The sequence below is a fragment of the Cibotium barometz genome, chromosome 10 (genome assembly GCF_041138505.1).
Source record: "Cibotium barometz isolate CiBa-2024 chromosome 10, ASM4113850v1, whole genome shotgun sequence".
In the NCBI taxonomy this organism is placed as follows: domain Eukaryota; kingdom Viridiplantae; phylum Streptophyta; class Polypodiopsida; order Cyatheales; family Cibotiaceae; genus Cibotium; species Cibotium barometz.
The window spans coordinates 8,498,576-8,559,523 of NC_141055.1; the positions used below are offsets into that span (position 1 = coordinate 8,498,576).

General features: G+C 45.0%; 1 protein-coding gene across 3 annotated transcripts; it reads left to right on the plus strand.

Moving 5' to 3' along the window:
• Positions 1–11,739: 11,739 nt before the first annotated feature.
• LOC147634521 (protein cornichon homolog 1-like) lies at positions 11,740–60,358 on the plus strand. Of its 3 annotated transcripts, none has more exons than XM_086803600.1 (5): positions 11,740–11,919; positions 13,814–13,995; positions 56,264–56,386; positions 59,418–59,489; positions 60,094–60,358. In XM_086803600.1, the coding sequence occupies exons 1-4, from the start codon at positions 11,845–11,847 to the stop codon at positions 59,485–59,487; spliced, it is 450 nt and encodes a 149-aa protein (XP_086659726.1). In that variant the 5' UTR covers positions 11,740–11,844; the 3' UTR covers positions 59,488–59,489; positions 60,094–60,358. The 3 variants fall into 3 exon arrangements, with proteins under 3 accessions (XP_086659726.1, XP_086659725.1, XP_086659724.1); XM_086803599.1 differs by lacking the exon at positions 60,094–60,358 and adding an exon at positions 59,619–59,897 and having other exon boundaries at positions 59,418–59,509; XM_086803598.1 differs by lacking the exon at positions 60,094–60,358 and adding an exon at positions 59,619–59,897.
• The last annotated feature ends 590 nt before the right edge of the window (positions 60,359–60,948 follow it).

Below are 60,948 nucleotides of genomic sequence, written 5' to 3' on the forward strand. Positions count from 1 at the left end.
CAATAGCATCAATCCATGTGTAGGGAGGAGATAAATCCAATTTGTAAAAGAAGATACCCAAAATGAGTAAATGCTCACATAAGATGAAGAGTTGACTATGTACAAGGTTTATTAGTAAGAAACTATGAGTAATATAAAAAAAATGAGATCTTTTGGGTATAATGATTCCATTTTGACACATATGTAAGGAAGGGGAGTCCCTTAAAGGAGGTGCATACTTCACATGCTTGAATGAGTTTTAAACTCGAAAATAATGTGATATTTTTATCTCTCCTCTCTCTTGAACCAAACCAAATCAAAAGGGAACCAAACCGAATAAAAAAGGAACCAAACTAGGTCCAAATCTAGTCCAAATTCAACCAAACTGAATCTAAAAAATTCTAAAAATCAGTTAGCCTTGGTTAGAGCCTCCCTCTCCTATAAATAGAACATGAGTCCTTTGAAAAAAATAGGAGAATTTTAATATATTAGAATTATGCTGAAATAATGCTAATTTTTACTATTCTCTAAAATTCTCTCCAAATTGATGAAATCGGAGCTTCCCTCTTTCTTCAATCCCCATTGGTGACTCCATCAACATACTAAACCAATTGATTGGTTGGGGGCCTCTACCGTGAACAAAGAATCAAGCAATTTGTAAGATAAATGGTGAATTTTGATCTTTTCTATAATTTCTCAATGTTTCTCTCTTCTCAATCCCTCTCAAGCTTGAGAAGCTTAATTGGAATGGTTTTTGAATGCTATTGAAGTTAATTGATGAATGGTAGTGAAGAGTTACGTAATTTGATGAATGCTATTGAAGTTAATTGATTAATGATAGTTAAGAATTACATAAATTTCCATTTATGCTTAATTCAAATGGTTTTTATGTAATTTCTCTCTCTCTCACTCAAGAAATAGTCATACTCATGACCCATTCTCAATCCAAATGAAGCTTTTCCTTAATCCAAGATTAATCTATGCTTGAGGCCAAATTAATGGCTTTTTTTTAATGCTTTTAGTTTATGTATTTCATGAATATTGTGATGATTCAATCCATTATGGATTATTGATCCAATTAGGGATCATTCTAATTATTTCCTTAATGATAAGCTTTATCCCTTAGAAAATTTGAGATTTATCAGTCATAGCAGCGGAGCTATGGTAAAATTTTATAAAAATTACGCATAAAATAATTTCATTCAAAGCATGAAAAGAGGACTTTCTACCATATTCTAGGAATTATCATCCTAGATTAATTGAAAGATATTCATTGTAATCATAGAGAAATTGATTTTTATATTATGCATAATTGATTTTCATGCATAGAGGTATGCATAAAAGATTATTATTTTAACATAAAAGTGTTACTTTTATCATAATTAGATTTCATGCATACAGGTATGCATAAAAGATTATTATTTTAATGTAAAAGTGTTACTTTTATCATATTTGGATTTCATGCATAGAGGTATGCATAAAAGATTATTATTTTAATGTAAAAGTGTTACTTTTATCATATTTGAATTTCATGCATAGAGGTATGCATAAAAGTTGATTATTTTATTATAAAAGTGTTACTTTTATCATAATTGGATTTTATGCATAGAGGTATGCATAAAAGATATTCTTTTTATACTAAAAGTGTGATTTTCATCATAAATGGATTTTATGCATAACTTAGATGCATAAGAGAAATTCTTTTATTCTAAAAGTGTAATTCCTACCAAATTGAATTTATGCATAAGAAGATGCATAAAAATTTGATTTTTAATTCAAAAGTGTTATTCTCATCTAAATTGAATTTATGCATAGGAAGATGCATAAAAATTTTGATTTTTAATTCAAAATTATCATTCTCATCTAAATTGAATTTATGCATAAGAAGATGCATAAAAGATTGATTTTTAATTCAAAAGTGTCATTCTCATCTAAATTGAATTTATGCATAGGAAGATGCATAAAAGATTGAATTTTAATTCAAAAGTGTCATTTTCATTTAAAATGAATTTATGCATAGGAAGATGCATAAAAGATTGATTTTACTTCGGAAGTATTAATCTCCTTAAATGGAATTTATGCATAAATAAATGTGTAAAGAAATCTTATATCAAATATAAGAATTCTCTTGTATTCTATAAATAGATATGAGATGTGATAGGATGTGATAAGAGGTGTATAAGAAATTATAAGAGGTGATAAGATGCTTATGAAATAAGCTAGGAGGTGATAAGATGAATTAAGATGTGATAAGATATGGGATGAGGTAAGAAGTGTATGTGATAGGATAAGATGTATATGGGTTGGGCGAGAATGGATGTGATGTAAACGATTAGATGTGAAGGCATATGGGGTTATATGAATGGGAATGTGGAAATGGATGTATGTATGTGGATGTGTGGATGTGGAGATGGGAGTGTAGATGTATGAATGTGAAAATGGATGTATGCATGAAGATGTATATGCATAGATGTGAATGTGGATGTAGATGTGGATGTATGTATGTGTGTGGATGTATAGATGTGAATGGGAATGTGGATGTGGATGTATGTATATATGTGGATGTATAGATGTGAATGGAAATGTGGATGTGGATGTATGTATGTATGTGGATATGAATGAGGACGTGATAATGGATGTATGCATGTAGATGTGGATATATGGATGTGAATGTGAATGTGGATGTGGATGTGGATGTATGGATGTAGATACGGATGTGGATGTATGAATGTGAATGTGGATGTGGATGTGGATGTATGGATGTAGATGTGGATGTATGGATGTAGATACAAATATGGATGTATGTATGTGAATGTTGATATATGAACGAGGATGTGAAAATGGATATATGCATGTAGATGTGAATGTATGGATGCGAATGTGGAGATGGATGTGGATGTATGGATGTGGATATGGATGTGTATGTATGAATGCGGATATGGGATTGGATGTATGATGTGGATGTACGAACACGGATATGTATGTAGAATAATGAATGTGAATGTGAATATATATGTGAAATAATGTGTCGTCTCGATATGGGTAAATGGATGAGAATGAGTACACATTGAATGGAATGTGGAATAAGTAATATGGACTGAGGAGGGATAATGTGGTAAGATGAGAGTTCGATATAGAAACTGTATTTTGTGACTGTTTGTAAATGACTGTTTTATGTCAAGAATGCTGGGGAAGCATTTTGACCGTCTTGTGGATTAAGGTCATGAAGACCTAACTAATAAAGTTGCAACTGCTGACGGAGAGTCAATGGAGGACGTCTCGCGTAGCAAGGTCAACCGAGGTCTTGACCAGCCTCCGTTCGATTTAAATGGTGAGCTTCCAGTACGGTGGATGAGGGACCAAGGAAGCGGCCTATGAGTGAAGTGCTAGGTCACCTGCGAAGGATCCTAGAGGGTGCTGACCATACGGTGCTCGGGCTCTGGGTCGCCAGAGATACCCACACGTGCGTCGTGGAAGATATTGGAACAAGGAGTAAGAGTTGTGTTTCTGAAACCGGGCATGGATCTGGTTGATTGACCTTGCTGGTCCTCAACGGATGAGTCCATGGCTCTCTTATATGGATCTGTTGAGATTGATCTTGCTGATCTTCAACGAGGATTCCATCTTGATTTTTATATGAGAATGATCCAAGTGCAAGTTTCTTCCTCGAACTGACCGAGTACCTTTAGAGGTGCAGTCGGATCAGTTTGATCAGTAATGGTCTTGACTACGTTAGAGTAAAAAAATTATCCTGGTGGAATCGCCCGTGCTTTCCGGGTGTAGGAAGTTTTTCCGGGTTCGGTTTTGGAAAAACCGACGGATTAGTCTCTTGTCCGGATATCCGTGGTGGGCGAGGCCCCAAGTGTGGGACCCTGGCCCACGCAAGATGTGCTACTTCTGCTGCTAGCATCCGAATCTGTTGCGTGGTGGGGACAGGGATCTCACAAACATTCACTAAAAATTGCATTCTATTGCATTGTTTGATGCAATGGATGCAAACTAAGCCTAATACAAACTATGTGTAAGCCTTAAGAACATGAAAAACCACCAAAACAATAACAAAAACAACAAATTAATCTAGAAATTAAGCAAAAAGCATTCTTTTCAAAAACAAAAAAGAGAGCTATTCTACACCAAATCTCACACAGATCACCATCAAATCTACATCTTTTTCATGGGAAACTATTAATCAAGATAATGGGCAATGGGTTATGCATAGATTAGAGGCAAAACAATGGAAAAAACCAAGGGATGTCTCTCCCAATAGAGCAACGCCAAAAATGTTATGGCTCACCCTAACCTTCCTTAAAACACATCCAAAAAGAGATTACCTGGTGAACCGCAACTGTCGTGTGAGGATCTTTCCAATGGTCGAGCTTGTAACCCTTGAGGTCTCCAAGCTCTACAACTCCTTGAGAAGCAATTCCACCGCATCTCCTGCGAGCGTTGTCACACCGTCGCGTTGCACTATGGGTCCTCGTCCCTCCTCTCAGCTCACTTCACTCACACACACTCACTAGCATGCATTAGGGAGAGATATTAGCAACAAGAGGATTAGCAAGAGCAAGACTCAATTGCACAATGGGAGAGTATATTGTATTATGAGAGAAATTAACTTATATATATGGCCATAAGTGTTCATACTCACTTAAACTGTGGTCGACCGGGCACTTTAGGCTCATAAGAGGCCTAATGCTATTACAATGATTACTCTCATAATATATCCACCATGAAGTGCATTACTTAGGACTTCATCCTAACTTGCTACCACACGCTCTAGTTTGAACAAACAAGCATCAGGGAGATCATCTTCGACACCAGTTTGCTGGTTTCCCATTTGAAATTCTTGACATATGATCAGCTAACACATACTGTGTCCCTTTTCTTACCATAACTGTAAAGTTGAATTCCAAAAATAATAGCAACCATCGTGTGATTATTCCCAGAAAATTATGAAGTGGCGGTAATATCCCACGTGGCCCATAAATCTTTGCACAACTTTGTAATTAGTGGGCGATGGCAGCTCCAATATCAACTTGACCTTGCTATCATCCGTGGAGATACCATTCTTTGAGACAATGTGTCCCAATATCACACCATGTTTGACCCAAAATTGGCACTTTAAAGGATTCAGGGATATACGATATAATCGACATCACTCGAATATCTTCCTTAAGCAAGCTAGATGGTCCACCCATCGAGAGTGTGCACACAAATCATCAATGAATACCTTCAACCACTTCTATAAGTAGTCTTTGAAGGCTGTGCACATCAATCGTTGGAATGTTGCTGGGGCATTGGTGAGACCGAAGGGCATAACCTTGTATGCAAATTTCCCCCACATTGTATTGAAAGTTGTCTTATGCTGGTCTTCTGGTGCTACGAACATCTGATTGTAGCTAAAGAATCCATCCAAGAAGCTGTAAGCTTCTTCACCAGCCACTCTCTCCAAAACATGTTCCGTATATAGGGTAATGGATAATGGTCTTTTCTCTAGTAGGGTAATGGATAATGGTCTTTCCTCTAGTACCTGCGTTGACCTTTTTAAGATCAACACATACCCTAAATTTTCCATTCTTTTTTGGTACTATTACAATTGGTGACAACCAATCCGTATATTCTATCTCATAGATGAAATCCGCAATAATGAGCTTGTCATTTTCCTCCTTTACAATTGCCACATACTTAGGATTCATCTGGTATGGTTTCTGCTTGGTTGGTCTTGATCCTTCCATGATTGGAATCGTATGCTACACTACCTCAGGTGGTACACCCTTCATCTCCTTGTAATTCTAGGCAAAATAGTCCTTAAATTCCTTAAGGAGGGCAACGAGTTCATCTTCTTCAGCCAAAGTCAAGTTCGTAGCAATGAATACGGGTCTGGCTTCCTCTCCTGCTCCCGCAATATCAACTTCCTTGACCTCCGTTGGGCCATCGTATGATGTGGATAGCCCATCCTCGTTAACCCTTGTTGCCATCAATCGGACCACTTTCCGTTCGTTCAACAGTGTAGGTTTTGAACAGTGGTCGGGTACTGAGAGCAAGTCTGGTTTATCCTCATTTTCACTTTTTGTTTTAGCCATGATTTTTCTAGCCTCACGTTCAGCTTCTGCCAAAGCTTTGTTCCTTTTTTGACACCCAGCTTTCATAAGCTTAGGTGTTTTTGGCTCTTTTGAAGGGTGACTTTCTCCTTGTGTTTTCCCTCTAATGATATCTTACTCAATTCCTCACCCCAATCCTTGGAAAACTCATCGTGTACCTTAGCGGCCTCAAGATATCTTAGCCACTGGGCATCCAGGGGTTTTCTTCGTAGTAATAGGGCATTTTGTCGGGCAATATATCATTTCTGTTTTCACCATCTTTTGAGGCATTGAGCATTGGTACGGCCTTGTGTTATGGTCCCTTCTATGCTAGACGTCTCCTCTTCTGATGCTTCATCAATGGTTTTCCAATTAACCATACAGACAGAGGTCATAGGGACAGTTCCAGATTCCACATACTGGGTCCCCCTGGGTTGCATCACATCTATGGTAGCTAGCACATGCATCCAGTTTTCACTGAAGTCTGGAGGAGAAAGTGATGCATACATTTTTGTTTCCTCTTCTTCCTTGGAATTTTCCATCGTGGGCTGGCATATTTGTACTGATGTGGTCCACTCTGTTTTGTGACTGAATCATTACCGAACAATTGCCCTTCCATGGGGTGTGCTTTCCATGTTCTTAGATTTATCTTTAAAATTTATGAATCCCTACGCACATACACATGATCTAATGCTTAATCATGCACTAATTTGGATTCCCTCATGAAGGGTCTCCCCAATATTATGTCATATGAGTCAGGTTGGCGCAGGAAGTCCATTACCAACCACAAATGTATGATGATAGCGAAACGTAAAGAGTTTGAGTTTCACATTCTCCAAAAGTCCAATGGGCCTTGAAGATGTTTTGTCCACCATTTTAACGATTAGATCTGCCTTTTTTTGATCAAGTTTTCCCCACTTCTCCCAGCAACATTTTGTGATGATGCTAACCCCCGCCCCACCATCCAGGATAGCCAGTGCCTGTGGTACCCGCTATGATAAATCAAGATTATAGCATTTGTGTCATTGCTTTTGTAATAACGTCCTTGTTGATTAATTGGTATCTTAACGACTCAGGTTTTCCTTGTGTCTTAGGGTTCTTTCTACTAAGAGGTGGCAGAACCTCCTCTATAGTATTGGGCTGGCTTTAGTCCGCCGCCTTCTACCCATTCCTTTATGTATGTCTCCATAGGGTTGGTGAATTGCGTAATAGTTGCCCTAATGGCATTTGTACAAGCGTGTATAGTACATCCGCGCGAAACTTCCTATTTCTCTGGGTTCTCTGGTGATTGAGGGTTCTCCCCAAGTGCATGTCTCACATTCATCCATAGGGAAGGAATGGATGGACTCACCCATCGCATTTTCCTCAAACATTCTGGACATTGTGTTTGCTTGAGATCCCTCTTCCGTTTCTTCTGGAATTGGAGTAGGTACGTCCAATTCCCTTTCCATTGTTGGCTCGTTTTGTGGATACATTGTATCTCTGACCCGGTTAGCCCTTAGCTTGTTGGCTTCATGAAGCCGTTGGCATTCTTCTACCGCAGGTTTCGCATGTGGATTCAAAAATCTCTATATGTTGGATAGGATCTCCGTCCCCAAAATTTTTTTGGACGAGTTTGGAAATGATGTGTGGCTTCATCTGGGAGGGTCGGGATTCTAGAGCAATGCTTAGTTCCCTGACCATTCCTCAGCCCATCTCTGTAGCCATATTCAATAGATCCGTCCTTGTGCATTAAGGTCAATGGTTGGATCCACCCTTGGTCTTTGAGAAATTGCTCCCCCCTACCTAGACCTCTTCCTCTTCCTGTGTTAGCTCTTCTAGGTATCTTCGGTCCATGGGATGGTCCTGCCACTACACCTTGGAGTGGCTCATCATTAGTTGCCTCTGTACGCCTTTGCAAAATTAAAAGTTCCATGTCCTGTAGTAGGAACGTAGGATGATTGATCATCTACTTAATATCTTTTTTGGTGTACAGATGATCCTCCACTTCACCCGCCACTCTTGCTAGATTATCCTCTTCTTCTAGGGTTACAAACCCTTCCTCAACTCTGGGCTCCTCATTTATGGATTCTAAGTTTGGAATTTCTCCCTCACTTCTTCCCATGACTAATTCTAGCTCCTTACCCCATGATTGGAGTAGGTTTAAACTTCCCATCTCCTTTTGTTCAACTCTCGCCCTTCGAGTATCGAGCTCTTGTTTCTTGTAGCTCAACTCTTGTAGGTTGTCGTTCCACCAATCATTTTTAGATCTAACTCTACTTCTTCTTCTGAGGTGGGAAAGAATACTTGACCTATCCTTGCCGCACTTTCCATGTCCCGTCTCATTCGGGGGGTGCCGGTGTTCGATAGCCTTGAATTTGATGTTTGGATGGGCACTTCTTGCCTTGGACCAAGTCCAGTGCTGGTTGACGAACCCATGCCCGCAAATTGCGTTTCTTCATCATGACTAGTTTGGAGACCAAAAAATCCCCGAGCGATATCAATGATACCACTGGATCTGGTTGGGGAGGGTGGTTTCTCCTCTTCCCCAAACCCAGAGTACCTTAACCCTTCTTCCATGGACTCTTCACTACTAGTTTCAACGATGGTCAGGTTAAGACACTCAAGTGAGTGCTCATTGAGTGACCTGAACCCACACTTTTTTAATAGGAAGATCCTGGGTGATTTGATGCATTATTGTCAGGTGTAAGATCGTCTTCGATGAGCTTTCCAGATCTTAAGTGCATGTATGTATGATTTGATAAGCTACTTTGATGTCCCAGTAAAGTTTTGATCCGATTTTGTCGATCTATTTCTGAGGCCGTGAGATTGCAGAGAACAGTTCACGGTGTGAAGTGTCAGAAAACAGTTCATGTCGTGAATGAATTTCTGCGCTTTCACGTGTTTTTTTTAAAATTGTTCTTGGAATCAGATCTTCTCGTTACCTTGTTTATAGGTGTCAATCTTTTTAAGGCCTTCGTAGCCTTAACCTAAATATACCAAGATTGTGAGTCGGATTTGATTAAGGCGTGAGATTGTAGGAAAAAGTTCACGCCGTGAAGGGATAAGGTTTCACGTCGTGAAAAATAATGGGTTCACGTCGTGAACAAAAAATGGTTCACATCGGGAAAGTTTCTAAAATGGCTCACGTCATGAACGAATTGGTTCACACCGTGAAGAGTTTTGAAAAAGTTCACGTCGTGAACAAATTCCTGCACTTCACAATTCTTAATCTTGTTAGACCTCGTGGCGTCAGAGGTGTTAAGATAAGGTTACCTATTTTTGGCAAGGCAATCCCATGATTTGCGGCGTTAATCGCGACGCTGATGTGTCGGATACGATTCGTGGTGTGAAGTTGTAGAAAACAGTTCACGGCGTGAACGTTTTCCTCTGTCGACTAATGTGATTCTTGGTGCAAAATACTTATCCAACAGTTCCCAAAACGATTGTGCCACGTCTAAGGAGTCGAATACAAGTTCAAGGCACAGTCAATGGCTCCTTATTTTTTTTATTTTCGTGAATTTTTGGAAAAGAAGTAAAACATAACATCAACCTGCTCATTCACGATGATGCTTCCAATGATGCAAATATCAATTTTAACTAGAAAAAACAATGAAGCTCTATTCTAAGACCACTCCACCGTACTATACACAACAAACATAACCAATTTCACACAATTTTTTACTTCCACACAAATCTTATCCATTCATTTCCTACACAATGCAGTACCAGAATGCAAGGGCAATCATGAATCTTATGCAATGGGAGCTGAAACTCCAAGAGGAAGGAAGAAACAAAGGTGTTTCCCCTGCAGCGACACCAAAAATGTTATGGGCTACCACACCTCCAAGAGGGAACTAAATGCATTCACCTCTAAAGGATAAGCAATAGAACACAATTGTCGTAGGGCACTTACCAATTCTTTGAACTTGAATCCCTTGAGGCCTCCAAGCTCACTTGTTAAGCTCCAAACCTCCAAGCTCCACCTCTATGCTGTCACCGTAGAGTTGCTCACATTGTTGCATAAGGCAATCTCTCTCTCTCTCTCACTCTCCCACACAAGCATGAATCATACAAGCATAGAGGCAATCTCTCTCTCTCTCTCACTCTCCCATACAAGCATAGAAGAGGCACAAATGCTAGAATGCTCTCTCTCTCTCAATCTCACTCAAGACACAAGGAAGAGCTCTCAATAGCACAAAGGGGGGATTGTGTCTTTTCATTATAAGAAAATGCCTTACAAAGGCACAAATGCTAGAATGCTCTCTCTCTCAATCTCACTCAAGACACAAGGAAGAGCTCTCGATAGCACAAAGGGGGATTGTGTCTTTTCATTATGAGAAAATGCCTTACATACATTTGGCCATTATTCACACTTGGGCACCCAAAACTTACTTAACTAGGCCTTGGATGGCCAATATCTCATAATGTATAACTTTTACAGTGCCGTTTCATGACACTTATTAATGTTCTCAATTGGAGGAGTATGCTTGTTAATCCAAAATGGGATTAACAATCAACAAATGAGAACTAAGTTTCATACTCTTGTTTTAATGATTGTGTATACGTTCCTTCATACCCCCTCCATTGCTAATCAGTCTTACAACCCCGTTTAGCTATTATCTTACTTTGCTTCAATGTATCAACAAATGAGAACTAAGTTTCACACTCTTGTTCTGATGATTGTGTCTATGTTCCTTTAGACCCCTCATATCTTCTCCTCCATTGCTAACCAATCTTAGAACCCTGCTAAGCTCAACACTAAAACATTGTAACCCTACTTGTGATTGTCAAAAAAGATATTAAGAAAAAAGAGAAAAAAAGAATTCATTAAAAAAATGCAATCCCTCATAGAGACCCTCACTCTGTTTTGGTACTCCTACCCTAACTTCTTCATTTACTAATAACAAGCCTTCCGCATTCCTTCTAGAGGAACAATGACTGCCCAACCACTAACTTTTTTTAGGTGGGTCACTTATTTGCACCTTGGAACCAAAGATCCACTCTTCTTATAAAAATGTAAAAAACAAGTTTTGCTCTCTCATCCATTCCTCCACACTCATGAGTTCTACCACTTTGTTTCAAGACGTTACCTGATCACCTCTTTTTTTTTTTTGGGTTGCTTTTGCTTACTACATTTAATAGAGTGAGAAAGCTTTTAGTTATCTAAGCTTTAAATCATGCAAGCAAATTTATGAATACCTTAGTATCTAAGGTTCTTTATTTCAAAAAATGAAAATGTAGGATTTAAATCATTGTATCATACATAAGGGTCCTTTTCATAAGAAAAATCATAACTATGAAGGGGAAGGCTAAATTTCTACAAAACAAACAAGGAAAGAAGTAAAAAAAAGATCTTAAAAATGCATACACTATCATTAACAAAGAGGAAAATGAAAGTATGATGAGAGAGAGAGAGAGAGAGAGAGAGAGAGAGAGATGTTTCACAGAAATCTGAAGAGAAGAGATTCAATGCAGACTTCCCTTCAAAGAGAAGAGAAACTCTTCAAATATAAAAACACCGTGAAAAAAGCATATTTTTGCTTTTCAATATTATAAGGTTTGAAACATTGATCTGAAATAGGCACCCAAAACAGTTTTTTTTAAAACGCCATCAAATAATAATATGTGGGGTTGCCAATATTTTAAATTAATTTAAATGTTTTGTTAAGGTTTCACCTTGAAAATGTTAAAACAAATAAGTCTTATTTGTTTGTCTACCACAATGTTTGGTTAAAGTGTAAGCAATAAACTGTAAGCCAACTAATTTATTAGACGTAGACGAGGCAAAGGGCCGAGGTCAGCCATGGATTGGGAGCTGATGCTGTGGCTTCTTTCCTTCTTCGCTGTGGCTGCTGCGCTAGGGGTCCTCATTTATCAGGTAGCTCATTTCTGCTCTGAGTTTTTGTAGAGGAAAGCACAAGAACAGTAGATGTTAGAACTGCCTGATTTCTGAGCCCGAGATTTTCAATAGTTTGATATGTTTGGGATATGCTAGGTTAAACTGAGTTTAACATCAAAACCGTAGATCATCGTGTGGATCAGCCCTGGATAGGGTTGGGGATGTAGATATGGCACTGCTTTGCATATTATTCAATGCCATGCTCTGGGTCTGCAGCCATGCTCGCCCTAGTATGAGGATCAAAGATGCCTGGCTCTACACTATATGACATACAGAGACATAGAGACAAACTCGTAAGACGTACTAGGGACGAGAGAATTACACTTTTCATATCCTGTTTTTCATAGTGTGGAGCCAGAAAGACACGTGAAAGGGATGAGGAGGATCTACCAAAAAGTTGCTTAACCAGAGTGTTAAGAGAGCAAGGGGACATACATGGCAACATCTAAATGGCTAGCTGCCTCTTGCCTCCTACAGCTGACTTACACTACAGTGTACACATCGGAGACTTGAGATCCAGGGTAGCAGGTTCCTGTGAGATCAACTATTAGACATCCTGATTAGTGTTGGGCATGTTCACTGGTGCAGAGGATCCTTTTTGATGTCATTGGGTCTTCAGAGGAGGTTGTAGAGGACCGTGTTACCCTATCAGTCTGTAATGGATGATAGATTTCCTCATCCTATGGGAGGCTTTAGTGATTCTAGGGTTTCCTCTATTTTTTGAGATGTTTTCTAGTATGATTTTGAGATGCCTTATGCACCTTCTATTCTATGGAAGGCCTTAGTGATTTTAGGGTTTTTGGGGTATTTTCTAGTAGGATTTTTGAAATGTCTTATGCATCTTCTATTACAACAATAACAGTTGTAAGTGGGTATTATGGGCCAGTTTGGCTTTCTTATTACTACTCTCTCTCTCTCTCTCTCTCTCTCTCTCTCTCTCACACACACACACACACACACACACACAAAGAACAAAATAAAAAAATAAAAAAAAATCTAATGTTGTTGCTCAACAGGGACAAGGTTTGGTTTGTCTTATGTTATACTTAGCAGTGGTGAATATATGAAATGTTGGAGATCAACCAAAGGCCATAATCCAAATCTTTGATAGTTGCATATCAAGGGTTGAGATGGATTAAACTTATTGAGATCCAGCATGTAGTTGAAATACCTCTTTGATAAGCTCTCATTGTATGATCATGGCTGAGTCTCTACGAAAATTTACAATCCAAAAAAGGACCAAGGCTGAAATCAGTCTGACTGATCAAACCAAGAACAAGGGTTCAGACGCCAGCAAACCATCCTTGCAGTCAAGCAAGCACTATGCATGAGTCTAGTGGTTGGGTTGTCTATTCGTGTCTGCACTAGATTTAGCTATCAAGAGACTTGGAGAAATTAAAGTAGTCTTGGCTGCTATCTCCTTATCATATTCCTACATGCTATGCACTTTGCAAAAGACTTAGCATTATTGCAGAAGTCAACGTCAATCCTAATACTTCTTATTTTGAGAGGAGATCCAAAGCAAAGTGCTTAGAGGAGAATATGCACAAGTTTTTTTTTTTTAAAAGAGTTTTTTCACGAATGGATGAGACCTTACATGTGTTAAAAGAGTTATAGGCAGGAGTAGAAGAGGGAAGGTGTGAAGCTCCGTGGTACCCCTTCTTTCCCCTCTAAACCAGTGGCTTTTATTTGTGAGCACGCTTTGAGTATCCCTGTTTTGTATTGTGTTACCATCCTTTTCTTGTAAAAAATTCCATAGATTTTGAAGAACATTTACTGTATGATGGGAATAGCTAACGAAGATTTCTCTTCAGCAAGGCTTGTCAAATCCAACTCTAACAAGGTAAAATGAATGGTTTTGCTGTTGTAACAGTTGATGTGCTTATCTGACTTGGAATTGGATTACACCAACCCATTTGACTCTGCTTCCTCCATCAACAAGTTTGTAGTTCCCGAGTTTATCATTCAGGGAAGCCTTTGTGGAGTGTATTTGCTGACTGGGCACTGGATCATGGCGTTAATCAATGCTCCAATGGTTTACTACCATGCAAATTTGTATGTGGCTCCATATTGCTTTGGAATCTTTTCATAGTGTATTTTTGCTTTGTATGCTGTCAAGTGCTTTATATGTTTTTGTCTTGTAAGCTCTTAAAGTTTTCATTCTGATACTACAAGGATTTAGAAGCAATGTGATAAATGATTGGAAATGGTCAAATGGTCAAAGGCTTGTTACCAACCACCCCCACCCCATTAAAATTTAGAGGGGCCATCCAGACTGCCCATTTTGGCATCTCTAGACTGCAACACTGAATCCGTTTACTTGAATTGTCTGTTGAGTTTGGACCTTGACAGTTGAGTTAGCGGGTTTGGTTGTTATAGATGAACTAGTTTTTAGAAAATGCACAGTCAATGGGAGAGAAGAGGAGAGAGAGAAACACTTCATGACATGAACACATGCTCTTGCACGAGAGAGAGAGAGAGAGAGAGAGAGAGAGAGAGAGAGAGAGAGAGAGAGCACAAGGGAACTTGCTTCAGCTTGATTGCACTTATGAATAATGTTACATGAGGGTCCTATATAGGCATTGGACCTAGCCTCAAAGTAAAGTGTATTCACACTAACCTTAAACTTAATTAAGAGACTGTTCACATGCCCATAAATATAACACTTATGAATGCACTCCGATGTCCCCTTAAGGAGGCTCACAAGTGGAGATGCACTGTAAACTGGACATCCAACACTCCTCTCAGCTCCACGGCCAATGATGCTGTAGAAGTGAAAAAACATTTCCCTCTGCTTTGGAGTTCATGTGTCATGTGCATGAAATGCCATGGACATTCTCTGGAGCTAGTCCAGAAGGGGCAGCCAGAAAAAGACCAGAGTTTAGGAGCATGCTACAGTTTTGGGCCAAGAATGGACTTGGAGCAAGGCATGGAAAAACAAAGAAAGGGTGCTGTCGGCTACATGACCAGGGAGTCGGCTGTACCAGATTTGGCGGCTGCAGCAAGCGCTTCAGCGTTTATGGAGAACAGGGCTGCCCGACCAGCTTTTATGGAGTATATGCCAAGTAGGCTGGTCGACCAGTAGTCGGCCAGTTCTCCTTGTGTCCAAAGGGGCTATAAATAGCTTAGGGTGCTCATTGTAATATTCATTCACTCCCATAAGGAGTGGGTCCTTAGGGTCACTAGACTAGGACTGTTTTTGGTGATGTTCACCTTTTTAAGAGAGGCAGCCTATGGCTGTAGATTGTAGGTACCTTTTTGTACCATCAGAAATATACTGAATTTCCAGCCATATCTCTCTCTCTCTCTCTCTACACTCTCCCTTCTGTCTGCGTTTTTGCATCAGCATGTTCTCAGTGGTGTTTAGGGCTGAAAGAAGACCCCCCAGAGCTTCCGCGTGTTACATCATGCCTCATTGCACTACATCTCCCGGATGAGCTATCCACATCTGACCTACTACTTTAGATTTGTTAGCATATATCATCGCTTGTCGGTGGCTTTTCTGGTGTTTATGGGAGGCATTTCTATGCTCTAGCATTCCCCATATTTTTCCCCATTTTTCCTATATTTTTCCCCTTTTTTATGGGCCTTTGATGTGGGTTGCCCACCCTTTTTATGGAGCTTTTACCTATTTTCAGGTCGTGTAGGAGACTAGGGATCAGTCAGGCAGCTCATATTGGAGTATATATATGTGCTGCCCTCTTCCTCACTATCCATCATTCCTTGATCATTCTTGATAGTTCTTTCTTGATCACTTTGGTGAGCACCTTCAGCCCTCTGCCTACAGAGTCCACTCGTCGCCTACTGGCTGGTTGTATCCACTCTTTTCTTGAGGATTAGTGAATCAGTGTTTTGCCGTTTTCTCTCATCTCTGTCTTGGAGCTTTAGTGTTTTTGTCATTCGTCTACATCTTTCCGGTGCCCTCTGACATGGTATCAGAGCATGGAGGCGTCTAGACTAGGAATTGTTGATTGGTGCTGATTTTTTGCGTTTTCACGCAAACTAGGTGGCTGTCCGCAATGGTTCATACTTGCGTTAGATCTGCATTTTCTGCGTTTTTTTCTCCTCTCTACTCTTTTTCGATCCTGCCCATCCTCCCTACAAGTGCAAAGAGCAGCTCTTGGGCTGTTTTGATGGCTGCATTTTCCAGAGGAGGTACATCATGGCACTCATCCAACCCGGGACCCACTATTCTGACTTTTCCTTCAGATGCCAAGTTGGATGGCACAAACTACGACATCTATAAAGTCATGGTGAAAGCAATCAAGGGGACTTATGATCTTTTGAAGTTCATCACTAGACCGGTCCGTTGGCCCAATCTGGCCATCGCAGAGGATGAGGATACAAGGGATGCCCTTACGCACAAAGCTGCTCTATGGGATTGACTTAATGCTCGTGCTTGGTCATTCATTCTTTTGAACTCTCAACCCTCAGTCATCGCTTAAGCCTTACATCAAACGGGATACCCATGCACATGTTGCTTGGAAGAGACTCTCCGACATTTATGACCGGAAGACATCTATGAAGAGAGTTTCCCTAGAGCTTCAAATGTTGGAGCTTTCACCCACTGATTCTACTTCCATGCAGGATCACATCAACAAACTGGAGTCATTGCGATATGAGATTTCGGGGTGCGGAAAGGAGATTTCCATTGAGGATATGGCTATCCGGCTACTTGCCCAGTTGCCTCCAAAGTATGAGAGTTTCTATTCTTCACTTCTTACCTCAGGATGGACGGAAACCATTACCTGGTATGAGCTTGTGCCTTTAGGGATTCTTCCTCAAAGAAAGGTAACCAGGCTTTCATTGGACAGAGAGGGGGGAAGCCTAACAAAGGCAAAGGTGGGGCACCTCCTTCTAAGGACTTCAAGTATGGAAAGTCGAAGGGGTCTTCAACTTCTAATTCTTTTTGCAACCAGAAGGTTTGTGATTATTGCTCCAAACAGGGTCTCTTATGGCGACGATGCTGGATTTGGAAGAGAAGTCAAAGGACAAAGGGGCAAGCTCATCCACCAAAGTTGTAGAGGAGTCAGCTTTCGTCACCCTAATTGATCTGGAGTCCAAGACTCCCCCTCCAGTGGTGAGCAGGCTGTTCCTTCTTGTTCCCACTCTCCTTAGTGGACTTTGGACAGTGGTGCCACACAACACGACTCATGGCCAGGGTTGTTAGATGCGTTTGGTATGAGGCGGGTATGGTACAAGACTCGTATTTTTTAGAGACATTAGAGGCATGTGAGAGGCGTCTGTTATATATATATATATACATATATATATATATATATACATATATATATATATATATATATATATATATGTATGTATGTATGTATGTATGTATGTATATACATATATATGTATGTATGTATGTATGTATGTATGTATGTATGTATGTATATACATATATATATATATATATATATATACATATATATATGTATATACATACATACATACATACATACATACACATATATATATATATATGTAATATATAATATATATACATATTATATGTAATATATAATATTATACATAATATATATATATATGTAATATATAATATATATACATATTATATGTAATATGTATATATAATATGTATAATATTATATATTACATATAATATGTATATATATTATATATTACATATATATATATATATATATATATATATATATATATATATATATATATGTATGTATGTATGTATGTATGTATGTATGTATGTATATATATATATATAGAGAGAGAGAGAGAGAGAGAGAGAGAGAGAGTCAACTTTCAAGACTAGACTCTAGACCATTAAATTTTATAGAAATTAAGAATGATTGAATACTCAAAACAGTGAGAAGATAATAGATTCATGATTCATATATCAAAAAGATTTATACATGCCACATGGTCAAAAAGATTCATGGCCTAGGGACCAGGCTCCATTAATCACTCAGACTCCAGAGTCCGAACTATCGGATCTACCACTAGCAGCCTCACTCTCATCACTACTTAATACTGAGAGAAGGCTCCTCACTGGATTCTAAATGAAAATCCCCATCTGAGATGAGATTGCCATCATCATCGTGCTCGGGGCTGTGTGCATCTACATCCTCAAGGGCTCCATCCTGACAAAGTGGTGCATCCTCATTTGTAGCATAAGTAGAAGAGCTAGCAAAGCCTCGTCGACGATATGTTTGGATGGGTGGTCGAGCTCCTCTCCGTCTAGTCTAGCAGTCTCAACTCACCACATTAATGCCTTCTCTGCTCGTGGTGGTGGAATGAGAACCACTAGCAGCAAGGTGTTCACGACCTCGAGTACGGGTGACGTGCATATCTATCTCCTCTAGCTCTCTATGGAGCTCAACATAGATGGCATCTTCCGGTGTCTCTTACCTCGGCTGAATGCTCCTAAGGTTCTTTGCAGTGAGTTCGATGTCATTGGTATTTACCTACATTCAAGTTGACATAATAATAACTTGTAAGTTGTAACTTCTAGGTTACAAGAGACTAAATAAAAAGCATTAATTCTTTCTATTTGCTACTTCCCTTAGTGCTAGGCTTCATTATGGGCTGAGTCTGCCTTGCATTTCCGGAGGTTTGACAGAAACTTAGTACGAAGGGCTTTGTGTGAATATATGCTCTTATGTGTGTGTGTGTGTGAGAGAGAGCATATCTTCATACAGAGTTCTACACCCACTATTGGGCACTGATGATGTTAGTGGGGATGTCATAGTTAGTGGGGATGTCATAGTATCTAGTCCATAATCTCCTTTCAGCTTCACATCCAGAACATGAGTCTTGTCCCTATGTACAATTGTGATTTTCTTGTTGAAAGCATCCAACACTGCATGTTTCCTATGACACCATGGAATTCCCAATAGGACATCACATCCTTCCAAGGGCATGATAAGAAACTCCTCTGTGTCGACATAACTCTGTATATGCATGCGAAGTTTGCCAAGTATAGGAGTGACAGGAACTGAATGCCCAGGGCATGCCAAATCAGCCTGTCCAACTGGTCCCATCTCTTCAGCACGAATTCCCAACTTGTCTACCAATGCCGGTGAAATAAAGTTGGCTCGAGCACCAGGGTCAAAGAAAATCAGCACTGTAGCATCTCTGATTTTACCCCATGCTCTGCACAATTCTGTCGCATCATCACATGGCTGGTCACCAACCATGTCAGGTATCAATCCTGCACTTGGCATTGTCTTCTTCTTGGGTGGCCCTTGTTTATCCTCCGCATCTTTTGCTGGCTGTTGTGGACATTTTGCAGCCATGTGCCCTTTCTGTTCACAGATGAAACATTTCCCAGCTTGCATCAATGCCTTTCTCTCTTCAAATGACTTGCCATACAGTGGCCTCTTCTGTCCTTTGCCTTGAGGTTCCTTCTTCACTGTGCTCTTGAAACCACTTGAACCTCCCTGAAGCAGTGCATTAGCCATGTTTGCATTCTCAATTAGTTGAGTCATGTTGGAAACATTGGTCTTCATACAGTAATCCCTGATCTCTTTGGGCAAACCACAACAGTACTTCTCTATTTGCTAGAAGTTACTGGCAAGAGTGCATCCCAAAACTTCTTATTGTACTCTTCCAGATTTGCACAATTAGCTGCATCCAGTTTGTGCCATGCTGTCATCACATCCACTTCAAAAGTGTTTGTCAGCCATGCAAAAGAGAACTGCTGCTTGAATTGGACCCATGTAGAAGACTCTGTGAAGTTGCCTCCAGTGAATGCTGCATCAAACTGCTGAATGAAAGTCAACGCTTTCAATTTGTCCTGCATCCCACTGAAAGTCTCAAACTTGACTGCTTGACCACCTTCTTTGTAATCCTTTTGCTTACTGCTCTTGGGGGTCAAGTAATCATAGACTGGCGGCTGTAAGAATGGCAAATCCTTCTGCACTTTCTCTGCACCAGTCCTTGCTGCCCTTTGTCCACTAGGCTGAGAAAATTCAGCCACATTAACAGGTGCTGCAGGCATCAAAACTGGACTGAAATGTGTCTGAAGTCCAGGCTGCACACCTATGTTGGCATAAAGAGGGTTCACAAATTCTGTAGGCATCAGTCCTGGTGACCCTCTTGGCATCAAACCTGGCAAAGCTGTGGGCGGTCTAGCCATGGCCTGGAAAATAGACCCACCACCAAAATAACCAGGTTGGGCAGCAACCAAAGGAGGAATGGTCGGCAGAACCATTTGTGCATTACTGCCCTGACCATTAACTGCCTGATCCTGTGCCTGTGTAACATGCTGCACTGGATCAGCTGCCACTGCTGGTGTCTGCTCTACATGCTGTGGCATCCTTGGGACTTGTTCCTGTGCCCTCTCAACTGCATGCTGAGATGATTCAGCCTGGGAATCCCCTGTCCTTGACTGCAAATATCTCTTCATCCTGGGATTCTTCACCAGCTGTTCAAAGGTACCAACCATGCTCAGGAGCTGCGCATGAAATAAATCCTCTTGTTCCTGTTCTTCTACTGACATGGCTGGCTGTGACAATGGTTGTGTCCGCTCAGATGCTGACACTCTGGCACCTGTCATCTCTCTACGGTGTCGGCGGGTAGAAGAGGAACTCTCTTCTGCCGGGAGTTTTCCTTTTCCCTTATCTGCCATGCTGTCTACTGAGCCCTCAAAGGAATCCTGTATCCAAAGAAAGATCTCGTAATCTTTCTCACCTGTAATCAGCTGTACCTCTCTGTGTGTCTCTCTTGTTCACCCAATGCAATCCGTGTCCGGGCTCTTGCAGAAAAGAGGACCCTGTCCCGGCAACGGAACCATAAAACCGGTCTATGGACACATAAAGCGGTAATTCATTCACAAATAACCTGGACTTACTCAGACACACAATCACAGAATCCTCGCTCCCTCGCTCAACAACACATTGGCCCCGAAGTCCGGCGCCCCTTGCGGTATTTCTTTATTGTTAAAAAGTTGGAAAATACAAAGCTCGAGTGCAACAGAGCACTCTACTTGCACCAGCTGAGTTTTACAAATTCTGGGAGAAATTTGCCAGCATAACTGCACTAAAACTGTTCCATAACATCTCAGAATGAGTCCCAACTGACAGGCTCACTTCCATAGGCATCAGACTATCCAATGGAGTCCAAAACATCACAATTCAGCTTGCTGTAATTTTCTGCACAGACCTGTTTTCAGCTCTGTTTTCAGCCCAAATTAACCCTTGTACTGTCCTGGAAGACTTTAGCAAAGTCCTACTGCATTCTGGCATCAACCGGGCAACATAACAGCCCAAAAACAGCACCTAAACAGTGCTGAAACAGCGTTGTATTGAAGAGGTTATTATCCTCTTCCGTCCCTGCTTTGGTGTAGGAACTAACTACACCGGTTCCTGTTCAAGGAGGCAACTAGCCTTTGCATATAAGCATGAAATTCACACAACTGTACCTGATTTTATTTGATGAGAGCATTACCATAGTCTGCAAGAGAAAGAGAGAGAGAGAGAGACTGTGGGGAGCAAGCTCAACCCTCAATACATGAGTTGCAGGGCAAGGGAGTGCACCACAAGAGCTCTTAACCTGCAACAATCCACCATAATGGCTGCAAATGAGCCTCATTCAGCCCAAAATCCCACGCTTCCCCCTTCTCAATGTGGAAAATGCACATAAATTTGACACTTGGCACATTTTTAAGCCTTTTCCACATGCAATCTTCCAAGCTAAAAATCTCCTGACTGGTTCACACTCTCACAATAGTCCTTTGCCAGCTTTTGGTCCCCTTGACATTCTGCACAAACTGACGCGAAGACTTTTCAATTCCGACACTGCCCAAAATACAGCTCCCTAGATTTTAGGGATGATGTCATCTGCATTCCTTCTGGTCTCTTGACCATCTTTGACCACTACGGTCACTTCAAAATTTGCTTAGAATTCAAGATACATTCACATTTCGGTGGCGGCCACTTACTAGTGTAAACCGGCCTATGCCCTCATTCAGTGGCCATGTCCTGGACATTGTCATTCATCTTTCAGTGCAGTTCTCAGGCTTAGCCAACCACTGGTCCAAAGTCCCACTGATCGGGAAGAGGAGAAGCAAGAGGAAGGCGGGCTGATTTGCTGGACAGCCACTTGTAGGTATTAGTTCTTCTTTGTTCCCACCCACCCACCCCTTTCAGAGTACATCCCCGCAATGGCAGATCTGTTTGAGATGGCCGAGAGACATGTGAAGATCCCGACACTCCCCACGTTCCCGGTGGACCGTCAGTTGGACGGGAGCAACTACGGCATATGGAAGGTGATGATGGAATCTGTTCTGGAGTCTTACGAACTCGCCGATTTCGTCTCGTCGTTGGTGTTCCACGGCCGGAAGTAGAGGAAGGGGAGTTACCGTCGATCCGAAAGGACCGGGAGGCCCAGACACAGATGTGGGATCGTGTCAACGCCAGGGTCCGTTCGTTTATTTTCCTCAAGTGCACACCACAGGTAATCAATCATGTAAAGCACATGACGCTGGCCAGAGGTATATGGCAGCATTTGGCCTCACTTTACAACAGGGTATCGCCCATGAAGAGGATTTCCTTGGAAGTACAGATGCGGGTTATGAGCCCTGCAAAGTCGTCGACGATGCGGGAGCATATTAACAAGCTGCAGGCTCTTCAGCAGGAAGTTCTTCAGGCTGGGAAGGAGATATCGTCAGAGGACATGGCCATAACGTTGTTGTCACACTTGCCCTCTTTGTACTCAGCATTTTACTCGTCTTTGATTACCAGTGGCAGGATCAACACCATCACGTGGGAGGAGCTTGTGCCCATGGTCCTGGACCAGGAGGAACGATTCACAAACCCTCCTCAGGGTGGAGGTTCGGAGGCCTTTACTGGCCAACGGTCGAAAGGCCGTAACTCGGGCAAAGGGAAGGCTTCATCGGAGAAGTCTTCTGAGAAGAAGTCCGACGCTGACCGCGAGAAACTGAAGGTAGAGAGGACTTGTAATGATTGTGGCGAGAAAGGCCACTACTGGAGGCAGTGTCCCAAGCGGAAGACCGAGAAGGGTGAAGACTACTCAGCAGCAATCATGAAGACTCCGGCTTTTGTGCACCTGGAGGTGATGGACACCGATGCTTCATTTTCTTCAGGCAGGGAGGAGATTGGAGGACTCGTCGCAACGGATACTCGGGAGTGGATTCTCGATAGTGGTGCTTCCAGGCACATGACTCCTTCCCGTTCCGGTTTACAGGATCTCTGCAAGTATTCTGGTCATATTCTTACTGGGGATACGTCCACTATCCTAGTTCACAGTGAGGGCAGGATGGAGATAGTTCCCGATGGCAGAGGGGGGAAGCATTCCTCCCAGGTGTTGTATGTTCCGGCACTTGGTTTTCATCTGTTGTCAGTGCATCAGGTTTGCAAGACTGGCATACGGGTGGAGTTTGATGAGCATTTTGTTGCTCTCCGGGACAAAGCAACAGGCCAAGTGGTTTGGGAAGGCGGAGTGGAGAATGGAGTTTACAGGCTTTCAGCACTCTCTCTCCCAAGTCCTCAGGATTGTGATGAGTGGCAGTCTGGTAATGCTTACTCAAGTGTGGATACGCTGCAGGTGCGGGCTTTCCGAGACCAGGTGGTGGATAGCTTGCCAGTAGATGGAAGCAATTGGCAGGAACTTTCCAGTACTGATGTTGGTAGTTCTTGTGTTCGTCAGTCAGAGGAAGCTGAACAGGTCACTTATGCTCTGATGTCTCATAGTGTTCGGGACATAGAACCTCCAATAGATGAGGATGTTCTTTCCACGGGGACCTTTCGGAAAGCCAGGCAGGTGGCAGGTGCTTACTTGCAGAAGGAGGTGGTTTCTCCAGGCTTTGTGGTTCCGGATTCAGAGGGGGTGGTTGACAGGTTTCATCAGGTTTCCAGGACTTATTTGTGCACCGTAACAGGTGTTGATCCTTGTGAGCAGTGTGATGTCTCTTTGACTCAGAAGCTGTATGGTTCATGCATCTGGTTGATGGACACCAGATTGGACGGGAGCTTCCTGATGAGGCAGTTGAGCTCTTGGTTGCAGATGTCTCTTTGGGAGGCAGGATTGCGTTTCCTGTGGTTTCTGCGGCATGCGAAGGATCATGGACTCTTGTACACAGGAGGGGGATTGTTGGATGGAGTCCGACTCCACGTCTGGAGTGACTCAGTTTGGGGAGGAGATTCGGACACGAGGGGATCTACTTATGGCCCAGGAGTAGTTTTACGGAGCAGCAGGAGGAAGTTACATGGCAGGTTTGGGCTTCCACTGGAGGAGCCCATGGTCATCCAGAGGCACTTTGTTCGTGAACAGATTGTTGCTGATGACATCTTGCTAGAGTTCTGTTCGACGGAGGACAGTACGGTGGACCTCTTCACGAAGTCGCTCTCTCAGGATTTGCTCAGGCGGCACCCCAGCTCCCAGTGGTTGGTTTCACAGCCAGGAGCTGAGAGGGGGTGTTAGAAGTCATCTCCTGTCTAGATTTATACACCAGGGCCTTTGTTGTGGGTGTGCCCGCCCTTATGAGGTGTTTTATCATTTTTCCTCACTCCCCGTATTTTTCCCCTATTTTTTCCCATTTTTCTGAGGCTTGGGAGGGTTGCCAGAGGATGCCAGGAGCACTCCAGTGCTGGCCGACTGTATGCTCATCAGTGGTGGGCTACTGGGCTGCTGGCCGACTGGATTTCCTCAGTCGTGGGCATTCATCTGCTGGCCGACTGCATTTATGCAGTCGTGGGACCTATTCAGCAGTCGTGGGCACTTTATCTGTTGGCCGATTGCCCTCCCAGGGATGTATATATAGGCCCCCAGCCCCCATACCTTATTTGTATCATTTCTCGGGATCTTCTTGTGTATATAGAGGAGAGTTACACGCCTACATCTCTCTCTCTCTTGTGCTGTTTTTCTGCCTGCGTTTTTGCTCGTGTTCCCAGATTTGGTCATCATCTCCGCTGCATATTCTGACCGGGGGTTGTGGAGGCAGCCGACAGCATTCAAGTCAGCCGACCAGCCTTTATAGCATTTATGGCATTTATAGTATTTTATGGCAGTCGTGAGCATATTCAGAGCTGGCCGACTGCAACAAACTGGCCGACCTGCATCAGTACCCGCATATAAATAGAAGCCCATCATCACCTATCAGATCATCAGCGTTTTAGTGGATGAAAGGGCATCTGACTGCAGCGTTCAGCCCATCAACGCATTCAGTCCAGCATAGCATACAGTTCAGCATCCACCAGTGTGTTCCTTCAGCGTTTCTACACCAAGAGGGCTGGGAACAGCAGCGCATCCACGCATCACAACATTCCAGCATTCAGGCCCATTCTCAGCATATTGCTCTTCATCGTTTCTCTTCCTAGAAGCCTTGGGGTCTGCAGTTCAGCATCTACATCAGTAATCAGCATATTCAGCCATCTTCCCAACTCCTACATAGAGGGATACCAGCATACAAGTGGTGGAACTCAGCAGTGGAGTCAGGACAGCCATCCTTCATCATTATTCAGCATGTTTCCCTCTCTTCCAGGGGTAGACATCATCTAGGACAGCATAGATCCCTTTAGATCTCATTGTAACCGCATTCATCAATTAATATAGCTGCATTGCATTGACACATATTTGTCTATCTCTTAAACATCATTAAGTGCAGTTTAGTTAGACTAAGGTTGTGATTACAACGGTCGAAGACCTCACATGTCACATGTACAAGCCCTCTAGTACCGGCATCATTGGAGGGATGTCATGGTCGCTTTGATTGGGAGCTTGACCCCGATCCTTTCGCGATATTGACACTCGCGCTTCCAGATGCCGAAGAGGGCATGAGTGTCTCTTCCTCGAGCTCTTGTTGTCGAAGAGGTTGGCTTGACCTTGTGTTCTCCACTTGCAAAAGAGAGTTCTCCCTAATCACCTCATCAACAATGGCTTGTGGAATGGATTGACATCTAGAGTTTCCACCTCCTTCCAACTTTGCTATGTCACGAAGCACTGGAGTGATGGTGCTATTTGAACGAGTGCACAGAGCAGAAGCATACAAGCACTAGAGTGTTCTGAAAGAGAGAGAGAGAGAGAGAGAGAGAGAGAGAGAGAGAGAGAGAGAGAGAGAGAGAGAGGGAGATATGAAGCAACTATGCATCATATCCCAAGCAAGAGACATGAACAGTCTCATAAGTGAGGGAAGCAAAAGGAATAGCAAAAGGAATACTAGACTATGAAAACTAAAAGAGGCAAGCCCACCTATTTATAGGTAAATAGGGCTGGCCGACTGGGCATATAGCACCCGACCTGGGAAAAATGCTAGAAAAGTATATAAAAATAGGGTGGCCAGCCCACAACCAAGGGCCATGAAAAGGTACCAAAAAGGGGACTCCAAAGATAAGCAGAAACTGGGGATGAATGTGCTAACACCCCCTCTCAGCACCAGATGCTGAACATACTCCGAGAAGCCGAAGATGAGGAGCCAAGGAAGCCTGAGAAACCGGCTTGGTGAACAAATCTGCTGCATGCTCCGCTGAAGGACAATACTCCAAACGCAAATCTCCAGCAAGAACCCGTTCACGAACGTAGTGATACTGAATCTCAATGTGTTTCGTACGAGCATGAAACACAGGGTTCTTGGCAATGGCGATGCAACTTTGATTGTCATACCAAAGAAGAATAGATCCAGTAGGAGAAAAGCCAAGCTCCCCCAATAATCTCCGCAACCAAGTCACCTCACATGTAACATAACAAACTGCACGATACTCTGCCTTTGTAGAGGAAAGCGCGACAGTAGGCTGCTTTTTACTGCTCCATGAAATGGCTCCAGACCCAGAAGAAAATACCCTTAGGGGTCTGCCAAATCTCGAAGCCAAGAAAATAATGCAAAAGGCCAAGATCCGTCATCTCAAACTTTCTCTCCAAAGCATCCATGACTGAACGGATCCTCACAGAATAAGAACCTGTAAAGATGAGGTCATCAAAATAGACCACAATGATAACAATCAACCCCCTCTCAAGGAGGATATAAAGGTTCGAATGTGCTTGAGACCGGCGCAGGCCGAGCTTCTGAAAGAACTCATCAATCCGCTGGTACCAAGCCCGCGGAGCTTGCTTTAGACCATATAAAGCTTTCTTCAGCCGGTACACCTGATCCTGTTTGCCTCGAACCACAAATCCCGGCAGCAGCTGATCAACATACACCTCCTGTGTAAGCTCTCCATTCAGGAAAGTTGACGTCCATCTGGAATACGGGCTTTCAATGATGTCTTACAAGAGCAAGAACGGTGCGAATGGTAGTCATCCAGGCTGTCAGAGCGAAGGTCTCATCGAAGTCGACTCCAAGGTGCTGAGCATAACCCTTGGCAACCAACCTCGCCTTGTGCTTGTCCAAGCTGCCATCAGCTCAGAACTTCGATTTGAAGATCTAGCGCACACCAATCACCTTATGCTGTAGTGGCCTAGGCACCAAAGTCCAAGTGCCATTATGTTCAATAGCATCTAGCTCTGCCTGCATAGCATGACACCAAGGCTCATGTGAAAGAGCCTCATCCACATATGTGGGATCAGAAGGACCGTGAATAATAGAGGACATAAGAGCATAGTTAACAAACATGTTGCCCTCATGAATTTGTTTCCCTGAAACTTTGGATCCTGAGAGAACCAGACAGAGGAGCAAAAGGAAGCTCACATAACCTAGAATCACGAACTGTTTGAAAATACCATCCATGCACCGATTTGCTCGAACTCGTTGGAGGAGGAGTAGAGTCATCATCATCTGACTAAGAATCCATTGGAGGTGTAACAGAAGCAGAGGGAGGAGAAGGAGAAGGCGGAGGAAGAAGCTCACCACCCCCCTCTGAAGATGTAGGAGTCTCGTCGAACACCACATCACAACAACTTTGCTGGCCTGCTGATCATATAGACGATATGCCTTGGACACAGTACTATATTCGAGAAAAGTCATGCGCTGAGACTTCGAGTCCAACTTGGAGCGATGCTCCTTAGGCACATGTACATACGTCGAACAACCAAATACCCAAAAATGAACAACAGAGGGCTTCTCACCATAGAAAGCCTCATATGGAGTTTTATCCGGAAGAGCAGCAATAGGAGACCTGTTCTTAATGTAGACAACAGTGGAAGTCGCCTCAGCCCAGAAATGTCGAGGTAATGAAGAATGCTCAAGCATAGCATGGGCCATCTCCATAATGGTCCTATTCTTCCTCTTCGCAACTCCATTCTGTGATGGAGTATATGCTATAGTAAGCTGTCTCCGAATGCCACGATTCTTGCAATATTGTTGAAACTCCTGGGATGTAAACTCACCCCCTCTGTCGGTCCTGAGAGCCTTGACCGAGGAACGGGTCTCTTTTTCCACCTCAACTCTCCAATCACAAAAGTAGTGATGTCGAAGATCTGTGTGTCGCCCATAGAAACATGGGACGGGGACGGGGAACGGGACGGGGACGGGACAAAAGGCCGTCCCGGGGACGGTGAAAAAAACGGCAATCTGAAAACAATTGTTTTTTTGCAAATTTTTTTAACACACTTGATTTACACTTAGAAACCAAGACATTAAGCACAAAATTGCACCAAAAAGAGGAGAAATGCATAGTCGTATTAGCAAAAAACTATAATGGGGCGCCGATGGCGTGATAAACAAAAGTGAGTGTACAATCTAAACAAAAATGCCAAATGGCATAATGAAAGGCCCAAGGAGGGTGTACACTCAAGGCAAAATGACTAAGTGCCAAGATACAAGATTGCTAGCAAAAAAGTGGGGCAAGAGTCGAGACTCGAGACTCTAGACTCAAGAGACTAGGCAAGAGGCTGAAAAGGGTGAAGATCAATCGTGACCTCCTCAGTGAAGTCCTCCATAGGCTGGTCCTCAAGTGGAGGGGGAGGGGGAGGTGGGGGGGACAATCCCTCGGGCACAACCTCAAGCTCCTCTAAAATCTCGGCCCTCTGCTGATCAGAGAGATGTGGGTCCTGCTGTGCCTGCTCCCATTCGGTGAAAGGATCTGCCTTCTTTGTCAAGCCCTTGCAAAGCATTCGCAAGTTGGCACTGACAAATACCAAATCATTTGCACGCTGTACACCAACGCGGTTCCTCTTCTTAGAGGCAATGTGGCTATAAACTGACCGGAGTTGCTCTAGGCAACTGCTACTGCAAGCCTGCGAGAGTACGCGCACAGCAGATTCCTGCAACTTTGGAGTTTCCGCACCATAATCCTCCCACCAAAGTGCAGACCCTATCTTGAAGCGGTCCGCCTGTGCATCTGCCAAACCAAAAGCCCCCCGCTTCTCTCTATAAATCTGTAATTGGTCCTTGATTGTGCGGCGATCCTCCTCACTAGTGTAAAGGCGATGCAAGGTTTGTCGAAGGCCTTTGCTCACCTCTTTGTCCTTGTGTTGCCCTTTGCCTTGAAACTCAGGATCAACAATGTAGGCAGCAGCATGGAGGGGAGAGTGGTAGGCTTGCCACCTTTTCAAACATAGGGATTTGACCTGTTTGTAGTGAGGCTTGACTTTGAACATTGCTTTTAGCTTCTCTGTCATGCGATCCATTGCCTCGTACACTTTGCCAATGCATGGTTGAGTGGAATCCACTACCCTAAGGAGATCAATAATCGGTTGCACCATCTCCACAAGCGCCTTGGCCTCCTCCCACCATGCCGCATCGTCTGCCCTTTCCCTGCAAAATTTGCCGACCGTCGTGGAAGCCTCTGAAGTGCGTGCAAACTCATCACTGAGGAAGAGTCCCCTCAATGCCCCGCTACATGTACACAAGCGGCCTAGCATGAGAAAGTTGAATGCAAACCTCGTCTCGGAATACTTAAGAAGAGAGAGGCTTGACTTCTTGGAAAACTCGTGCTGCACCCTTTGATGGTTGAGGACAAAGGTCACTATTTTGTTGGCACCCTCAATGACAGGTGCAACCCAATCCAAGGCCCCTATGTCTTTGATAAGGTTGTTGAGACAATGGGCCATGCAAAAGCACACGGTGATGCGAGGATAAGTTGCTTGGAGAATTGTCCCCGCCGCCTTATTTGCCGGTTCTCCATCCGCACATATGGCAATGACATTCTCCGCCCCCACCGTCTCTAGTGTTGTTGCCCACTCCGCAGCAAGTATCTCGGCACTCTTCCCCGTCCCGGAAGCATCATGGGAGTCGACAAAGAATGTCTCCCCTCGTGAGTAGGCAACAACTCCATGGATGGAGCGCTTTCTAGTGTCACTCCACCCATCAACGACGAGGGTAACACCATTTTCAGCCCATTGCTCTTTCATGTGGTTGGCCGCCACCTCCACGCTTGCCTTCTCCTTCTCAAGGAGAGAGGTGCGGATGGTCTCCGAAGAGGGGGGAACATAAGAGGGTCCATACTCCGCTATCAATTTGCACATGGCCCGAAAGTATGGAGATCTATCCAAAACACCATATGCAAAACACAAACAAAATTCAGATTTTTACCATCATTTAGTCTTTTAGTCTTTAGAGCATGATATTTGAATAGTACATGAGCATAGTGCCAAGGACTTACCGTGCCGCCCGAAATGCTATGTGGTCATGAAAGAAGAATCGTGCCACCGCCATGTCCACCTCCTCTTTCAATTGAGGGTTCCAATTCTCGAAGCGGATGTCTCTCTTGATGAACAAGGTACATGCGGCGTTGATGTCCTCACAAAGGATGTGGGGTCGACGGACACTTGAGGATTGCGTTTTGCCAACTCGGTCGCCTCATAAACCACAAGCTTTTCAAGGAGTTCCTTCTTCTTCTCGGCCGAAACCTCCTTGCAAAATTGCACTTCATTGCCAGGCTCATGCAAGAAGTGAGCACGCACTTTGTGGGCACCGCCGGTTCGCTTGTAGCCGCAAAGCTTACATACCCATGGTCTTGAACCACCCCCTTGACCGTATTGCGAGCACTCTACCTCATCCCACCAACTCCATTGATGTACGGCGGGCCTCCTTCTTCGTGATGGAGCGGGTGTTGAAGTGGTGGAGGCGGCGGCGGACCCGGGTTGAGGAGAGGAAGGGGTTTGAGAAGAGGATGCCATAGTGATAGAGTAGAGCTTGAGATGGATGGTAGAGCTTGAGAAAGAGTCAAGACGGAGAATCGGGATGGAGATGTTGGAGAAGGAGAGCTTGAACAATGGAGAGGGTGAGCTTGGAGAGGGAGAGCTTGGATGTTGGAGAAGGAGAGCTTGAAGAGGGTGAGCTTGGAGAGGGAGAGCTTGGATGTTGGAGAAGGAGAGCTTGGAGAGGGTGAGCTTGGAGAGGTTGGAGAGGGTGAGCTTGGAGAAGGAGAGCTTGGAGAGGGAGAGCTTGAGCCTTGTATCTTGGAGAGGGAGAGCTTGGAGAGGAGAGGGCTTGAGGAGAGCATGGAGGTAGAGGTCTCTTATATAGAAGAAGAGGGGAGCCATGTGGGAGAGAGAGACTCAAGAGAGAAGCTTTGGAGCCTTGGAGGAGTGGCGCAAGGGAAACGGTCATGACAGATAGCCGTTGGCGCCCCGCCAACGGTCAAAAATTGCCGCAACGATCTGTTTGACCGTCCCCGTACGGACAGGGAACGGCGTTCCTGGAACGTTCCCGGAACGCGTTCCCGGCGTCCCCACATCGCCGTCAGGTATCCGTCCCCGTTCTGCCGTCCCGCAGACGTCCCGCCCCCGTCCCACGCGCTCCCCGTCCTTAGGGTCCGTTCCCCCCGTCCCATGTCACTATGGTGTCGCCTCCTTCGGAAAGGCGGCTCGGTGTTGCTTCCCTTATAAACAAGAGGAACAAACAGAAGATGGAGCCTTGATGGTCGGTAAACCCTCAACCAACCCATCCTTAAGCTCGCTGTAGAAGCTGATAGCGCAAATGGCCAAACCGAGCATGCCAAAGAGATGAAGAAGAACCAGAAGAAAGCAAAGCGGTCAGCTGGTACAAACCACTATCTTGGACTCCCTGAGCCAAGATGCTATCAGTCTCCTTATCACGAATGGTAATCTCATAACGAGAGAAGATCACCTCCGCACCCTCAGCTGTAAGAGCACTCACTGAGAAAAGGTTAAATGCCAAATCTGGAATGTACAGAATGTTAGAGAAGTACCTCTTGTCCTCGAAGGAGTAGAAGATGGGGATGGTGCCATGTCCATGCATTGGCAAGGAAGAAGAATCACCCAAAGTGATCTCGCCTCTCCTGGCAGTGAAGTTCTCGAACCAATCTCGATGGGGTGTCATGTGAGGAGTAGCACCGCTATCCACAATCCACGACCGCGATTGAGAAGTCACAAGAGCAAGTACACGACGAGTATTTGCTAATAGAAGAATACCATCATATTTCTTGGTTTGAGACACCACTGCTGCTGCAGAGGAAGAGTTCTTTGCTTCTTCATCTCGCTTCTTCTTGTGACATTGGGGCAATTTATGACCCTTCTTGCCACAATAATGACACTCAATGTCCTTGTATTTAGAAGATCTATTTTTGTCTTTGTCTTTATTCTTGTCGTTATCCTTGGAGTTCTTTGTCAAAACCCCCTTTCCCTTTATTCTGTTGATTCTTCCCTTTATCTCGTGTAGCCAAAGCTCCATCAGAACCACCACAGGTGCCAGTTTGCTCCTCAAAGCGAGACTCAATCTGCATAATGGAGGGGGGATGAAACCAATCCCGTCAAGTGGGAATAGACTCCGTTGGACACCCACACGCGTAATAGCACAACTTAATATCACAATTTGAAATGGACAACTTAATAACAACTGAAAATTGAAATGAAATGAAATGTTGATAGATGGACACCAGCATTGGGGCCGGAACGGGCCGATCCCCCCCTCAATATATGATATATTATTGGGAGTATTTAACAAATACAATGCTCCATGGGTTCAATGAACCAGATGATGTCCATGTACAAATGAATACAGTACCAAACAAGAGGCTCGAAGTAGATGTTCGAAGGAGAGCGACCACTTGAGTGGTCCAGTCTCTACGGTCCTGTGCCTTCACTGGACTCCACGGAGAGCGCCCCTGGCTCTCTTGATCTCGGCACCTTTGGACCGTGGTTCTCCAAAAGCTTGGACTACCCGGCACCGAACGGGTGTTAGCGGTAGAGAGAATCCTTTATTAGATTTACAACAAAGTTCTTTACTTAAATCTGAATTCACTTACTTGTAGCTCGCAAATGGAAGACAAATACCCGAGGTGTTTGTGTGCAGCTACTAGAAGTGGACACCAGGGCGCAGCAGCCTGTCTAGGAGGAGGAGGAGGAGGAGCTGCCTGTGTAGAACGTGTAGCCACCTGAAGAAGGGAGATGCCGCCTATGTAAAGGAGGCGCAACCGCCTGCAAAGGAGAACAACCACCTGCTGTGCAGGACACAGCCGCCTTCTGTGGAGGAGGAGGAGGAGGCGTAGCCGCCAATCTGAAGAGGAGCCGCCTGGCTGCAGAGCACAGCCTGCTGGAGATGGAGCGCAGCCTGCTGGAGATGGACAGCCGCCTGCTGGAGCAAGAACATGCGCAGCCTGCTGGAGATGGACAGTCGCCTGCTGGAGCAAGAACATGCGCAGCCACCAGTTGTAGGTACAGCAGTCGTCTGGCTGTAGTGCACAGCCGCCAGCTAAAGTAGAGAAGGTGGCGCGCACACGTCTGGTTGCAACCACCTGGTGGTGCAATCGCCTAAGAGGAGCAGAAGCGCAGGAGTTCTGATGTGCAGCCGCCTGTGAAGAGCAGAAGCGCAGGAGTTCTGATGTGCATTGGCCTGTGAAGAGCACAAGCACAGCCTGAGGAGATGGAGGCGCACGATCATGTGTGTGTGATGCTGAAAGACGGTCGCCTCTTTGTAGGTGATTGGAGAGGAGTAAACAACCACAGCTGGCCGGCTCCCCACGTTTGCATGGGGACGGCCAGCTTCATGGTGTGGTGTGGGTAGGTGGCCATGCACCCACCCCCACACACACAAAGGGTTAAGTGTGGCTCCCCACCTTGGCCCATATATGGGTGCCCATAATGGGTGCCCACTTTTAAGTGAATGTGAACTTACAACCTTATAAAATAAAAGGTTAGAGATAAAACAATTAAACCAACAAGTGCAATACACTTACCACCTGTTCACATGCAACAAAACTTGTCAAAAGACAGAGCAAACTTCACGACTCATTGGCAGGCGTCCCCGCTCAGTAAGTGGCACGTCAAGCAGGCAAACACAAGAATACAAGTCATGCGAAAACAGTTTCAAACATGCAAAACATGAGTGCATGTGCAAATAGCATCATGGGCATATCTCCCGTTATGGAACAAGTACAAAATATCTGTCGGGCACAAAAATGGCACGACATAAAACATAAATCCTGGTCTTCCTATGGAGTGACAGTCCCATAGGTAAAACATAGTTCCAGGCACGAGCCTCCCTATGGAGTGACAATCCCATAGGCAAGACATGGCACAATCCTAGGCCCTTCCATGGCGTGACAATCCCATGGATAGAACACAGTCCAGGTCATACACGGGTGGCACCAGTCTGGCTCCCGTCCATACGACACCATCCTGCTAACACACGGGTGGCACCAGTCTGGCTCCCGTCCATGTTAAGCAAAATTACTGGCCTCTTCACATGAGACACCGGCCTGGCCTCAAGTGAACGAGAGACAGAACTGGAGATGGACCAAATGGTCGGCCAATTGGTGACATCCCCTCGGGCTTCTAAAGAGTTGTCCTCAACTGAAAAGCCTCGAGATATGCTTGCAACTGCAGGTAGCTTTCGCTCCTTGTGAAAAACAATCTGTTTTGGTTGGAGGATCTCCTCAAGCTCATCAATCTCTGGTGGATCTTCTGTGACAGGCTCGTCAGGATCTGGCCCCACATATTTCCGAAAAAGACTCACATGAAATGCATTGTGAATCTTCCAATGACTAGGTAAAGCAAGCCTGTATGACACTTCATTGCTCTTTTGAATCACCTTGAAGGATCCATAATAGCGAGAAGAAAGCTTAGGATATGATCCTTCTCATCCTGGCCTCTTCCGAAGCCTAGCCTTCTCAAATTTCAGCAAAACCCAATCACCTTCTTTGACTTGCATGTCCCTTCTATGCTTGTCAGCAGCCATTTTATGCTTATCTTGAGACCTTGCAATGGCTGTCCGCACCTGAGCCAAGGCTACATCCAAGTCACGAACATATTTATCAGCTGCAACAAAAATCTCATCCTTTGTACGAAGGATGGGTGGCAATACCACTTTGCCATAAATAATCTCAAACGGGGCCTTTCCTGTGGAGGCATGGATTGTATTATTGTAGGCAAACTCAACAAGTGGAAGATACTTCTCCCATGCAGTCTTTTGATCTGCCACATAACACTTCAACAAATCCAACACGGCTGAAGTTGCAGCTTCACTTTGGCCATCCGTTTGGGGATGATAAGCTGATGAAAACTCAAGTTTAGTACCCATGTTATCAAATAAAGCCCTCCAAAAGAGGCTCGTAGTCCTGGGATCTCTATCCCCAACAATGGATGTAGGCATACCATGATGCTTGAAAATATTAGCAAGAAAAAGCTTTACCATATGATCAACTTTAATGGTTTTCTTGACGGGCAAGAAATGAGCTTGCTTGGTAGACCTGTCCACGATGGTCCAAATAGCATCATTCCCATGCTGGGATCTAGGCAAGTCCATAATAAAATCCATAGTAAGACTTTCCCAAGGTTGCGAGAGAATAGGCAATGGCTGAAGTAAACCTGGAGGTTTTTGCCTGTCAATTTTGACCTTTTGGCAAGTAATACATGCACGTACATAAGCCTCAATGTCTTTACGCATGCTTGGCCAAAAGAAATATCTCTCAATCATGCGTGTAGTAGGCATGATACCTCTATGACCAGCATAAGGTGGAGCGTGACATTCCTCCATAACCTTTGGACGCAAATCCTTCACCACACATAGGCAATTAGGCGATTATCCTTCACCACACATAGGCAATTATCCTTCATAAGATAACCTTCGTTGATAACATAAGAGGCATGTGAATGACCAGCCATCAAATCAGTCCATATATGGCAAAAATCAGCATCCAAATGATACATGTCTCGCATAGCAGATAAGTCTCTATGAGAGGCCACTGAGACTGCAGCTAGCATCTGCCACCACATTTTTCTTTCCCGGAGTATGCACAATCTGAAAATGAAACATGGAAAGAAAGTTTGCCATTCTCATCTGCTTCTCCGAAAGCTTTGTTTGAGATAGAAAGTATCTCAAGCTTTGATGATCTGTGTTGACTACAAATTCAGCCCCAAGAAGATAATGTTTCCATATCTTTAAGGCATGAATTACAGCCAAGAGCTCTTTCTCATAGATATCCATATGAAGCTCAGCATCATGCAAACGACGGCTCCCGTATGCAACTGCATGCCCTTCTTGATTTAGGACAACTCCTATACAATCGCCACAAGCATCACATTCTACTACAAATGATTTTTGCAAGTCAGGAACAATTAATACAGGTCCACATATGATAGCATGCTTGAGTTGCAAGAAAACATCCTGTTCTTTTGAAGTCCATTTGAAAGTGGTTTTCTTCTTTGTGAGATCATGTAGAGAGGTGGCTATCATAGCAAAATGCCTTATGAAACGTCTATAAAATGAACATAATCCCAGAAAACTACGTACTTGATGTACGTTTTGCAATTCTGGCCAATTCCGAATGGTCTCTATTTTTGCAAGATCCATTGTTATGCCATCTTAGGATACAATGTGACCCAAATAATGTATCTCTGAAAGGAAAAACTCACTTTTCTTGGCATTAATGAAAAGTTTATGCTTTCGCAACTCTTCGAACACTGTGACCAAATGAGTTCTATGTTCCTGCTCATTCTTGGAGAAAACCAAGATATCATCAAAGAATACTCCTGTTAATTTGCGATGGGGTCGGAATATCCTATCCATCATACGATTAAACGTGGCAGGAGCATTGGTGAGACCAAAAGGCATTACCAAAAATTCATATAATCCAAAGGCTGTCCTGAATGCAGTTTTATGGACATCTTGTGGCACCACTCGTATTTGGTGATAACTACTCTTCAAATCAAGTCGGCTGAAACAAGCCGAACCATCAAGCTTATCCAAAATGTCATCAATACGTGGAATTGGGAATCTGTTCTTGATGGTAAGCTTGTTTAAAGCTCTATAGTCCACACACATGCGGAATGAGTTGTCTTTCTTTTGAACAAGAAGTACAGGAGAGCAATAAGGTGAGGAACTGGGCTGAACCAAACCTTTCTCTAAAAGCTTATTTACCTGCTTCATGATCTCTTCTTGTTGTGCAGCACTTACTCGGTATGCGGGTTTGTTAGGTGGAGAACTACCTGGCACAAGATCTATGCGATGATCTTCAGGCCTTTGGGGAGGTAATTCACCTGGCAATACATCAGCAAAACAGTCGTTGAATGCATGAAGAAAATTCAGCCTATCATAAGTCATAGCATCCACATTTTGATGACTTGGTACAATGCTATCACGAACAAAAACCAAGTACGCAGAAAGACTATTTTTCATTGCTTTATTAATTAGGACGTGAGATACAAGTGGGATGGAATCCCCTTCTTTGCCAGCATCAATGAAATGCATGCGGCCTTTATGCATAAAAGAAATCATGTTGGTCTTGTACTCTTTGCGGGGCTCAAGCCTATGATGCCATGGCTTGCCCAGCAATACATCACATCCATTTAGTGGTGCGACTAAGAAATGTTCATTATCAAGGTAGCCTTGGATATGTATGCGCAACTTCCCTATCAATGGGGTAACTTGCACCTCTTTACCAACAAAAGCAGCTTCGGCTTCAATCTGAGATTCCATGTTTTCAACCTCAATACCCAAAGCAGCTGCCGTTTGTATAGAGATGAAGTTATCGGTTGCACAGTCATCAAACATGAATAAGGCGGGCTGATCCTTGATTTGACCCCAAGCCTTGCATACCATCCGCTCTTTTGCATCATGATTTGTGTTTCCGTACACATCGGGAACTGCATGTACATTAGCCTTGGTCTGCTTGTCCTTGTGCTTTGGTTTGCGGTCAGGGCATTGTCGAAACATGTGCTCTTTGCTACCACAAGAAAAACATTTTCCCTCCTTGGCATATTGCTCTCTTTGCTCCGGGGTCAAGCCGAATTTATTCTTCTTGGGGTCCTGATCTTTAGATGAGGTATTTTCAGCTCTACCTCCCTTGTGGGTCTCCCGGAAGTTCTTTTTAGGTGGCACCAATTGCTCCGTAGCAAGAGCAGAGGCTGTGAGCTGTTGCAAAGTATGTTTCGGGTGCAATTCAATGCCCGAACGATAAGCTAGTTGCAATCCAGAGCGAAACTTCCTCTTTCTTTCATCCTCAGTGATTTGCATAAAAGGAGTTACCTCCAGCAACACTTTCCAAAACTTGTTGACATACTGTTGCACACTTTCATTATCTCTTTGCTCAAGTCTATCCCACTTTTGGGTGAGAGTTTGCTCCGCATTTGGTGGCAAGAAGTGAGCATAGAATCTGTCCTTAAATTCCTTCCAGGTGCAAATGGGGTCCTTGGTGATCTTTTCAGTGATCCACCAATGAGCAGCGGTCCCCTTCAAAAACATGCTAGCATGGCGTACTTTAGACTTCTCAGTGAAATCATCATCGCTAAAAGGAATGTCTAACTGTGCCACAAATGCTAACACTTTGGAAGCATCATGCTCTCCATGAAAAACATCAAACTTAACAGACTTGTCACGTGCTTTAAATTCCTTGAGCTTTCTGGCATGAGGCTCATGGTCCTCTCTTTTTCTTTTCCCCTTATCCAACGGGGTAGCCCTATGTGCATGGGCTTCATGGGCCATCTGTCAGAATATGCAGCGGAGATGATGACCAAATCTGGGAACACAAGAGCAAAAACGCAGGCAAAAAAAACAGCACAAAAAGAGAGAGATGTAGGCATGTAACTCTGCTCTGATATACACAAGAAGATCCCGAATATGATACAATCAGTGGTATGGGGGTGGGGGCCTATTTATATGCCCCCACAAGTGCAGTCGGCCTGCTGAAAAAAGGCTCCACGACTGCATATGCAGTCGGCCAACAGCATGCACCCAGTCGGCCAGCTCTGAGGAGTCCACGACTGATCAAATACAGTCGGCCAGCTCCAATACACATATCAGATGTAGTCGGCCAGCATATAGATCCTCCTGCCAACTCAGGGATGCCTCCCAAGCCACAGAAAAATGGGAAAAAATAGGGGAAAAATACGGAGAGTGGGGAAAAATGGAAAAACACCTCATAAGGGCGGGCACACCCACAACAAAGGCCCTGGTGTATAAATCTAGACAGGAGATGACTTCTAACACCCCCTCTCAGCTCCTGGCTGTGTAACCAACCACTGGGAGCTGGGGTGCCGCCTGAGCAAATCCTGAGAGCGACTTCGTGAAGAGGTCCACCGTACTGTCCTCCGTCGAACAGAACTCCAGCAAGATGTCATCAGCAACGATCTGTTCACGAACAAAGTGCCTCGGGATGACCATGGGTTCCTCCAGTGGAATCCCAAACCTGCAATGTAACCTCCTCCTGCTCCGTAAAACTGCTCCTGGGGCACAAGTAGATCTCCTCGTGTCCGGATCTCCTCCCCAAACCGAGTCACTCCAACCGTGGAGTCGGACTCCATCCAACAATCCCCCTCCTGTGTACAAGAGTCCATGATCCTTCGCATGTCGCAGAAACCACAGGAAACACAATCCTGCCTCACAAAGAGACATCTGCAACCATGAGCTCAACCGCCTCATCAGGAAGCTCTCGTCCAATCTGGTGTCCATCAACCAGATCAATGAACCATACAGCTTCTGAGTCATAGAGACATCACACTGCTCACAAGGATCAACACCTGTTACGGTGCACAAGCAAGTCCTGGAAACCTGATGAAACCTGTCAACAACCCCCTCTGAATCCGGACCCACAAAGCCTGGAGAAACCACCTCCTTCTGCAAGTAATCACCTGTCACCTGCCTGGCTTTCCGAAAGGTCCCCGTGGAAAGAACATCCTCAACTACTGGAAGTTCTATGTCCCGAACACGACGAGACATCAGAGCATAAGTGACCTGTTCAGCTTCCTCTGACTCACAAACACAAGAACTACCAACCTCAGTACTGGAAAGTTCCTGCCAACTGCTGCCATCTACTGGTAAGCTATCCACCATCTGGTCTCGGAAAGCCCGCACCTGCAGCGTATCCACACTTGAGTAGCCATTACCAGACTGCCACTCATCACAATCCTGAGGACCTGGGAGAGAGAGTGCTGAAAGCCTGTAGACTCCATTCTCCACTCCACCTTCTCAAACCACTTGGCCTGTTGCTTTGTCCCGGAGAGCAACAAAATGCTCATCAAACTCCACCCGTACGCCAGTCTTGCAAACCTGATGCACTGACAACAGATGAAAACCAAGTGCCGGAACATACAACACCTGGGAGGAATGCTTCCCCCCTCTGCCATCGGGAACTATCTCCATCCTGCCCTCACTGTGAACTGGGATAGTGGGCGTATCCCCAGTAAGAATATGACCAGAACACCTGCAGAGATCCTGTAAACCGGAACGGAAAGGAGTCATGTGCCTGGAAGCACCACTATCGAGAATCCACTCCCGAGTATCCGTTGCGGAGAGTCCTCCAATCTCCTCCCTGCCTGAAGAAAATGAAGCATCGGTGTCCATCACCTCCAGGTGCACAAAAGCCGGAGTCTTCATGATTGCTGAGGAGTCTTCACCCTTCTCGGTCTTCCGCTTGGGACACTGCCTCCAGTAGTGGCCTTTCTCGCCACAATCATTACAGGTCCTCTCTGCCTTTAGTTTCTTGCGGTCAGCGTCGGACATCTTCTCAGAAGACTTCTCCGATGAAGCCTTCCCCTTGCCCGAGTTACGGCCTTTCGACCGTTGGCCAGTAAAGGCCTCCGAACCTCCACCCTGAGGAGGGTTCGTAAATCGTTCCTCCTGGTCCAAGACCATGGGCACAAGCTCCTCCCACGTGATGGTGCTGAGCCTGCCACTGGTAATCAACGACAAGTAGAATGCTGAGTACGAAGAGGGCAAATGTGACAGCAACGTGATGGCCATGTCCTCTGACGATATCTCCTTCCCAGCCTGAAGAACCTCCTGCTGAAGAGCCTGCAGCTTGTTAATATGCTCCCGCATCGTCGACGACTTTGCAGGGCTCATAACCCGCATCTGTACTTCCAAGGAAATCCTCTTCATGGGCGATACCCTGTTATAAAGTGAGGCCAAATGCTGCCATATACCTCTGGCCAGCGTCATGTGCTTGACATGATTGATTACCTGCGGTGTGCAGTTGAGGAAAATAAACGAACGGACCCTGGCGTTGACGCGATCCCACATCTGCGTCTGGGCCTCCCGGTCCTTTCGGGTTGACGGTAACTCCCCTTCCTCTACTTCCGGCCGTGGAACACCAACAACGACGAAATCGGCGAGGTCGTAAGACTCCAAAACGGATTCCATCATCACCTTCCATATGCCGTAGTTGCTCGCGTCCAATTGACGGTCCACCGGGAACGTGGGGAGTGTCGGGATCTTCACATGTCTCTCGGCCATCTCTAACAGATCTGCCATAGCGGGGATGTACTCTGAAAAGGGTGGGTGGGTGGGAACAAAGAAGAACTGATACCTGCAAGTGGCTGTCCAGCAAATCAGCCCGCCTTCCTCTTGCTTCTCCTCTTCCCGAACAGTCCAAAACAGTCCACCAATCAGCCACAAAACAGCCCCCTCTTGCTCACACAAATCCCAAGACCTATCTAGAGCCTAGGCTCTGATACCATGTCAGAATATGCAGCGGAGATGATGACCAAATCTGGGAACACAAGAGCAAAAACGCAGGCAGAAAAAACAGCACAAAAAGAGAGAGATGTAGGCGTGTAACTCTGCTCTGATATACACAAGAAGATCCCGAATATGATACAATCAGTGGTATGGGGGTGGGGGCCTATTTATATGCCCCCACAAGTGCAGTCGGCCTGCTGAAAAAAGGCTCCACGACTGCATATGCAGTCGGCCAGCAGCATGCACCCAGTCGGCCAGCTCTGAGGAGTCCACGACTGATCAAATACAGTCGGCCAGCTCCAATACACATATCAGATGTAGTCGGCCAGCATATAGATCCTCCTGCCAACTCAGGGATGCCTCCCAAGCCACAGAAAAATGGGAAAAAATAGGGGAAAAATACGGAGAGTGGGGAAAAATGGGAAAACACCTCATAAGGGCGGGCACACCCACAACAAAGGCCCTGGTGTATAAATCTAGACAGGAGATGACTTCTAACACCATCATGGAAGTTTCATGAAGCACGGTGGCATGTGCTCCACGAATTTGAGAATCGGATGCATGTGACTTTCCTGCATAAGGCAATGTCTCTCCATGAGACAACTCAGAAGGCAAAGCTCTTCTAGTGGCAGACCTGTCACCCCTACCATAGGATACATGTCTTGAATGCATGTGACCATCATGCCCTCCATGAGCACTAGCATACATATACCTGTCAGGCTTTGTGTCTTGTGGAGAAGATGCATGACGAGAGGTGACTGTCACCGCTTCCTTTTGCATAAAAGACCTCAACCTTTGAGATGCGGGATCTCCATGCTTCAAGTGAAGTGGATTTCTGAATTTCAGCTCTCCGTCTTTCCCCTCTTTGATGTCACCTTTGCGGAGGAGGTAGGAAAGTGCCAACTCCCTTGGCTTCTTGCCCACTTCCCGTGCCATGGACTCAAAAGTCACATCTACCATTGCATCGGCTTTCCTTGCTTCAATGGCACTTTGCACATGGGGATCTTCATGCAAAAATTTCAGCTCTTGCTCTTGTGCCTGCAAAAGCTTTCTCATATGCTTCATTTCAGCCTTCATTGCAATTTGCATCAGGCTCTTCTTCTAGCATGACTGTCTTTCCTCGAGACAGTTCTCCCTTTGAATCACTATCATTTACCTTTTCAAGGGGCTTGTGCCTTCCTCGTAGAGCATCAGAACCACGCGAGGTACTTGATGGGCCCCTCAAATTCGGCACTTCCAAAGGGTTGCCTTGGCTGTCCATTGTGTAAGTGTGCTAGAAGCGGGGTGTCCAATACACAGGTTCGTTTCCCCACTAAGAAGAGGGAAACAACCGTGCTCTGATACCAATGAAACCGATCCCGTCAAGTGGGAATAGACTCCGTTGGACACCCACACGCGTAATAGCACAACTTAATATCACAATTTGAAATGGACAACTTAATAACAACTGAAAATTGAAATGAAATGAAATGTTGTTAGATGGACACCAGCATTGGGACCGGAACGGGCCGACCCCCCCCTCAATATATGATATATTATTGGGAGTATTTAACAAATACAATGCTCCATGGGTTCAATGAACCAGATGCTGTCGATGTACAAATGAATACAGTACCAAACAAGAGGCTCGAAGTAGATGTTCGAAGGAGAGCGACCACTTGAGTGGTCCAGTCTCTACGGTCCTGTGCCTTCACTGGACTCCGCGGAGAGCGCCCCACTGGTGTTCGAGGACCACGCACAAACAGGCGCTTCCGTACTAACGCCTGGCTCTCCCGATGTCGGCACCTTTGGACCGTGGTTCTCCAAAAGCTTGGACTACCCGGCACTGCACGGGTGTTAGCGGTAGAGAGAATCCTTTATCAGATTTACAACAAAGTTCTTTACTTAAATCTGAATTCACTTACTTGTAGCTCGCAAATGGAAGACAAATACCTGAGGTGTTTGTGTGCAGCTACTAGAAGTGGACACCAGGGCGCAACAGCCTGTCGAGGAGGAGGAGGAGGAGGAGCCGCCTGTGTAGAACGTGTAGCCACCTGAAGAAGGGAGATGCCGCCTATGTAAAGGAGGCGCAACCGCTTGCAAAGGAGAACAACCACCTGCCGTGCAGGACACAGCCGCCTTCTGTGAAGGAGCAGGAGGAGGAGGCGTAGCCGCCAATCTCAAGAGGAGCCACTTGGCTGCAGAGCACAGCCTGTTGGAGAGGACACATAGCTTGCTGGAGATGGAGTGCAGCCTACTGGAGATGGACAGCCGCCTGCTGAAGGTGGAGCGCAGCCTGCTGGAGATGGAGCGCAGCCTGCTGGAGATGGACAGCAGCCTGCTAGAGGAGGAGCATGCGCAGCCACCAGCTGTAGGTACAGCAGTCGTCTGGCTGCAGTGCACAGCCGCCTGGCTGTAGGAGCACAGCCACCAGCTAAAGTAGAGAAGGTGGCGCACACACGTCTGGCTGCAGCCACCTGGTGGTGCAATCACCTAAGAGGAGCAGAAGCGCAGGAGTTCTGATGTGCAGCCGCCTGTGAAGAGCAGAAGCGCAGCCTAAGAGGAGCAGAAGCGCAGCAATTCTGATGTGCAGCCGCCTGTGAAGAGCAGAAGCGCAGCCTGAGGAGATGGAGGCGCACGATCATGTGTGTGATGCTGAAAGACAGTCGCCTCTTTGTAGGTGATTGGAGAGGAGTAAACAACCACAGCTGGCCGGCTCCCCACGTTTGCATGGGGGCGGCCAGCTTCATGGTGTGGTGTGGGTAGGTGGCCATGCACCCACCCCCACACACACAAAGGGTTAAGTGTGGCTCTCCACCTTGGCCCATATGTGGGTGCCCATAATAGGTGCCCACTTTTAAGTGAATGTGAACTTACAACCTTATAAAATAAAAGGTTAGAGATAAAACTATTAAACCAACAAGTGCAATACACTTACCACCTGTTCACATGCAACAAAACTTGTCAGAAGACAGAGCAAACTTCACGACTCACTGACAGGCGTCCCCGCTCAGTAAGTGGCACTACAATTCATGCGAAAACAGTTTCAAACATGCAAAACATGAGTGCATGTGCAAATAGTATCATGGACACATCTCCCGTTCATGGAACAAGTACAAAATATCTGTCGGGCACAAAAATGGCACGACATAAAACATAAATCCTGGTCTTCCTATGGAGTGACAGTCCCATAGGTAAAACACAGTTCCAAGCACGAGCCTCCCTATGGAGTGACAATCCCATAGGCAAGACATGGCACAATTACTGGCCCTTCCATGGCGTGACAATCCCATGGATAGAACACAGTCCAGGTCATACATGGGTGGCACCAGTGTGGCTCCCGTCCATACGACACCATCCTGCTAACACACGGGTGGCACCAGTCTGGCTCCCGTCCATGTTAAGCAAAATTACTGGCCTCTTCACATGAGACACCGGCCTGGCCTCAAGTGAACGAGACACAAAACTGGAGATGGACCAAATGGTCGGCCAATTGGTGACAGGGGAACTTTCTCCCAAGTAACTAGAACAAGACGATTTCAGCTGCTTTTCCAAAGCCAAATTTCGTCCCGGAGACTTAATCTCGTAAAGATCTGCAAATGCCTTTAAAACTTCATGTGCAGCGTCTGTTGTACGCACATGAGAGAGAACAGAATCTTGACAATTCAACATCAGAAAAGAGAAAACACGACGATCATTGGTCTGCCAAATATCAATCTGTGCATGAGTCACACCACCGGAAGCAAGGGTGGGAGGGGTGGCATTGGCAGGTGTAACAAGCCAATCCCAGAGATCCACGCCACGCAAGGCTGATTTCACCTTCACCTTCCACAAAGGGTAGTTGGAGCCATCTAACTTTGCAGACTCAGAGAACATATAAGGTGTAGTCGGGGCAGCCATCACAAAAGCTCGGGCTCAATCTCAGAAGAAAAATGCACAATCTCGAAAGAAGTGTCCACTGCAGGTACCTGAAGCTACCAATCCTCAACTTAGAACACTAACAACTACAAGAACCACCTGTAGGGAAGAAAATGCAGCAAAACAGATGCTGCAGCCCTGAAAAGGCGCAGCCGACAGGTGAGAAGGGGGTTCCTAGAGATCAAACCGGTGAAGGAAGACCTGAATCTGCAGTGGAGAAGTGCCGGAAGAAGCCAGCCGACCAGCAGCAGATCTGAGAAGAAAAAATGCAGAGTTGAAGGTGCTGAAAACTGAGGCAGATCTGGGGCAGCAAAGTAACGTAACACTGATAGGGGCAGTAGAAGAACGCTGAACCGGGAGCGATGATACTATGAACAAGTGCACAGAGCGGAAGCATACAAGCACTAGAGTGTGCTAAAAGAGAGAGAGAGAGAGAGAGAGAGAGAGAGAGAGAGAGAGAGAGATGAAGCAACTATGCTGAATATACTAAAGTGAAACAGTCCCAAGCAAGAGACATGAACAGTCTCATTAGTGAGGGAAGCAAAAGGAAGACTAGACTATGAAAACTGAAAGAGGAAAGCCCACCTATTTATAGGTAAATAGCCAACTAGACATGAGGAAGCTGGCCGACTGGGCATGAAGCACCCGACCTGGGAAAAATGCTAGAAAAATATATAAAAATAGGGTGGCCAGCCCACAACCAAGGGCCATGAAAAGGGACCAAGAGGGGACTCCAAAGATGAGTAGAAACTGGGGATGAATGTGCTAACACTATTACCTTCGAAGCTGCAATACCAGCATTTCCAAGGCTTCCTCTCTGAACCAGAGAGAGAGAGAGAGAAATGAAATGAAATGTTATATTAAGTCTTCAAAAGGCCATAATGACCTACGAGACCAAAAAGTTACATCATGGTGGATCTGATACAATGTCTAGATAAAAAACCAGAAAATGAAAAATAAAGATGATACTACTGGCACCTAGAAAATGAAACTGGAACTGGAAGGTAAACAAAAACCCTTATAGGGTGTGAATATAGTGGGGGGGGGGGGGGGACCGCTATGGAGGTGAGTGGAGTACAGTGAGGGGATACCATATCATGTGGGACGGGGGGGGTACACTATGGAGGTGCCTCCATCTCATAATATGTGCCGCATCGGACGCTGGCGGATCTCCTCAATATCCTCTGTGGTCAGCACCCTGACTGGGTGTCTCGCATGTCTCGCAAGAATAATCTAAAACCGCTGCTGCAACCTCCGTCTATGCTGGGATGCCCTCCTCCGTAGTCGTGGGCGTCTGGACCACCCAAGCTCAATCGCACGATCAATCAGTGTACCGCTGGTGTGGGTGGTATCCATGTCCTGCTGCTGCTGTGGTCCATCTGGCGCAGTGATGGCTGGACTAAAGAAGTCTGTAATGTGCCTCTGAGTCTGGCTCTCTGTGCACCTAAGCAGGCTATCTCTATATCTCCGCAGCTCAAGCAAGAACAATCCCAAACACCTCTTGTCCTGGTATCCCATGACTCTGAAAAGTGGTCCAAAACCCTCTGTGAATAAACAATGGAAACGACCACGTATCTCATAGTATGCAATACAATGGCATATATAATGCAGCTCTGTCTCTGGCTCCCCATGGCATACTCGACATATCCTGGCCTCAGCTGGTATACCTCTATATCGGCCAATCTCAATCTCAAGCTGGTGTGAGGATGTGCGAATCTGACCAATAGCACATCGTACTGCATGAGACAAGTGTACATCCATGTAACTGGGTCTGATCACAAAACCATCTGCTGTGAGCTGAAGAAAATGCTCTCTCTGTAGAAAGCCATCTTCGTGCCCAGCTCCTCAATCGGCTGTATCCATGTCCTCCTAATGTCCAGCTGAACTAAATCCTGACGGATGAGTCTGGTAATCTCTGTCCGTGTGAGAGTGAGAAAGGGTGCCTCCAGAGAATACTGGAAGGGAGGCAATCTGTCCATGCTAAAACCATGTGCCTGGAACCAAGATGTCATCTGTCCATACCAACAAGCCGTGTCTCCCTGTAAAGCTAATTGTCGAGAGGACTCAAGGGCGAGGCGTGCATATCTGTCTCGGGGGAGATCCCACAAGCCATGTATGTAGGAGACTGATCTCGTAAGAGCCTCGATCACTAGAGGGGCAGCCGCCAGCTCTGCTCGAATAATCTCATGAGGTACCAAGGCCTTGGCTCTAATAATCCTAGCAATCATAGATACCAAAGGCCTCTCCATACCTCTCCACCCGCCTGCGCTGTGATGGCCCACTGAAGGTCCCCATATCTCACTCCATAAAGCATAGTTGATGTCACACTAGTGTCAAAAAGCCAAAGTTTCGTTCGAGGTTCCTGAAACTGAACCTGCGAACACATTCTCTCCAAACCACCCAGGGCTGCATGTGCTCTAGTCAATCTAGTCTCTGCTGCTCTCCTCATCGAAAACACTGGCCCACTGAATACTACCCCAAGATATGTATATGCATCTGTATACTCCACAATCTCTTGCCCATATGCAAATGTGGGAGCTGATTGCCTAACCCACTGTGGCGTGGTGTTAAACACCATAACCTTTTTTTTGCCAAGGTTGACAGACAATCCACTATCATGTGCAAACTCATGTAAAGCATCCAGATGACGCTGCATACCCTCAGGGGAGTCAGAGATCAACACAATATCATCAGCATATAACAATAGTGGGATCCATGTACCTGCTAGCTGGGCTCCTCTGTCCCCCAATCTCTCAATGTAGTCAGAAGCCTCATCCATATACATACCAAATAATGAAGGAGATAACGGGCAACCTTGCTTCACTCCTATAGTGGAGTGAACCAAAGTAGAGACCCCCTCTGGGGTGTGTACCTGTCCTGCAACTGATCTATATAAAGCCATAATCCCCCATATGAGCTCTGTGGATACCCCCATCTCTTGTAATCGCCTCATCAATCTGGCTCTGGGCACTGTATCAAATGCTTTGCGGAAGTCCACAAAGCTACAATAAATCCATCGCCCATGCGACCTGCCCTCCTCAATAATGGCCCGCAAAGTCAAGATGTGGTCAAGAGTAGAGAAACCTCTCCTGAACCCTGCCTATCCCTTTGCTCGAATGCCCTCTCTCTCTGCCCATCTACTCAACTTCTGCTCAAGAATGGATGCATACAATCGTGCTAGTGTGTGACCAATCATAATAGTGCGATAATTCCCTGGCTCCATAGGGTCCCCTGACTTGAAGATAGGCACGATGGTGGACATACTCCAAGTCTCGGGTAAGCCTTCACACATAGCACGATTGAACATCACTGCTAGAAGCTCTGCCAGCATGTCTCTCGCATGAATAAAGTGCTCAGTGACCAATCCATCATGATCATATGCTCTCCCAGTCTTCATCCTATCAATGGCCTTCCTTACCATCTCTGCGGTAAAGAAAGTACATGTCTGTGAGCATGGTGCTGGCGGGTCAGGAAAAGGTGTCTGTCCAGGAACTGTATATAGAGATGCTGCATAACTACCCCAGACCTCTGTAGAAGTGATGGCCAAAGCAGGGGAGGACTCATGAAACAAACGCCAAGCCTCCCTCGAATCCTGGCTCAAGAACAGCTAGTATAATTCCTGCTCTAGCTGAGCAAGGAAGGGCCGCTTCTTCCTTCGCACAAGGCGCCGGAAGGCAATACGTGACTGTTGATGAGTAGTGACTCCCAAAGCAACCTCCCGTTGCAGTCGGGCTCTTGTCTCTCTGCACTCCTCATCATACCAGCTGTTCTAGGGCATACACCTAGAACGCTGTCTCTGTCCAGGCTGAGTATGTGGATATGCCTCTCTCGCTGCATCCTGTAAAGTCTCTGTCAGTATATGGGTCAGCTCCTCCAAAGGTCTCCCTGGCTCCTCTGTGTACAGACGTCTATAAATCCCATCTCTGTAGACAGCATCAGTCTCTGAAGTAAAAGTATATCGAGTGTGATCTGCCCCTCGTGTCCTCTGAGCTGTGGTAAAGTGAAAAGAGATGGTCAATGTCAACAATGCATGATCCACTACTACCCCAATGGGCCGAGATCCAACTGTGAAGTCCTCAATGCATGAAACAAAGCTCGGCATAGCCATAACATAATCCACTGTGCTAGCACCATGTCTATGTGGAAAGCAAGTAAATCCAGCTCTGCTGACGGAAACCTATGCAAGCCATTAAGTATGGCCAACCCATGTGCAGTCCCCATATCTACCAAATATCTCCCATACTCTGTGCACTCCACATCCTGTGAGCGTCTGTCTAATCCCATATCCAGAGTGTCCAGCTCTCTCAGCATCTCCTCTGAGGTATCATAAAAGGCTGTCTGGCGGTTGCCCATCCGGGCATTAAAGTCCCCTAACAGGATGATGTCTCCATCCCTAGAGAACTCCCATATGTCATCATCTAGCACAGAGAAAGGAGACTGCCCTCTAGGTGCTGCATATGTCGATGTACTAGGAGCAAAATACCATATGGCAATATACAGGAATCTGCTTGTGTCGGCCCTCAGTCTCACCCACAAGGAGAGAGAGAGAGAGGGTGTGTGTGTGTGAGAGAGGGAGAGAGTGTGTGTGAGTGTGCGTGAGAGAGAGAGAGAGAGGGGCTGCCTTGAGCAAGGTTTAAGCCTTAAGGGAGGCCCAAGGGAGAGAGAGTGTGTATGAGAGACTCGAGAGGGGGTGTGAAAGCTTAGAGGGGTTTCCGGCCCTTATAGCCTTTCCCCCTATCTAGAGACTCAAACGGACGAAAACAGACAGAAAAACGAGCAAGTCTCAAATGGTAAAAAACGGGCGGAATCCAGAAATAGCAAAAAAAAAAAGTCGACTATGACTAGACGCTTCGAACACCTTGATCTGTTACGAGACGCACCTCGTAACAAGTATGCTTATCGCAAGTATTGGCTTGATAAATTGCAGTAATGCCGTGACAGGTTGCCATTGGAGCTAACTCTATTGTCCCTATTCTTGGCAAAGGGACAATGCTCCTCATTCCGGATGTCAGTGGAGGGAAGTACATCTCGAGAGTGCTATATGTGCTTCATTTAGGATTTCATCTCCTTTTTGCACATGAGATTTTGCAAATTGAGCACTAAGTTATGGAGGATTCAGTGATCATTCAAGACCCTCTCACTGACAAGATCCTTTGGCAAGGCATCGAGGACCATGGCCTCTACAAACTCACGGCTCTTTATTCTCACACAAGAAGGTTGTATCCATACGTACATACCTTATTATAAGGTATGTTTTAGTGTACAATATGATATTGTACTGTATTGTACGGATCCGCACGTGGCAGTTTGCCCCCCCCCCCAAAAAAAACTAACCTTTGGCCCAAGATCCTCCTGTAGATATTGATTTTTCACCACCCATAGGTGCTTGCTTGTAGCCGCTTAGTTATCCACCCGTAGGCGATGTTGCCGAGGAAGCACCAAGGGGGGTCCTAGGCAAACACCCTCACCACTTGAGCTATCACCTCATTGGCAAGTACATGGCAGTTTTTAAAAACATTTTGGGCCAAAAAAAACCGTAGGTCAGCCGCCGTCGCCAATTTTAGCCGACTTATGAAAAGTGCGAACATAGCCATTCCTCTCATTGATACAGATATTGCAGCAAGAGCTGATGATGATGCCGTGCCAGTCGTTGTGGTCACTGCCATTGCAGAGCTAGAGCTGAGAGTATGATAGCGAAGGAAACATGTCAACAGATGGAGCTCTCATTTTGGTAATTGCGTTGTTGTTGAATGTTCAGAAATGAATTGTTTTTCATTCATTTTTCTGTATATATATGTAGAGTATATAGTATATTTTTTATGTTTTTACGGACCTTACATATTTAACGTACCTCAAAATCTCAACCCGTACCTTACCATACCTTTCCACCTTGTCACAGAGGTACCTGCACAGGTGATCTTTGGCATGCTAGATTTGGACATCTTCACTTGGAGGCCTTGCGGAAGGCTTTTCGGGAGCAGCTTGTGGATGGATTGCTAGATGTTGGCACACATGAGGGCCCTTGTCAATCTTGTCTCAAAGGGAAACTATACATCGAGAGGCTTTCCAAAGAAGGCTACATTTCGAGCTATTGCACCTTTGGAGTTGGTTCCTGCGGATTTGTGTGGCCCGATGCGCACTCCGTCTCTTGGTTCTGCTAGTTATGTTTTTCTTTCGGTTGATGATTTTAGCCGGTATACCTGGGCTATTTTCTCAAATCCAAAGATGAAACTTTCAACAGATTCCAAACATGGAGAACCTTGGTGGAGAAACAGTGGGGACACTTTGTCTTGACATTACGAGTCGACAAAGGAGGCGACTTTACTTCTCGCGAGTTTAACTGGTATTGTGAGCTATATGGCATTCAATGGGAGTTTGACAACATAGGTACTCCTTCACAAAATGGCGTGGTGGAGCAGAAGAACCAAACGATGATTGAGATGGCTTGGACAATGTTGGAACATCGGAGTCTTCCTCAAAAGCTTTGGGCGGAGGCAGTTGCTACTATTGTTTATATTCTTAATTGGTCCCCTACTATTGCTGTTCCAAGGCAGACCCCCTTTCAAGCCTACCTCAATAGAAAACCCACAGTTTTTCATTTTCGGGTGTTTGGATCAGATGCATTTGTTCATGTACTTGACGGTGATAGGGGGAAGCTGGACGCTAAGTCCAAGCATCATATTTTGGTTGGTTACAACTTAGAATCCAAAGGTTATCAGCTCTACAATCCGGCAACCTTGAAGATCATCGTTAGTAGAGATGTGGTGGTTGATGAGACTTTATCTTCCATTGCAGAGGGGGCTTCTTCATCTTTAGGGGCTGATTCAACTCGGCCTCTCCTTGGTTCCTCACTGGATCCTCCTGTTCCTCTTCCTCGCCTTGACCCATCACGTCCTCGAGCACCTCAGGCAGAGGAATCATCCGACATTGATCAAGAGGAGGAGATTTCAGTGGATGCTCCACATCAGGCTACATCTCAGGAGCACGGTTCGACTTCTAAGGGATTGGTTGTACTAGACATTGTGGGACTCGGGGGTAACACGGTTGCCTTCACCTCTAGTAGGGGGTCCCTGTCGATCAGAGCGGTTGCGTACCACGACATCATCTCAGGAGAACCTGTGCGTCAATTATGCACTGATGTCATGCATCTAGAAGGACTCGGAACGTACTCATATTGGGGAGGCGCTTTCCAAACCAACTTGGAAGCAGGCCATGGAAGTGGAGCTTGACTCTATTGAACGGAATTAGACTTGGAGTTGGTTCCTAGACCAGCAAAGCGGAAGGTGATTGGTGTCAAGTGGGTCTATAAGACCAAGTACAAATCGGATGGGAATCTGGATAAGCACAAGGCCAAGCTTGTGGCCAAAGGCTATTCTTAGAAAGGTTGCTTGGATTTTGATGATACCTTTGCACCGACTGCTCGGATGGTGACCATACGGACTGTTCTTACTCTTGTTGCACTCTCATTGGCCCGTCTTTCAGATGGATGTCAAGTCGGCATTCCCCAACGCGGAGCCAAAGGAGGAAGTTTGTGGAACAGTCCCCAAGATTTCAGATTCTTGGCTCCAAAGGTACAGTCTATATGCTGAAAAAGGCCTTATATGGTTTGAAACAAGCCCCTAGGGCTTGGTATGAGAAAATTGATGCTTTCTTTCAACAGAAGGGTTTCAAGTGGTCGGCGATTGATCCAAATCTCTACATTTATCCCGAGAAAGAGTGGTATACTCTTATCATTCTCTATGTGGACGACTTGATCATTACAGGCAGCCATGCAGCACATATTGCTCAGACAAAGGTTGCCCTTAGTTAAGAATTTGAGATGACAAATCTTGGACCCCATCCTTGGGAGGTTCTTTGTATTTTATGCTGCTTGTTGACGATTGTAGCAGATTCACATGGGTTTATTTTCTTTCCCAAAAGGACCAAGCTGTGGCATGTGATGGTGGAGAAAGAGTTTGGCTTGCAGATAAAGACTCTTCGGGCTAACAAAGGAGGAGAGTTTTCTTCGAATGCATTTGTGTGGTTTTGTGCGGAACATGGTATCAAGCGGGAGCTGGCCAATATAGGTTCGCCTTTAGAGAATGGAGTAATTGAGTGAAAGAGGCGAGGATGATGTTGGAGCATCGTGATCTTCCTCATCCAGTTTGGGGAGAGGTTGTGGCTATGGCTATCCATATCCTCAACCGATCTCCGACGATTTCAGTACCAAAGATGACTCCCTTTGAGGCTTATTTTGGCAGGAAACCAAATGTCTCCCATTTTCGTGTGTTTGGGAGTAATGTCTATGTTCACATTCCAAAGAAGCAAAGGGAAAGCTTGACTTGAAGTCCCAAAAGCTTGTCTTTGTGGGATATAACTCTCTTTCCAAAGGATATAGGTTGTATAACCCGAAGTGGAATGAGGTTGTTGTCTGCAGAGATGTTTTTGATGAGCCTGTTCCAGCTTCCACTGTTGATGAGCTGCCACTTCTTGGAGACCCAGATGAGTCTAATGATGATTCCCAGTCGATTGTTCCAGCTGGACAGCCTCGATCAGCTGAAGAGGTTGAGCCCACGGCTGGAGATGAGCCCCCATAGCAACAGGAGGCTCCGCGTTCTGTTCGAGTACCCAGGTGGTTGTTAGACACCCTTCGGGAGTTAGGTGTTACGGAGCTTCCCTCTGAGTGGATTACAGAGGACGGACCGCGAAGATTGCATAGAGTTCGTGACAAAAGTCATTCAGCGGAGCTCTTACAGGTAAACTATGCTTTGATGTCTCGTATCATGCGGGACAAAGAGCCCACTTCCGCAAACAAAGCCCTTTCACAGGATACTTGGAGGAAAGCCAAGTAGGTGGAACTCGATGCCATAGAGAAGAATAAAACTTGGAAGTTGGTTCCGAGGCTGTCAAAACGGACAGTCATTGGTGTCAAGTGGGTCTTTAAGACCAAGTATACATCAGATGAGTCGGTGGACAAACACAAAGCCAGACTTGTGGCTAAAAGTTAAGCTCAGCGGCCTGGCATCGACTATGAGGATAACTTTGCACCGACAGCGAGGATGACCACGATTCGGACGGTTCTTGCCCTTGCCTCTTCTTAGTGGTGGCTCGTATATCAGATGGATGTGAACAGTGAAATCTGCGTTCCTTAATGGTGACTTGCAAGAGGAGGTGTATGTTGAGTAGCCTCCAGGCTTTGAGATTCCAGGATCACCTGGCTGACTATGCATTTTGCTGGTCGTGAGCACATATGTTGCTGTCGGCCTGTTTTGGATTGGCCGACCAGCAGCCTGAGGCCATATAAAATGGCCCCTTGCCCCCCACACTTGCCATTGTGTATTTCGGGATTTTCTTGTGTGTATATAGCAGAGTTACACAGCTTCTCTCTCCCTCTATCATCTGCGTTTTGCTCTCTACAGCAGTTGTCTTCATTTCCGTTGCGCATTCTGACACACTCTTGGCTTAAGCATGTACTATGGTGAAGCCACTTTTCTATTAGTCTAGGAAACGCCCGAAACACGGGTTTTTAAAGCCGTTTCAGGCTTCAGCTGTTCCGGGGGTCAAAAGTTTTGAAAGGTGCTGCAGCCGTCTCCATTTGTGAAACAACATATTTTGGCCCTTCCTCCTCCCCATCCAGCCCCCTTGATGACGCTTGCCATTCCTTGCAAAAATGCCCAATGTTAGCTTCTAATTAGTTCTTTCTTCTCACCAATCTTCTTTCTGCTAGTCTTCCTTCATTTACTCTCCTATTTTCTAACATCTCCTTGTGTTTCTTCTCTGTCGTCTTCTCCCTTATTTTGCATCTCCCTTGTTGATGTGGCGTTCTCCATTCCCGTTCTTCTCATTTTTGTTCCCATTCCCATTCCCATTCCTTTTCTCATAAGTACATGTTTCTCTTCCTAGCCAATTTGCACCAATTTTCACTGCCTCATTCGCTATTGAATTGTGATGTCCAAAATATCTAGTATTCAAGTATTTGCCTTGGTGTGTATGGGCGTGTCCGCTTCCCACATGGCTATCCTGGGCATCCTGTAGTGAGGTGTCATGTTCTCCCTTTGTTACATGTGCATATTGCACTAAGGCACCATGTGGACATAATTGGACACTTAGTACACCCATAATTACCTTTTGGAGGAGCATTGCGCATGTTGTGAGCCCTTGTGTAGGGAGTGGTGCAAGGTCTTTCTGGTGAGTGACCTGGATTTTTACAGGGAGGGTTTTTGCTTGGAATGTTGTTCAATTTTGTGGCTCTATCTGCCTTGAGTTTATGTAATGACTCTACCAACTTGTGTTGTGTAAGCCAAAGGATGCTGGTGAAAGTGGGCATCCACCTCAATAGGCCAGAAGGAAGCCCCTCTATGGTGCTCCCAGAAAGGCCCATGTCATGCTTTGTTAAAGTTGACAAGCAGCCTGAAATAATTGCTCATGTTCCGCCTCCTTAATGACAAGAAGTCTCATTGAGCTCCATAAATCTTCAAATGGTTAATTGTTATATTATGACAGTTTTCTTTGCTTTGTGGAGAGGGAAACCTTGCCATAATGTTTGTGAGGGTCCTGTTTCTGAAGTGATTAACACCAATTGGAATGTGTAATTGTAGTTTTTGATAAATTTTCAATGGTGGTTTTTCTTGTAGTCTAGTCTTATTCGCAGCCATATGAATCAAAAGTTTGTGGTGTGCTTATCACTTGCCATAGTAATAGCTCTTTGATTTGAAGCAGGTACATGAAGAGGCAACATTTGGTGGATGTAACAGAGATTTTTAGTGTCCTTGGCAAGGAGAAGAAGTACCGTTTGATCAAACTTGCATTCTACGTGTTCCTCTTTTTTGTTGTCATTTACAGGTTTGGCCATTTTATGCTCTATGTGGTCTATGCTACTGGGTTCTTTGTTGGATGCTTTAAGTTTCTTTTTAAGAGGAGAAGCTGTTGGTGAAAGGGCTGGTTAGGTCAAATGATGTGTTAGTCAAATTTCTAAAGCCCTCCCAAGTATAGCCCAAGGCATGCCTACATGCATCATTATCTCACATCCAATGCATGTGGACATACTAGGGCCAGGGCTAGAGCTAGGGCCTCTAGCAAGGAGGGGCATCATATACATGGTTGCCTCTATCCTCCCATGTGACACATGGCTAGGGCAAGAAGTAATTAGGTCTTGATGTCAGCCATGTGAGTGGAGGAATGATGGCCAGCAAGTGAACTCTTAGTGGGAAAGCACAATTTGGCTTTGCATGCCAAGAATGGGGATACACCACCTTGAGGTAAAGAACCCTAGCCTACGAGTAGAAACCAAAGATGGAAAGAAGGCGTGATCAGCATGAAACCCAGCTACAGCTAGATTATCAGAAAAGAGGGAGACTACATGTGAGGGTGTGGGGGAAAAAGCCACGGCCATTTGATCCCATCTAATCTTGGGTGCTAGATGCGTAGAAAAGTTGCTCTTATTCGTGCAGAGCTTCAGAGCTGTCAATTTGTCACCAAGTTGCAACCGTCATTCTCTATCCATTGGTGTGCTACACTTGCAGGCAGAATAAGCTCGTGCCAGCTTTGCAGCCCTTTTATGTCTAGCTATGTTGTAGTGATGTTTCCATGTAATACTACTTTCCTATTCCTCTCTGTAATGCATTACAAGTGAATTTGTGGATTGTGCCTCGCTTTTAAGACCTTCAGCTGCACCAGATCAGGGCATATAGATAGATTCCAGCATCCCGACCTCCAGACGCCTAGGTGCTGCAAGATGCCCTCAGATGACACATGAGAGACCCAAAGCTCACCCTGAGTAGCTAAATGCATAGAGTAGAAAGAGCCAGCCATAGTAGTCTTCCTCAACGTCTCTTCCATGTGATAAATCCTCTGAACGTATGTAATCAGCTGAAATGAAGCATCCATGTGCATTGGGTGAGCAGCAAACTTGGCTAAAATTGAGCTGAGAGCACTCATAGAGGGGGATAGAGAGTCGTGAAGGCAAAGACAATTGGCCATCGTCAAAGAGACATGGTGAGAGGCATGGATGATGGTAGGGGTGGTGGTGGGTAATTAGATAAAAACTGGTCACCCTTGAAGTATGGGTAGCCAATAAGGTGGCACATCTACACACACACACACACACACACACACACACACCACACACACAAAAGAAAGAAAGATTGTATTAACATCTACAAAAGATCTGAAGGTTCTATGAGACCAAAAAGATGTTACATTTGATCCATAAGTAAACTGGATGTCAGGATAAAATGAAAAAGAAAAACCAAGCTGCCAAAAGAAAGACAAGGCCAGCGTACTACGCAGGCTGTGTGTATACAATGGAGTTGGAAGAAAAACTGCATGTGTCTGGACTCATGATGTGTCATCCTCTTCTATGTGTAAATGGAAGCAATGTACACTATCCGTAGTGGAGAAAGTCCTGGCTTTGGAGCTGACGAGTAGAGGGTCTAAGGAGACGGAGAGAGAAAAAGAGAGAGAGTTCTATTAATGTCTGCACAAAGACCAAAGGATCCATGAGACCAAAAGAGTTGCAATGTGTCCATGAAATGACAGAATCGTGGGAAAAACTGATACAAATACAAACCCAACTAGAGCCGAGAGAGGAAACAACAGTCTTGTAAGTGCCACTGGTACAATGCTACAATGATATAGATCAAAGTGGGTCCTCCACATCTATTACTGTATAGAGGCTCTCCACATCCACTGTCAAAATTTGTAAATCCCAATTTCATACTTTCAACCTCGATCGCATCTTATTTCACACCCAATTGTAGAAATTTCGTACATTTTCCTTTATTTCACATTTTTTTTCTAATTTGATTTGACAATGTCACTTTGAAACCTCTCCGTTTCGTCCATAGAACGTGTTGAAGCAACGAAACAAACGAAAGGTTTCTTGTGACTATGGCCGTAGTCCTCATTGTCAGAAGATGGGAGGAGGAGTCGATGATGGAGGCTTGGGAGGCATCCCTGTGTGGTGTTCCAGGATGGGGGAAGCCCTCCACAACCCTATTAAAGAGAGTTGCAAGAATGGGAGCTAAGACCTGATGTCCATATTTGAAGGGCTTGGCCAGTAGGCTTGCATGATCTTGAGCCCGGCCATTGTGTAGCATAAACATAGCCCATGTAACATTGGCGGGTGTTAAAAGGCTGGATGATGTGCGACGAGGAATGTATGACATGTGGTGTGCGCTGATCCAGCACATCATACATGTATCATGCATAAGATTCCCAGATTAGGGGATCAGCGATGGGTGTAGGTGGCCGCTTTTGAGAGAGAATTGTTAGAAGTTTATTCAGAGAGAGAGAGAGGATATATAGCACAACATAATTTAATATAAAAGTGCCTTAGTGGTCATGCTTTTGTACATTGCCTGTGGTCTATGATTCTTCGGGTGGGGCTTCCCTATCCAAGTCCGTTAGAGCGGAGCGATCTTTTTTTTCCCTTCCCCGTTGGTGGTCTCTGTGAATGAAATTTCAGTGGGAAATGCCTTCAGCCAAGTAGCTATATGCTCCTCGTTGAGGAGACCAACCTGAAGGTTGTCACGAAGATGGCCATGGGTTGGCTTGCTGCTGGGACTCTGCCAATGAGAGCTAGGGGTACTCTTTTTTTTTTCTTTTTTTGGTTTTTTTTGGGGGGGGGGGGGGGGACTGTTTAGAATAGGCTCTATCATTTTTTTTTCGACTGGCCTTAGGCTCAAGATCCTCCCGTAGTTACTGGTTTTCCAGCGCCCGTAGGTGCTTAATTATCTGCCCGTAGGCGATGCAGCCGAGGAAGCGCCAAGGGGGGTTTTGAACCTAGAACCTCTTGGTCCTAGGCAAACACCTTCACCACTTGAGCTATCACCTCATTGACCGGGCTCTAACATTTTATTATTGAAATGTGCAGGTTAGTTTTGACAGCAGTGCTCTCAGTTTTGGAAACTGATGGTGAGAAACCTCACGTGGAGAGTTTCTGAAGGTAAGCGGGATCAAGAAGAAGTATATATGATCAGTCACTTAGTCAACCTCTTTGTTGCAAACAGTCTAGTCTGCTAATTTGGGATTTTTTTATTTTTTATTTTTGGGGGGGGGGGGGGGGGGGGGTCAGAATACTGTCTATCATGGCTTCTTAACCAAAGGGACTAAAGAGGAGGTGCAAACTTAGGATATTAGAGTTGCGAAAAGAAGAAGTACAAGACGTCGTGAGGCTGTGTATCATATATATATGCTTTTCTCTTTTGGTGTATTTTTTCACGGTCTTGCATACATTCAGAATTGGCTATACTGCCCGCTATGTGAGCTGGTGTCTTGTTGTATGCCTGGAGCCACTACTCTGTTTTGCTGAAGGTAGTTTAGGAAATGATTTTATTGAGGGTTTGTTGGTTTCCATGATGTGGATAGTCTCCAAAAGCATATTCCAAAGCCACCTTTTGTAAGATTTAACCTGTGGACGTTAGAAATCATGCATGTCATATGTGGAGTAGTTTAGTTGTTAATGCTTATTTTCTGCTTTGCAAAATTCTCAAACTAGAACTTGGGGTAGCTTCTAAGGTGGTTTCATTGGTGCCTGCATTTTAATGCAGCTGAATTTCAAGTTTAATGAAAGTAGGTACGGCCAAGTTGGTAGTTTGCATGGAGAAGCATTCCAAACAAAGCCTCCAGGCAGCTTTATAGTACCGTGTATGCAAAATATTCGCATGTGTCATGAAACTGTAATGAGATATTATTATCCATATTGTGTTGACCCTCATTTACAGAACACTATGCTTAAGTAAGAAAGGGGCATCTACAACATCTGCAGCTGGCTTTATCTATAAAACATGGGTATTGATTGCCATAGAAGCATCAATCTATCAAAGTCCTTGTCAAGTTTTAACGTAAGATGATTGCTATTGACTATGTTTTCTGTTGACTTTGGAGAATAGGGCATTGCATTATCTTAGTTATTTGCCCCAGTGCTGACTTGCAAATGAAATGGCATAGATGCAGTGTGATTCTATTGACAAGAGGTGGTTTGGGAATTTTCACTATTTATTGCAAGGTTTGACACGACAAAAATGGACAACTAAGCTACAAAATCTCAAAATAATTTAAGATGAATCTCTGATAGTAAATGCTTTTGGTTGTAATCATGCATCTATGCAGCCCATTGCCCCAAGCATTTGTAAGAAGTGAACAATAACTCTTGCCATATCATTCTCTATGCATCTCTATTCGATAATATAAAAGTTTTGCGATATTTAAGTTTCACCAGAACATATAAATGGTAAAGAATCCATGCTCCAGTGTGAAGTTTGCTGATAATTTGGGTGGTGTTGGTGGATTGCATTGAGGGTAGAGGATAGGATTTCATTCACGAAAGAGTAGTTAGTGAGGATACACTTTCAAGGGGAATGCAAATTTTTTTTGGGCCCATGTCTAGAACTTTGGCATTCACT

Excerpts from the sequence above, each read along its gene's own strand:
- LOC147634521 (XM_086803600.1), top strand. The coding sequence starts at position 11,845 with ATGGATTGGGAGCTGATGCTGTGGCTTCTTTCCTTCTTCGCTGTGGCT. Across the intron at positions 11,920-13,813 it reads TAGGGGTCCTCATTTATCAG|TTGATGTGCTTATCTGACTT; the intron begins GTAGCTCATTTC and ends CTGTTGTAACAG. Across the intron at positions 56,387-59,417 it reads TTTTTTGTTGTCATTTACAG|GTTAGTTTTGACAGCAGTGC; the intron begins GTTTGGCCATTT and ends TGAAATGTGCAG.